General features: G+C 44.0%; 1 protein-coding gene across 1 annotated transcript; it reads right to left on the bottom strand.

Annotated features, from left to right (window-relative positions):
- Window positions 1-19,536: 19,536 nt before the first annotated feature.
- Window positions 19,537-53,485, bottom strand: PTCHD1 (patched domain containing 1). Its single transcript, XM_080357973.1, has 3 exons — window positions 53,120-53,485; window positions 39,156-39,816; window positions 19,537-21,513 (listed from the first exon to the last, which is right to left on the bottom strand). Exons 1-3 carry the CDS (start codon window positions 53,468-53,470, stop codon window positions 19,859-19,861), a joined length of 2,667 nt encoding a protein of 888 aa, XP_080214099.1. The 5' UTR covers window positions 53,471-53,485; the 3' UTR covers window positions 19,537-19,858.
- Window positions 53,486-72,089: the final 18,604 nt, after the last annotated feature.

Below are 72,089 nucleotides of genomic sequence, written 5' to 3'. Positions count from 1 at the left end.
AAATTTAATTATTTAGAGACATTCAAGCCAGATTTCTGAGTGCCACACTCATGTGTATTTGTCAAAAATGATCATTTGCTTCATTTACTCTGCAATGATTTTCATATTTTGAATTGTCACCTCAGCTCTTAAAGCTGTGATGTATGGCTGGCACTGAAGTATCTGAGGAACTCCAGACAAAGAGTAAATGCTTGGGAACGTGGCCGAGACTGCTCTTGCTCCAGTGTGACAACAAGCAGGCTTCATTGCTTAGTGCTCGCCTTCAGAGCTGATACACACCACCATCTGGCAGGTGTACACAAAGAGAAAGCCGTGCATCAAAAAGTCAGATTATAATTGTGCCTAGGTGGGTAACAGTGCGGAAGGGGCCAGCAACAGAAGCCGCACATTTCAGAGAGTGAAACCTCAGCAAGTGAATTCCCCACGAGGTAATGGGAAAATCTTGCTCACCTCATTCGCCTCAGTAATTTTACTGAGGTGAACTTGCCTGAGAAAGTCAGGCAGGGTCCATGCAGGTCTGGTGAAAGATACAGAAGGAACGTGCTTGAAACAGAGATCAAAATGACAATGCTCTGGTAGTGCAGAAATGGAAAGAAATGGCTAGTAGACGAGCAGCAAAATTTTAGAGAGCATACAACTGATTTTACTCTTTTCAGATGCCACATTATGTACAGTACATAATTTTCAGCCCAAGCAGATCTGACACTAGCATATTTTAGAGGTTTTTCATGTGGAGTGCCACACTGCAGCTCCAGGCCCTCCGTTCCTGATGATTAATGCATTCTGCTTTCTGTGTACAAGGAACCTCGGGCTGCGCAGGTACATACCAGGCACATAAAGGGGAACAATTCAAAAAGGGTTTTCCTCACAACCCCAGTGACTGGAAAATCCAGAGAATTTTACTTATTCATTTGACCTGACCTCATAGCTTTGGTGAACTCTAACCCTCTCTAAATAAGAAACCTGCTTGTTCTGCCTTTTGATGGATGATTCTGCTTTACTGCCCAACATTTTACAACTGATGCAGTATTTCTGGAAAAGCTATCATGCAAAACAAAGATATACTTTTGCATCATAACAAAAAATATTATGGAATAGTGTCCTTAAAAATAGTCTTTATTAAATATTTTTATTCTATCAAATTTGTTTTCTTGCCATACCTGCTGTACATCATTGTGACATGTTCTTTTGCTAAAAGACTTCTAGAGGGAAATATTAAGTTTTCTTTCCTTCAGTATTATGTGCTTGGAGACCTTGATTTTTAAAAGGGAGAGAAATCTTCCTCCTGTTTTAGGGCCTAGATATAGATATGTTTGATTGTAGAGGCCACTCAGGAACATATCTGAATTCATTCCCTTGCTTAGCTGTGGTCAGAATTCAAAGCACAGAGTACGCAAAACTGTAAGTCACTCCTTCTGGCTAATAAACACGACTGTCTATTATCTGTCTTCCCATCTCACATGGGACATGTACAGAAGGTGACAAGTCTGATGGCTCCCTATGGATTGTCGTGGCTATGGTATCTAGACTAACATTAAAATGAAGAATCATTAGGCTTTTGCACTGACAAGATGCTCTTGAAGACCTGAGCGCATCACGTTTTTGGGTATGCTTTCACACAATGGTGTTTCTCACTCATGCTGGTGCATATGGTGCAATGAGGTGATCTCCTCATGTGCCAGCAGACAGGCAGGGCAATGGGGCGACCTGCGGGTAGTGGTGTCTGTGGTGTCCCTGCCCGTCCCCTCCTCAGCACAGTGTGCTGGAGCTGGTGTGGTGGAAACCATTTGTCTGGGAGGAAGCGGGGCTCTCCTGTGCCATTGGGGTGGGGGAGTGCAAGGGCAGTCTGACCCCGTCCACCAGAGGGCAGGGGTTTAGGTCCCTGAGGGAGCAGGGCTGGTGCTCTGCTGGGCCCCTATTATAGACCAGAGCCCCATCAAAGAGGTGATATCAGCTGGGAGACTGTGTTCCTGCCTCTGTGAGGTCAATGGGAAGGTGGGAAATGAGCATCCCCAAAAACTCCAGAAACCTGGCCACCCACCAGCCCCTCCAAACTGCCATGGGCCTCATGGACTCCCTGCCCATAGCCCCTGTGACACTGTGTCCCCCTATGCTTACCCACAGCTCTCCACCACCAACACCTGAGTTTCACAAGTGTCTGAAAGGAGACCTACTTGCTCATTGGCTCTTGGGGTAGCAATGTTCAGTTTTTGTCTAAACTGCCAAGAAATTTTTGGACTGGTGCCATCAGTGAAGCTTTACTCTTATTGCTGCCTTGTCTGGCCCCTGTTTGCAAGTTGTCTTATCAGACCCATCAGGTGGATGGATGGAAACATCAGTGGTCCTAGAAATGTGGTCTCAGTGTGATGATTCAAGTGTTTGAATACTCACTTCATGTGGCATGTTGTAAGTCTGAAGAGAATGAAATGAATAAGTTTGGGCTACTCATAAATGTTTCAGTGTACTTTGCAAAGGTGGTGGGGGAGGCTGGGCAGGTGTGGGTAGCAGTCAAAAGAAACAGCAAAAGAAGAACTATTGATGGCTAGTGGAGAGGTGTTCATTTACTCATCTATTTGGTTTTCCTGTACTACTTTCTGGCTAGTTCGCACTAGGTCCAGTGTGGATTCATGAAATTTGAATGAGCTCACAACATTTTTTAGAGAGCAGTCCTTGCACAGGGAAAAGAAAAACAAACAAACAAACAAACAAAAGAAGAATCTTGTATTCAATTATGCAAGAACAGGGAGAAAGTACAGAGCAGCTGACTCAAGGCAAATAGACTAAGTGTTGGAGAACGTTGCAGTGCTACCGATCTATCTTCTAATGATTATTTATTAAGAACAGACAATATGTAAGCTCTCCCTTTCTGGATTCTCTTCAGCTAGGTACCATCAATAGGGACTGGCTAACAACTGTGGTTTTGGGATAGACATACATTAGGAGTATGTTAGAGGCTACAAAGAGAGGGAAGAATGGCGTGGGTATGGAAAGAGTGTTGTGTTTGCATTTTACATAATGGAAACAACATAGATTTGAACGCTGCTGTTCCTATTGATTCTTGTTGACTTCATTGAGATGCGGAGTTTGATTTTATGTGGCCAAACATTTAAGCAAAGCTGTTACTGGCTTTTCAAGGCAAAAATTCAATTACTGGGATTTCACATCACTTTCTATTTTCTCCGAATTGTTTTAAGATCTGGTATCATCACTGCATTTTCCCAATATCCTTTTTATTCTTTACTGATTTTTCCTTTCTACCAAGGGCATCATTAAGGCATATTTTGTCTTCTTTTTCTGCCTTTTTTTTTTTTCCCATTTCACTTATTTCTTTGCCTCTCTTCCCCCCTGTTCTTTTCATCTCTTTTCTCTCCTTGCATGCTTTCTGTTCTTTCATTTGCCCCTTTTTATCTCCACCATGGAAGCTCTCCCACTTTTACTTTAATAGGTCACCAACAAGCAGTCAGCAGTTTTAGATGGCCTGTCTTTTGCAGTAAAGAAAACAAGCCTTTCCATTTGTGAATAAAAATGTTCTTGATAACTTTGAATGAGTTTCTCTAGCAGTTTGAAATGGTGAAAAGGAAGTCTGAGGTGTGCTTTTGAGGAAGACAATTCTGCAAAGGCAAATGCTGTGGTGTATATGACATTCTCCACTGAAAAAGTTAAAGGACACATGCTTAAAGAAGGCATTTGATGGAGGTGGGTGCATTAAATATCTAATACAGCGAGTCTTGCTATCAAGTGCTGCTTGCAACACAAATATTTCATAATGTTCAGTTACTGAACCCCTTTATTGTCTTCACTGAAGTCACAGAGAAATTTATAGAACTGCCTCCACGTAGTGTGATCATCAATAAAGATCTGAGCACATCTGGAAAAACAACTGTAGTCCTGTTTAAGCTTTTCTTCCTCTTCAAAATTTTCTTGCTGAAGGACCTTGCCAGTTCTCTGTCATGTTTTGGCATCCTTGGTATGTTACACACCAGCAACAATGCCTGCTGTGTTAGCTAGTCTGTCTGGCATCTCTGAATTTCATGACAGAGGTCCACACAAGCAGTTCATTGTTTGTTCCAAGAAGCAGATGGAGAATTCCTTCTGTTGGTCCCTGTACCATACCCTATCAACTTCTTTGACCTAAAATGAGGGAGACTTCCAGTAAGGTGGTCATTTCCTTTGGGTAGGACTATTAAAATGAGATTTGAGACTATGGTCACAATCATTCTCCTACCACTTGTGTGCAAACCAAGTGTAAGCATATACATAATGGTGAATGAGAGCAGCTCAGCCAAAAATATGGAAGAAATGGGGGACATAAGTGGTAGAAAAGGGATGTCAGGAGGAGTGCTTCTTCTGTTTCCATGGTAAATCTTGCTTTGCTTTAGTCAACTAATTTGGAAAGTGGAAGCCCAAGAGGGTCCCTAGTTTGGCACTGTCAGCAATTCCCACTCACTATCTTAATTCAGATGCCCCCATCTAATTCAGATGCTCAAGTTAGGAGGTCAGCCCCATCCACTGCATCGGTGGAGAGGGAGATTTTGCAGAGCCTGTTGAAAGCAGGACCTTAATTCAGTGTGAAGGAATCTTTGAGTTGAGGATGAAGGGAATCCAGTGGGTTGCTTGCCTCAGGTAGGTGGCATGAATACACAATTGTGGAACAAAGCAACTGCAGTAAAAACGCACTCACCTAAGTCTGTGCCATCATAATTTTGAATAATGAATATGTGAGAGGAAACCAATTTGCTTTTAGATATCCCACAAACAGAAAAAAAAAATAATCAGATAAATTATTCATTGTGCATTATTTGCATAGGCCAATAGGAACTCGTTGAACGCCCAAAGACTGATTCACAAGAAGGAAATGGAGAAAGTATTTAGTCTGTTATTTCTCATCTCCTAAACTTCCAATAATTGTCTCTTCAGCGAATGAATTTGTCTCTTTCTTCTGCTGTTATTCTGTACTTCCTGGACCATCCTTAATGAATGTTTTATAGTGGAGTCTTTCTGTGAGTGGAAGAGCTTGATTTCACAGCTACATATTACCGTGCATCAGAAAACAGTAGAAGACATCACATTTTCTCCACTTACTTGTGGGTGAATTGCTACAAATTTTTAAATTGCCATACTTAAAAGTATTAGCTACAGATACATAAATCTCCCATTTTTTAAAAACACATCCCAGCCGCTACAGGCCAAGAATCCAGCTTTTACGTTAAGTAATATGACAAGCAATTCTAGGTGCCTCTGTTTCTGAATACCCCATCTAAGTCAATTTAAAGGGACATAGCTTGGGGCAACCTTGGGGCAATGAGTTGGAAAATACTAGATTCTTATAGAAAAGGGCTGAACCAGTATCTAGGTTGTTTCAAGCAGCTTTTTGTGTAACTTGGTCTTTACACCCTGCTAAAGATGGTTCCATGGCCAGCCTAGGCAGCATACTCCCAGTGCATATATATTCCTGGAATTAGGATATGCAAATTGAATTGCATTTGCTGCAAACTAAGCTGATTTTGTCTTATCCCACCTTCAGGGGACACGAGAAACATTTGATACCTGTCCTTCTTACACATCCTTTTCATACAGGAAAGTGTTACTGTGGTTCTCCTCAAGTTCATGTCTCCTAAACTAAATAGGCTTTACCACAGAAGGTGTGTTTTCCTGACTCCTTGTTCTCATTCATTTCTGAATGCCCACAGTGTTCAGCTGAAGACTCACCAGCTTCCAGGAGAGCAGCAAAAAAATTTCTTCCATGTTTTCTGTATGTTATTCTTTTAATAAATTGAGTAAGGATTAGATGCAGTGGCTTTGTAGCATTGCCGCATTTTTTACTCATGGCAAAGCAGTGACCAAGTGCAACCTCAGATATGCTTCTGCAGGACTCCTGTTTAACCAGTTTTTCCACACCTTGTGTTTGCACTGATTTCTCTTTCCCATGTGGATTTGCCTTTTCTGAATTTCTGACTGTTGATTTCACGTCATTCTTTCAGTGGGTCAAGTGCATTTTGACATCTGTTCTCAACCTTTGAAATTCTGCAGTCCTTCCTGACTTAGATGGTATTTTATTAATATGCTCTCCCTTCCATTGTCCATGCTGGTAGTAGTTAAAACAATGAATAGAGCTGGCCCTGGACAGCCTGTGTGGGATTTTCCTTTCACATGTCTGCTAAAGGTAACATTGAATGTCCAAAATATATGGATACATACACATACAGTGCAAATGTGTAGCTATAGAGTACAGAGATGGAGTTGAAATTTGGCATGGTAATTCCTATTGCACCACAATAACTCTGGGATTTGAACACAATTGAATTTCATAGTCACTTTCTTTTCCAAATAGTGCCATTTGACACTGTAATTGCTTTGTATTCAAAGCACAGATTAAAACTGCTACCACAAAAATTTACTATGATTCAGTAACCGTTGAAAAAATTATGCAGCCTCTCCCCATATGATTTAATTCTAGCACTCATCATACCTACACTAGACTCACCAACTTACGTTGTTTTTAAAGATTGGTAGCATGATTACCCCTTGCTCCCTCGGTAGTATTTTGGATACCTGTCACTAGATCATCTTTTTTGTTTCTGTGGTTTAGTGAGAAAAACAGAAAGCTGTTCATTTTGCCAGAATTACAGATTGCTTTCCTTTGCCAATGGAAGTTTCATCAGCTTAGGCCAGAGGTGAATAGGCTGAGATCACCCTTTTGCATTGGAATCTCTTATGTGCCTGCATGTGAGATAAATGAGGATGAGAATAACGGAGGAGAGAGAAGGAGGATGGCAGTGCAGGAGGGCAAGGTGCCAGGAAAAGCTGTCTTTAAAGAAAGACAGAGCTGTCTGGCAACGTGTGTTGTCGCTTCCAGAGTAGAGGGCAACAGTCCTGCTGCAGGTCAGGAAAGCAGTGCCTTCCTGTGACATGGAGATGTGGTGGGACTAACTGTGGACCCTTGGGCAAACTGGCAGAAGGCTGGCTTTCTGGAGAGCTGCACCTCAGCTTCCTGGTTTTATGACATGCCAGAGGTTTACCTGTTCTCCAACCACACACGGAAGACTTTTCCCCCCCTTTCCTTTGCCATGGGGTTTGTGGCTGAGGGGAGAGCCTGAGTGTTAGAAAACCTTTGAGGTTTCATTACTGGTACAATGGGTTGTAAACACGTTGCTGGAAAAATGCAGTCCTTTAAGCAGTGACCTAGTTAAAACTCCTACATCTGCAGAAATTTGGTTTTCCCACCTAGGCAGCTCCTAGCTAACCCTGGGTAAGCCGTCCCTTTTCTCTCCCACCCTCTCTGGAAGGCTGTAGCTCTCTCTTCGCAGGTGTAACTCAATCACACAGGCATTGCCTATTCCTCGCTATTCAACACCTAGTCCCCTGGGCATTGACCGAGTCATTGCCTACCCATTGGCCTAGCCAGGAACTTGTGTAATGCTGCAGAGACACAATGAAGAAAGGGATATTTTTAAATGTGTGCTTTATTTTTTTTTAAACCTGTATAAATAAATACAAAATGACAAAGAGGTTCATGTTTACTAAACATTGCATTTGATTGTATGACGTTACACAGTGTGTGTCACAATAGTTCACCTCGTAATTGTGTCCTTTTAGCCGTTGGTGCATAATTCTATAACTCATAGGATACAATTAGTCCTGAAGCTGCATCCAGCCACCCTTTTAGTGGAACCCCTGAGTGCTTACGATTGCAAGTGTATATTAGGGGAGCGCTTGAGCCAATTGGCCAAAATTGGAGAATTTCATAAGAGAGGACTGGCATAGCAAAAGAAGAAGCTAATGGGAGGGGTAGAGTGGATTCTCAAGAAAATAAAAAGTATTAAAGCTTAGGAGCATATTTATTTCTGATTTTCTTCCCCTTGGCAATAAACAGAGATATATTTGAAGTAATCAAAGTCAGCAGAGATCACAGATTCATTTAGGAATACGATTCTTTTCATGCTCACTGAGAGCAGGCAAATGGACAAACCTTGTATAATCAGTTTTTACCTGAAGAGCTGGTTAATATTTTGATAGGGGTAAAAATATACTCAAGCACTTGATGAAATGCTGATTCTCCAAACCACTTACCATCCTCAGCCAGTGAAGGTCAACTGTCAAGGTTTTATAGACTTACTCTGGTCATGATTTTCTTGCTTACTTCTTTAAATTACACTCCATGTGCTTTGTCCTGTTAGTTCTCTCTAATTCTCTTCAGAAGGCTTGAATAGAGCTATTTTATCTTCACATTTAGAGCTTACAAAAGTATTTGCTGGAAACAATTTTTGCAATGTTTGGCCTTTTTAAAGCAAATTGTTGTTTTCAGGTAGGTTAGAATTTTGTATATATTTTTCCCATTATTCTGAAAAATACATATTTTTCATATGTATTTTAGGAATAGTGGTAGCTGTAAGAGTTGACACTTGGCTACTTGGGATCTATGATTGACCACCTATGTATGGTTTATATTTGCTCATTGTCTGACCTAATGTATATTGATGGGAGCTTTGTCTAAAGAAGCAATTATGGATTTGAATGGTGAACTGGTGACACTATACATAAGCCATAACAAGAATTTAGAAACTATTGAGAGGTTTTGGACTTTGACGATCTTTCCCTGACCTAATTTTTCCTGGATCAGGGGATTTTTGGTAGCGTTTAGCCGATTCTGCATTCAAATCTGTGTTTCCATGTGAGTACCACGTTTGCTACAGTTTTCATTTGCTATTGCCTTTCTGTGAAGGGCTGATTGCTTGTGGTTCCTCTGTCCTATCTTCCCTGGCCAGTGGAGTTAGAGCTCAATACCTTCTTTCCCTTTGGCAGCATTTTAAAATAAGCTTGGTGGGTATCTGCCTTCCTGAGGAACTATTTACCACTTTACTGTTCCATAAAATGATTGTATCCAAACACCGGTACCCCACTGCTTTGATATTGGACATACTGCTGTTACCTGGGTCCGTGACAAGGCTGAGACACTACAGAGGTAACTCAGAAAAGATACGTTTTTTCTCAGCTCACCTTCTGCCTCTCCCCTCCTGCACAGATGTTTTCGTAAATTATTTTATACACTTTGAGTTTTTCAGACTCACTAAGACTTTCCTATCAGAACAAAGGCAGAAAGATGAACCTTTTTGAAAAAAGAAACCCCAGTATTTTCTGCTGAAATTCTCAAATCCAGCAACTCTAGCCTCCTTTCCTCCCCTTTCTGATGTCTTACTTCCACTGGGCAACATGTTTTGAAGCCAGCTGTTATACTCTGCTCAGGCTACACTGAAAACCCATAGTTCTTGGCTTAGGAGTGGAATATTAAACACCTTTTGAAAATTTGGTAGTGTAAAATGAGGTTAACAAAATCACTGGTAATTGAGCTTCATAAAATCAGCTGTCACTTAACAAAAATAATGGGACTTTCACTTGCTTTCCAGTTCTCTTCTTCCCACTGTGGCCACCTCTATTTCCAAATGTATCAACGGAGGATAGAGATGGCAGGTGTGGAAAACTATTTGAGGTGAAAAAAACAGTGCATATTTAAAAAGATTTGTTTGATCTAAACAAAGTGCCTTTCACCAAACAGTTATCTCAATAAAAGCTGTAATATGAATCTCAGATGGGCTGTGTGGCATGAAACCAAAGGCTGAGGGCTATCAAGCAGTGGAAAAGCACAAGCTTAAGTATGCCTGGATGGCATCCATAGCAGTTCTACATCTTCGAGTGTCTACAGAGAACCAGCCAATTATTCTTATAAGCTTTTAAAGAATGGTAAAGATATGCATGCCCTCTTTTGCAAGGCTGTCTGATGAAGGCGTAATAAAGCTTTGCCCTGCAGTGGCCCAGGTACGGGTTGTTACCCATCACACCTGTGCTGGCCCACGCTTGCCTCTGTGTCCCCGGTCCTCGGTCACTCAGGTGGTGTCAGATGGACCATCTGCCTCAGAAAGAGGACTGACAAAACAAAACTCAACCTTTGGCTTCAAAGGGAGGAGTAAAACAGTTGTCTGTGACATGATGGGCCATGCTTTAAACAAGTGTTTTATAACAGCTGTAATGCCCATGAAGTCAGTGGAAAGGTGTTGATGTACACAAAGAATGCATCATTAAAATACTTTTTTCCCATCATTTTTTCCATTTCTCCTTCACCCAGGCTCCACAGTTGAAAGCTCTGTTGGTTGCAGTTGTCAATAATCTAAAACTCTTACCTTATTTTCAGCCTGGTGCTGGAACAGACCACCTGAAGAGCTCTCCAGGGCTGTGAGTACATTTGGGAGTTTTTCCTGTGCAGGTTTTTTATGGAGTTCTCTACAATAAATTTAGGCATTTCTCATCTGAGTCGGCTTTTTTTCCTCCCTTGACTTTCCCATTTCCCATACGTATTTGTCATTTCTGCCTGTGAAATGTTCTCCATAAATTTGTTATTTGCTTCTCACTTCAAACATTTTGTATTCTGAAATCTTGGCTTTTGAAGCACACACTAGGCAAGAAAAAAGAACTCACTGATGCAAGCAATCCTTGCTATAACACTGAAGTCATGTGTCTCAGCTTCACATTTCCCTTTCCTAAGCGCAATCCTTTTAACCTTTTCCTGTAAATTAGATCCTTCAGGTTTGGTGTCACCACTGACTGCATGGCAATAACTCCTCCTTTGTTGGAGAGGTTTGGAGGGTGCCTAATGACTAGCTTAAACGGTATTCTCATCCTCTCTCTTTACTCTCCTAATTTCTGCAACTTTTGTTTTGTAAATCTACTGTATAGCATCCACACAGATGGTGATATTAAATATAATATAATGTTCTGAAACTGAGCTTTGAAGGTTTCTCCTTTCCAGATCTAATATGTCGTGTCACTTGTATGTACCAGAGGTGTGTCAGAGCAGAAAATTGTTGTTGGCTTTCCTGTGACAGCTGCTGTAGCCACTCTTCCAGTAAGATCCAAACCATCGGCAGAAACGGCTCCCAACAGAGGAGATAATAAGCAGGAATAAACCTGAAATTATAATGTGGCCACTGTCTCTGGAGCCAACACCAGGAGAGGCTCAGCAGAATACCACCTCTCTTACAGGCAGGGATATAGTATACTGATTGGTAAAACCGTCAACAGGCAAGTCTGGAACAGCTTGCAATAGCATACTGAGAGGAAAGAAAAGAGAGAAATTCGATTGCAGATGTTCTTGACTCAGGAATCACCTTAAGAGAGCCAGTATTTGCCACTTCATGCTGTACATAATCTGCCTGAGGCCTCACTTTATCCAGAAAGAAAACTGATCACATCTTCAAAAGAAAAGAAAAAAAAATCCCTCCAACAGAGGAGTATTTTATCAGGAAGGTATAGATATTTCAGAAACATCAAAAGTCGGCTGCTCTTCTTTAGGAAAGAGTAATGGTGAAATAGAGTGAGGGTCCATTTGTTATATTTCAGTAAGTTATGAGCCTGAATCTATCTGACTGTTCTCTTTTTCTGTACGATATTGTGTATATATCATGCTAAAGTCTCCAGCTCTGGGCTCCAGATTAGATTATGAATGATATCCACCTTTAATTCCAAAGCAATGAGGTAATGAATCTATATTTGAATTCATATAATTAGGCAGCTGTGAATTTTTATTTTCTGCACATGGGAAGACCCTGCCTTTTATTAGACAGCCTGAATATACGTTACAGCTGCAAATCTTATGTGTGCTCATCCTATTTTGCTCATCCCTTGTTCTGCCTTAGACCTTCCTTCCCTTGCAACTCAGTTTTTATATAATTTCTCTCCCATCTGTCTGACACAATAAAACCTGAGTATTTTCCTTTCTCAACAGCTCTGCATTTCTGCAGCTAGGTTCTTTCTTCCTACATTTCTTACCAACTTCTAACTACATTTCTGGGCTGGACTTTCCTCCTCTTTATATGGAGACAATGTAAGTAGGGTGTATAAAAAATACATAATTGGTATGGGGGTGTATGCACTGTATATATATTAGTGGGATATCTCATTTTTCTGAATATAGCTGACAAATATAAAATAATTTTTACTTGTAGCATCGGTGAACAGATTGCTTATTATGAGATATAATCAGTATGTGAAGGCATATTTTTTTGCAAGTTGTGTTTTCTGGCATTGTTTGTATACATTTAAAATTTTGTTTCCAACAAACTTCACCTGCTCAATTCAGTAATTTCCAGGAAGATAAGAGTCAGTCTTGCTCAAAAGTATGTCTGTTCACAGAACAGAACATATTTAAGGACACTGAATGTGGCTGAAAAGAATCAGAATAGAATATTCTGCATTCATTTATAACATATTCTATTGTATATACTCTGAGTACCCAGCTACTATGGTCTTTATCATGATTCTTATATTTCCTGTATCTATAAATTTTCAAGTGAACTTTTATTTCTGCTAATGGACTGTTAGATGTCTTGTTTTTCAGTCCTTTCCAGCTAGATTCTTGGCACGTATTTCAGTTATTCTCTGACAATAAAGTGAAATCAGCAAAACAGATCCAGTTCTCCTCAATAAGTTCTATATTGCCATTAAGCATTACAAGTTTAACTAATGTTTACAGAATTAATATGTGAGCACACTTCACTCTTTTTAGCCCATAAGCCTGCCTAGTTTCGGTGTGCAAATTAGTTGTACAAAGAAGGAAATGTGGCATTTTGGAATGGCATATGCTGTTTTCTATGCAGCTGTGCGAGAATTGCACATGGAATTCAGACATGCTGTTCATGAACATTTGTTGGACTCAAATGTATTTCTCGGTAACATAAAAATCAGACTTACCATGCCTCTGTTCTGAAGGTATACATATAGATGAATTTTCAGAATAAAACATACTGATTACACATTTGGAAAGCCTGTTTTTTGTAAATTAGATCTATGGAGAATTGTATGAACAGCTCTTGCTAATTCAGACAAATGAGGCGCACCAGCCTCTTATGGGAGTTTTGCTCTTTTTAGTTCCTGTGCGATGCTTAGATGTAGCCTCTCTTACATTAGATTAGCAATTAGAAAATGGATAGAATTTGGTTTTCTGTTTCAGCCAGAATTTTTGTCAATAGTGCTTGTGGATCGTGGATTTAAATCAACGCAAGAAAGAACAACTGGAAGGGACAAGTCCAGGAGCCATAACAGGTGACACGAGTCACCTTTAAATGGAAGACACAAACTTCCCATTAACCTAAAGCGACCGAAAGCATTTGGCAGCCAAAAGCCCACCAGCTCTCAGGCCTGCTGCTCTTTGCAGTGACTCGGGCTTGGGTCTGGCTCACCTGCTTTTTAGAGCAAATTGATTTTTATCTCTTTGCTACAACCAGGAGTGACACAGCAGCTGTAACTATCACCCTTATCACTCAGTGTGGTGGCTTGCTTCTCCATCAAAGTAGTTGGGCCTGCAGGGGTGCTGCTCCCCTTCCTCAAAGCATTGGGAAAACATGTAAACAGGTGGTCTCCCTGGGTGTGGGAAGAAGATGATGGACCATGGTGATCAGAAGACCCTGGGGCGGTGGCTGTGGTTCTGCGGAGGAACAGGAGAGATGGGTCTCTCAGTGATGATGGGGCTAAGGTGTTGGTAAGGAAATTTTTAATAGCAATAATTTTGTTCTATAGTAATACTTCAGGTCTGTCTACCAGGTCTAGTTCTTGTCTGAGCAGGTAACACTAGTTCTTGGTCAATCAGTTTGTGATTTTTACCTTAGCTGTTGCTTTGCCTGCTCTGGCAGGGGTTCTGCTGCTGGATTAGCTAGAAACCCCCCGCAAAATGACAGGGATCCCAATAACATGGAAATTAGTAGATGTGAAGTGCATTTTCCCTGTGCTTGCTGCTGGGCAGCGTGCAGCCTAGGACAAGAGGGGCTACTGGAGAAGCAGCGTGCCCTTCATCTTTGGGATGTCATCAGCTCTGTGCTGCAGCAGGTGGCTCTGAACTGCTCCACCACTCCTTGCTGATGGGAACTGGAGAGGATGCACAGCCTGGTTATTTGGGTTAGGCCAGGTGAATCAGTTTGTTAGACTGGTCATGGCATGGGACTTCCATAGCAGTTTGGGAGCACAGGAAGCAAAGAGAGAGACAGCCATTTTATTTTAGGCTTATGCTATACATTGAGAATCATTATACAATTTTTTTCCCCTAAATTAATACAAAAATAGTAAAAATAGGTTAGAAAAAGCCCAAACAAAAACCCCTGACATCTTGCAAGCCATTTATTTGACACACAGATTAAGACTTCTTGAAGCTTCAACAACCTAGAATTCTTTATGCTTTTGTTTTTTCTTTTCCCAAATTAAAAAAAGGTGATGACTTGCAGAACGCCAACTCCATCAGACTGATTCGTGCCTGAGAATCAGCATGAGGTGATGCTGAGGTGCCCTCTCTTCAGGCAGGAAGCTGTGTCAGGACCACAGCAGTGGGGCAAGTGGTGGCATGCTTGGGCATGCCACTATGTGCCATGGGTGGGAATATGTCTTCAAACCCCTTCCTGGGATTTCTTTGCCATGTCTTTCTCAAAAAAAAAACCAAACTGAAACAAAGAAGTTCTGCCTTGTACTTTCCTGGCAGCAGATGGGTTTCACAAGGGCTCCCTGGGAACCCAGCTCCACCACAATTTGGAGCTAAAGCTCCTCCCTTTTCTGTAGTGAGACTGGGCAGAGGGTGAAGGGGAATAAAGCTTCCCCAGGCCCTGCCCTGGACTGGGTCCTCTGGAGATGCTCTGCAGCAATAGTGTGGAGCCTGGTTGTGCATAGAAGATGCTGCCCAATTTTCTGGAGGGGAAGGTGCTCCCTCCACTTCACACCCACTTCTCATCAGAGCAGTGTGTACCCCAGGAAGGCTTACTTATTTCAAAATACGGATAAGAAAATAAAAGACAAGTCATTTTAGTGATAAGTGTAGGGATAAAGACATGGAAGAAATACTTCACCCCTAGGTAGCTAATTATACAATTTTATTTGTATGGATTGGGATTTCAACACCTGTGAAGGCAGGTGGGGAGAAGGCTCTGAGTAATTCCTTTTTGATCAGGGCCTTCCAAATAGTGGCTCCTCACGGGGCTCATGCCCTGGTTCAGCACAACCCAGCAGCTGTGTCATGATGTGAGAACTGGTTGTGCCTGTCCTCAGGAGCCGCTGGGCTGGGCTGTGGGATGGTGCCACAGGGACTGTCCCTGCCACAGCACCTGGTTTGGTGTCCCCAATACCCCCACAGCAGAGCCGCCCCTGCCCCTCCTGTGCTCCCATCCTGCCACCAGCTCCTGATCATTTAGGAGTACCCACAGTAATTGGGGGTCCCCGGCCAACCCATGGCTAACTCCTGTTGAGTCTGCTTCCTGGTCCCGCATCTCCTTGAACACACCATCTACTTTCAAAGTTGCCAAATAGGAGAAACATCAGTTTGCTGTGTTGTGAAATGACCACTTCTTGTCCCACAAAACCCACTTGCTAAAGAGCTGTTTCTGGCTTTCTCACTATTCTAAAGAGAAGTCATGTTTTTTCTTGCAACTCTCCTGAACTTTGCCTAGTCATGCCACCACTTTCTTTTGTCTTGGTTTAGGTGGGATTTGGTGGCTCATAGGAGGACAGCCGGCTTAGAGAAAAGCATTTAAAAGTACACCTTTCAATTTACAGTATACGTATTACCTGAAATCAGCGCTGGCTCAGAAAGCTTCTGAGAGTAGATGCGAATCCTCACATGGCCAATGTAACCTCAGGCCACCTTGGTGCTGTTTTCTCTCCAGGTTCATGCGGTTGACTGTGATATATGTGTTTGCTTGTCTTTGGAAAAGAAGCTCTTGTTCTTTGCCAGACAGATTTTTCTCAGCCTTCACAGCTCTTATTTTAATCTAAACAGAACATTTTCATTTAAAGCTTTGGACAGAAAATTCTGGTTTCATCAATTAATTTTTTAAAGAGAAGTTATTCCAGCTATACCAACTTTTGTCTCTTTATTTTTTTCCTCCAATTGGAGTACTTGTAAATTGAAAATGAACTTGTGCTAAGCCAACATTAGGAATTATGTTACAAGAAAGCTGGACTGATATTGACAATCATATGCGCTTAGGTTGGTTCTTTTTTCCCAATGCTTTACCCCATAGTAAAAATATACTGTACACCATACCTTACCGTATGGAAATTTTAATGTTTGTAGAAGATATATGTGCTCAATGAGCTACAGTCCTATATGTTCTTGTTAGTCTTAGTCAACATTTTTGCTGTTAAATTTTAGTCAGTGCCTGACAGTGTATAATACTCTGTTACTCACTGGATTTATACAAAAATTGGGTCATCTATATTGCAAACAAAACCACAGTGATACCTGGGCTAAAAAGCCACTTAAGAGTATGACAAAAAACTGCTTAAGCCTAGGTAGTCTTCCAAAACAGAGGTTCACCCATAAGGGTAAAATCTTACGCACAGTTAGCCACTGGGAGTGCTTTGGACTGAGAGCAGAGCACAGCATCCACACCTATTAATCAATTGGTGCAGCCAGGACCAATTGACTTTGGTGAAGATAATTGCTCCAGAGGAAAAAGTCAAAGGGGAGGAAGGCCAAAGTGGGTTAGCATAGTCTGAAACCTTGAGAACATGCTGCTCTGGTTCGTGTTGAGGTATTCGAGCTACCTGCAGAGAAAGAGTATTTGGTGCATCTCTCAGACACATCAAGATTCAGGCAGAAATCTCACAGATCTGGGCTGGACATTTCCATGGCTTTACCTCGCCAAGCCTGGAAGTGGGGAGAGGAGTGGCGGCTTCAGGTGAAACACTGCGAGAGATGTACATAAATTATTTTTGGCTCTGTTTCAGACTTCCAAGGGCATGGGGAGCCTTTAGAGACTGTTTCTTGCCTGGTCCATCCTTCCCTGTGCGGCGAATGGCCCTCCCAGTCCCGGGCAGCCAGCAGGAGACACCAGTTGCTGATGGGGTAACACAGCACTGGTGGGGAACTGCTAGAGGAGGAATCTGCTCTTAAAAATATTTTTAAGGAGGGGCTGGACAAACATGTTTCAGAAATGATTTAATGTTGTTGGCTCTGCCTTGGGGCAAGGGGGTTTGCTGCAGAACTTCTCACCCTGCCTTCTGTGGGCACCCAAGCACGTCCTGTGGCACTTTGCCACAGGAGTGTCTCCACATCCCTTTTCTGACAAGTTTGGAGATACAGGAGCAATTTTATCACCGTTTTTATCACCTTCCTTGAAGATCTCTGAAGGCCTCACATGCTGAGATTTAATGAGAGATCTGTGAAACTACAAGCTTGTCTTTGGACATCTCTTTAAATGTGCTCCTATCTATGCATTTCAATGAGATGTGTAGCGCTTCATGGCAGCCATCCTTGCGCTTGGTGTTTGCAAGTGACAGCACTGGGGATAGCAGAGGTGTAAAATCAGTGTTTGCCATGTATTCCTCTCCAAAGTGTACAAACAACCCCTTTCACACATCTCCCATTTCCAGGTGTCCCGTAAGCCAGTAGACTGCTGCTGCCAGAAGTGGTTTGCAAATCCTCTGTAACTCTCAACTAATGTGCTAATGCCCTCAGAAGTTTAAAAGCTATTGCAGCTGCCTGTCGAACAGCCAGGAGACAGGGCCGTTGTTATTTAAATGACATAACGACCATGACAGAAAATCTACAGTGAAACTATATTTAAGGAATTATTTTTGTCTGGAAAACCCCAAGCCTGAGTCTAAAGAAAACAGGGGAAACAGATCTTTCCCCTCACTTCACATCCATTTGGCTGTCTTCAAGGTATCCGCCTGATGTCTGCCAAGGCTGAAGTTGTTGTTACAGCTTCCCAGTTGCTACCGCAGCAAATGTGTTTTGTTCAAGCAAAGAGCCTGTGCATTCCTGGACACAGCTTCCTGTCCTTCTGGTCAGAGAATGGATAATCCAGAGGAAAGTAAATGTTGCCAGCTGCACTGTCAACTTGTTTTGCTAGTCAGTATGTAACATTTTGCTTCAGGGTAAAATATCTGGTTACATATTTTCTGCTAGAAAGGAAACCCCAGAAGTATCCCTTTGCTGGAAAATCAATATTCACTAGGCAGCATTTGTGGGTTTTGCATAGGGCAGCTGGGGATCACTGGGGTTGGATACTAAAGAGAACTTTCATGCAATGAAGCACACCCTGGATGTGCTAATTGCCATGTGGGTGACACAGGCAACATCTCGAGCCACAGTGCTCGCAGTGGCCCAAGCCCCAGGGCTCCTGCAATATCCCTTTGCCCTCCAGAGACTGTCCTTGAGGCAAACCCCATGCCAGCTGCTGAAAACTTCTCCAGTACTCTTATTTTCTGGACGAGCTGCAAAAAGGAGTCCGGCTGCAATACATTTACCTTGCATGACAAGGCAACAGCCCGTATGTTCATGAGACCACTCGATACACTAGTCAGCTTCCCGCAACTGCAGTTTTGCAGGCAACATATAGGCAGAATACTCTCAGCAAAACCTACAGAATTGGCTTACGTATCCCCATCGGGGTTCAGCTGCATTGATAAAACCTTACAGTAATGAGCCTGTCGCTCGTAAGGGTGGAGGGGGTGGAAGAGGAAAGAGAGGCTGCTTTATCTGCATTACTCCACATCACAGATGCTGACAGAATTATTGATTTAGAACTCACAGCTCCAAAAATACTCGGTAATGTAATTTTTTTAACTTCTTTTTTTTTTTTTTCTCCCTAAGATGTGATGTTTTCAGTAGGCCCCTTAGATATGGGCTCTTTGGAGACTTGCTGCTGCTAAACCACAGTCCCAACCTTCGGTTTGTTCCATATAACTCTTACAGTCTGCTGTTTCTTGGAAGAGCCCATAGCTGCAAGGTCTATTGCTTTACAGGTACTCTAGGAAGATTGAGGGATTAAGTTATACATTACGTAAAACTACCCACTAATCCTCTTAGTGTGCATTACCAGTGAATGGCCTGAAATAGGCTCTCAGTGAAAGAGCCCTAACATTCACTTTCTTGATGACAGTTTAGTATTTGAGGTTTGTGTCATGGATTTTGGTGCTGAAATATTCAGTACACCATCTTCTGTCTGTTGCTAGATCCACTCACACGTGTTAGTAGAGTGCTAACAAAGTTACAGTTGGTAAAGCAGGTTACATGTTTAACTAGTAGCAAGACATGTATAAAATAGAATTACATATTTTCTAGAGTGACAGAGTCACTGGGATTTTTTTTGTTTTGTTTTGTTTTTATATGAAAAAGAAACAGCTATAAAACCATGATTAAAAATGTTACAAGGGATGATTTACATTTTAAAATAATGCTATTTTTAGAAAAAAAATAAGTGATTTGTAACATAAAAGTGTTTGGAAAGCGTTTGTTTGCTTTGTACTGCCTTCTTTCCTAGTACAGTTTGCTAGCTGTTATACAGTCTTGCATAAATGTTTAGATTAGGGGAGAAAAGAAAAATTAAATGTGATGGCTAAGACCTATAAGGGCTGACTCACTGACTTGAGTTATTGCTCTGCAGAAAGTTTGTAAAGCCTTTACATCCAGCGAACATTTACTGCTACTTCAGCCTTGACAGTTGACCTTTCAATCTGATTGGGTTTAGCAACAATAATTGCAGTATCTGCAGTACAGGCGATGCAGATGGCTGCTTAGGAACCCAACTTCTCTCATTAGATCTTACTTCATGCGTCTAAAATTCAACCCCTCTTACCATGTGTGTGCAAATTCTCTTGTAATAGCTGTTTTAGGAGCTGAGCAAGGTACAATTCCCTAGCTCTTTTTAAAAATTTATCTTTAATTTCTCCCATCACTTGGAATATTCCTGGATTTGGATTAGAGGGGGGAGGGAACACCTCTAAACCCCTTCCCTCCCCAGATATTTAGTCAATATGGGTTTATTTTCTTTTTTTTTTTCTTTTCTGAGTAAGACCTAGTGTAAAAAAGCAACAAACAAACAAGTTAGACTGTTGTAATTTGGTCAACCACTCGGGTGCTATCCATATCCACCATTTCAACACACTCTATTTCCTCACGGTTTTCAGGATTCTTCTTCTCTTTCCTCTTCTTCTTGGACGGTGGCAGGAAAGTCAGTATCACAGGTAAAATGGCAAAGCAGTGAAAGAAGGTGACTAATGCTATTAAAAACAAGCACCTGAACAGTGTACGGGTCAGATTTGAAGGCACAGCTGCAAGAGGAATCAGACCAACAATATAGCAGAGATAGCTCTGCAAAATAGCTACCCCATGCACTTCCAGGGCATTTTTCACCCATTTAGTTCTTGTGAACTCTTTGCCCAGGACAAAGGTTGATAACAGTGGAGCACAGTTGTCAATTGTATAATTAATTCCGTAAATTAAGCACAACACAGAAATACAATCTAGTTCCACTTTCCACAAGGTCATAAAGCCTATAACTCCAAACTCAACCGAGGCAACAGTTAGAGTGAGCCAGACATTGATCAGAGAGTCTGCCACCAGGAATGCAGAGAAGAAGAGCAAAAATAAAGCACTAATGCAGGAGTTTTGTAAGGGGGCTCCCACTGAAGAGGCATAACGATCCATGTACACAAATGATGGATTGAAAACGATGAATTTCACCTTGGAGGTGAGAGAGAGCTTCCTCAGGGTCTCCAGGAGGTCATAAAGTTCTTCTCTCTTGGTTTCCATTGTCTTGGCCACCAAGAACATCCTGGAGGCCACGACATCAACTTCATTGTTGTATTTCTTGGAAAATATTATATCCTCTGAAAAATGGGCAAACTGAGGGGCCTTCAGGAAGGAGTTCCTCAACATATCAGTGAAGTTCTTCTTGGGCAATCCAGTAGATATGTTGAGTTTCCTAAGGTAATTTAAGTAGCTTTCAAACCAAGATATCCTCACAAAGCCCTTGGTATACTCCAGCACATCCTCCTGGACACTGGTGTTCCAGTACTCGATCGACTCGTAGATGTAGAAGCCAATCACCGGGCTGTAGTTACTGAAATACTTCTGCTGGGCAGTCGTATACTCAATGGTCCGTGTGGCGGTCGCTACGATGTTGCTCAGGTCCGACCCTTCACTGACCTGCAGGTAGCCCATTAAGGCAAAGGAAATATAAACAAGGTAAAAGAGAACTACAAAAGGCTTGACATAAGTGTTTGTTATCCAGTCACAATAATAGCGTTTCAGGAACCAAACCAAAAGATGACTCTCGTAAGTGTTCGTTTCCTCTGAATCCGCCGTGTCCTCGCTGAATTTGGCTGTCAGAAGAAACCTATACCATGCAGGCTTCTCTTGCAATACCTCTGGCTTTGGTACCTTTCTGCAGAAGATACTATGCTGGTAGTTGTTTTCAATGTAGCCAGTAAACACCAGGCTGGAACCATAAAAGGAGAGTACATAGAGGTAGTTGAAGAAAATTGCAATACAGGAATTGCAGCAGAAAATCCTGGCTGCTTCAATGTTAGTGAAGGGACTGGCACCTATTCCAAAAGTGACCAGGTACATGGCAGTGGTGAGAGAAAACGAGAGCATGGAGTCTGCAAATACAGCTGCAGTCCTCTCTTTAACGTGTTGATCTTCTCTAGTTTTTCTCCAGGAGGACAACATTTCAAAAGTCCCATATAACCCATGACCTACAATAGAGAACAAAGCCAGTGTTTAAAGTACTCGAATCAACATGTGGATAAACGTAAGGCGGACATGCTAAAAGACTCAAAGGAGAAACAGCTGGCCATTACCAATGCTTGAAGTAAACGTCCTGCAGAAGAGAGAAATAATTATGGAGGTCTAAGGCACAGGAGCACATTTGCAACCTGACTAGCAAACCTTATTGCCAGAGCTTGAGGAGAGTTCTGCATTGCTGGTGCAGGGTTGACGGGTTAAAGAAAAAGGATTTCTTTCTGGTTGGTTGTTTCGTTTCATTATTTCAGAGTGCCTGTGATGGAAGATGCTTTGAAATTAGTTTTTCCTGATGATGGGATCTGACCTGTGGTAAAAACAAAGAAATACGACCTTGAAGTGCCTATGCTGGAAGCAGAGCATTGGTTGGCTGCTTTGTAGACCATCTGTAAAAAAAATGAAACCTTCATATCAGTTGAACATTGTCAGATAAATCAGTCACTGATTTCTCCACTTCCTAAAGATTTTCCATCAGGAAAAAGAAATCCTAGAAATGGAACAAACAAAAAAAGCACAAATAAATCTGAGACGCAGAATGCTAGAACTGATATGGAACTGTTTAAGGCATTAGTCTTCTTACTTTAATATGTCTAAGGGCTTGTAAAACCAAGTATGGCTCTATTTTTCTTGGCAGCTCCTACATTTTGTAATGTATTTAATTAACTCTTAAAATGGTTATAGTACTAGTGAAAGGAGATAAAGACCTGCAGACCTAAAATCCTGTGTTTAACCCCCAAGTGCAGGTAAACTGGGAAAAGTGCATGGTTTTATCTTAATCCCTGCCTGGTCATCTTCCTCTTAGTGTTTCTTTTTTTGTGATTGATAACAAAGGCACATTTGGAGGACACAGACCTCTGCTCTCTCATAGTAGACCTGAGCTGCAAACACAGCCGTCAAACAGCTACCAGATGAATGTGTCTGAGATAAAGGTAGGTTGGTGTTTTACACAGAGATGAACATAAAAATATAGTCCTTGTATCACAACTAAAATGTAAGACTTTAATATTTTCTCATAATAACTCGCATCATGTTCATCTTTACTTAAATAGATCCTTTCCATGTAATCCCACCCTCTTTCCTGCCTTTTTATAGCTCCTCCTCCTTATTCTTTTGCTGGTTTTGCTGTCCCTTGTCTGCCTCTCTGGTCTGCTCTTGCATTCTTTCTAGAAATTCCCTAAAGTCAGTCCACAGTGTTTTGCTCTCCACAGTGTTTTGCTCTTACCCATTCCCTGATAACATTAGATAAAATGATCAGTGCTGAATTAGTTGCTGATGACACTGAAGAGCAATCATGGGAATTTTGAAGTTGATGCTCCAGTCAGGCAGGTCAAGGTAATTCAGAGATCTCTGTTAGAATTTCAGGCTGCCTGCAGAGTACCAAAACTGCTGTATCAGCTCTGTCCTCTCCCCCATAGATGATTATCACTTTAGCTGCAAGGGCTATGAATAGTGGTCAAGAAATCACCAAACACACGAGGTATTCTGATGAATGAGAAAACTTACTAGGGGACTTGGAGTGAGATGATCTTTACAGTTCCTTCCAACACAAACCATTCTATGATTCTGTTCATTTTTAAATGCCTCATGTAGGCTAAACATGTAAATAACTTGAAAAAATAACCCTTTTGTGGTCAATACCTTTCCCTGCAGGGGCAGCTGTACTTGATATACTCTTATGTATATCAGATACCTTACCTACGTTGTTATTTGGAGTCACGATGTGGACCACCACTGTCCGATTTGTAGCAACACTATGCTGTTGGTTCTGTTACAGCATTTGGCATTCATCTTCATTTTCCCAGTGTTTTACAGATGCTCTCAGAGGCCAGGTCAAGCCTGTCAATTTGATAACTAGCACTGTGCCCCCTCTTAAAGCTAATGGGGAATACTGGAACTCCCCAGATGTAAAATCAAGCAAAAAGAACAATCAGTGACTGGTACCCTGTTGCTAATTATTCTTCAAATAGTTATGTTCTAGGCTCAGTAGGAAAAGCTATTAAGCTTGCTTTCAGTGTGTTCTTTGTAAAGACAGACTGACCTTTATTTAAATGTAACTGATCGCTTGCCAAAGCAGAGAGTGAGAGGTTTAATCCATTTATGGCTCCCATAAGTCCTGCAGACAGGCTCGTCTCAGAATTTCACATGCCATCATATGCATTAGCTTTGAGTGAGCAAAACAGTATAAAATGAGGTCATTGAATATTACAAATTACTTCCATCATGAGCTTTAGCTATAGCATGTTTTTGTAAAAAACATTTCAGTGTTAATAGGCTCTTGCCTAAAAATACTCAAATAGCTGCATTAATTTGGAAAGCCTTTGACTTCGTGATGAGTAAAAGAATTTAGAGCTAATTAAATACGATGCTGAGCATGACAGTGTTAGGATCACAGTTGAACTCGATGACCTTAGAGGTCTTTCCCAACTGAAATGATTCTGATTCCATCATTCTATGACTTTTTAATAGGTATAAGATTCTGGTTATTGTCTGATAACGTGACTTCTGATACCACATATTTTCTAGTGTAGGAAACATAAACCCACAGTTTGCTCTTATGTAATCTTGAAGACTACCCTAAAATGGAATCTATTTCAGAGAACTGCTCAAGTAAATGCATGAAGAGGTAGCACTGCACGTGTTCCACGAAGCTAACAGAAAAACATTTAGATACTCTTCTATTTTGGGACAGGTTCCTCTTGTTGTTTGCTACACAATTTGTGTGAAAGGAATTGGTATTTTCCTTCAATTGTACAATTTGTGATTCCTCTGTCCATTTGTATAATAACTACAAAATTCTCATTTACCTTTAGGAAGACAAGCCTAAATGGCAAACTTGCATACTTTTTGCATCAGTGGCACTACGACCTGATCCAGTATCCTCTGAGAAAAAGATTAAGCCCAAACTCATGCACAAATTAGGCACGGCAGTCTAAAGATTAGCCCTATTTAGCTAGAATGGGATTTACTCAACCTAATTTACTCCTCTAAATACTGACTGCAGCACAACTTGCGGGGACAATCTCCAGTGTTCTTGCTGATGCTTGTATAAGTCTAACCCACAGACATTAGGGCAGATAGCTCCATGGAAGCATTCTCCGAGAATTTCTTTCACTGTTCTGCCATTTCAGAGTTTCCATTTTTTTTTTCATTCCTAACTGATTTGCAGCAATTACCTCTATTTCTATTGCTGGAGCTATGTCTTCGCTATATAATAATAATGAGAAGAAGGCAATTTTTTCCTCGCAAATAAATTCTGTAATTGCTTGAACTGATTTTCCCTTTTTACTAGAGGTTTAGCCACAAATCTGTAATGATTTAGAGCAATTTGTTCATTATTCACAGTCATTCAGTAAATAATAAATATGAACCCAGACAGCTAATGGGCTACTGGAAATCTTTTCCTGTTGACATTTGCTATTACGATTCACTAGTCATGCCCTCCAGTCAGGCTGTACAACCATGAGCTAAGAAGAAGGAGTACATGGAAAGAGGGGATTTTTTTAAGGAAAAGAGATTCTGATGGGGCAAAGGGAAATCTAAGGGAACAGGAGGAAGGCATAGATGAAAACGGGGACCAAAATATTTTTTTCCTTATTATCTTTTTCTACTACTTTGCATTGTGTAGGAGATAGTCCTACCACATGTCTTGGATGAATGAGGACAGAAATTCTGGCTTTTGTAGCCACAGGAAATGAAGAAGACAGTCACTATGATTTCTGAGGAGTTTAAATTTTTTACAAGCTGAGGTGGGCTATCTTTAATTTTAGAAGCTAATAACAATACCAGCAATAAAAGCAATAAATTATGCCTAGCTTAAATACAGTGCTTTTATGAGTAGCTGAAAATGCTATAAAAAGTTTCATTGGCCTCCTTCAGGATCAAATCTTGGAATTACACATGCTCTGCAAAGTCAATGTAGAGCATGCATGAGAGAAAAAAAGCACTTGTAGGAAGCTGTAAAAACTAAGGCAAAATCTTCTGCTGCTTCCTATTATCAAATTATTTACCTCATTTTAAACGCTACTTATGTCCAGGCACTGCAACTGTTCTTTTTAGTACCATTTTAAAATCCCCAAAGAGAAATGCACCTTTCCCCTCCTAAGTCATTGTACAAGCAAGAAGCCTTTGCAAATGGGTATCAGTAGCCTGGGATTAAAGTTGGCTCTGCTCTGGCCTGGCAAATGGCAGGACAGAAGCAGAGAGCAGTGAAGGGATTTAAAGCAGCCCCAGAGCCTGTAGGAAGGCAGTGAAGTGACTTCCCAGGCACTGGAGCCACAGAGCACCTCCCTATTCACTTGGCCTAATTGCTTCTCTAAAACAAAGGCTGCTGACTGGTTTCTGTGTTTAAAGATTAGGGGATATGTTCAATTTTGCACTAAAATCATGTGAGGTTTTGAGCTTACCATGGTGAGGTTTGGGTATTCAAACAGACTTCTTCAGTAAGAGAAAGTAAAGAAGATGACTGAGAATGAAGTTTTGGTTTCTCTTCTTGCAGTTATACTCATCTATGAAAGTAGAGATAACAGTACACTGTGGCATTCATTTTTTTGTTCTTATTGTTTTGAAGGTTTTATGTGAGTGCGTGTGCACTGGAGTACAATCTCTTTTAATAAAATCTCACAAGGTGTGAAGTTCCAGCCTTCTGCGTGGAAGGTTGTGTTTCAGGGGTAATTAATTTTATTTATCCCATTTTAATACACCAGCACACAAAACACTAACAGTGATTGATTTCCATCTCAGTGAGGCTGAATACTGCACCAGTACGTATGTTGCCCACTAAATGCCAGAATTAAGACTAATAAAGCCCCAAACTGTCTTCCTAAGGGGGCAGACTCCTCTAGCAGCACAGCTGGGTTAAGAGGGGTTTCCCCCTTCTCAGGCAACGTTTCCTCTCCCCTACCAAAGTTTGCTGCTCCCTCATCGCTAACAATTCACCTGTTTCTAGTCTAAATTGGACTAAAGGAATGGTTGGGATTAGAAACACCAGTGACATTTATTTTGAGGGTTACTTTTTAATCTGAAATGTTTTACTGACACTGATGGCACAAAAGACTGGCTGAAATTGGGAATGAGTCATGGTAGGACGCATGGGAGGCTTTTAAACTGGGTAGGCAAAAACCTGAAGTGGAATCACACTCTGTCAGAGTTACTGAGGTTAAGTCTGGATTTTGATTTAAGGTTTTGCTTGTATTGTAATGGCTGCATCCTTGTAACACTATCGGTTCAGCTGGATGAATGCTGCCTCCGGTTGATTTAAGCCTGAAATAATCTCACTGAATAGGAGCACTTGTCTGCAAGAGGAATTTAGTGTGCTGTGAAAAAGTGTGTGAATTTACAGAGGGCTAGTTATGTTGCACCAGCTTTCTTTGTGGAAATCTGTGAAGGTCAGCTTGATTCACATTCAAAGTGGGGGTGAAATGTCATCCACAGAGACAAACACGGAGTGAATTAACATCAAATAGCTAGGATGCTATAAATTCATATCCCAGCTTGCTGCCAATGCAGGCAAGGTCTCAAGAACTGCACTTGTGCAGAATTAGTACGCAGGAGATTAGCATCATACTGCAGGAATTGCCCCTTCCAAAATGATACCTGTAATAACATATGATATAATGAAGGTACAATGAATTTTCCTAGCTGATAGTATTAAAAATAACAGTGTACACTGCTCAACTCTGGGATTGCTTTCCACAGTAATGTCAACAAAGAGGCTGAGATAATTTCCCCCTGCTGACTTATTTTTTCCAGCTAGATCAGTGAGCTCATCAGCTCTCATCTCCTGAAAAGCCAAGTGAAACTGCTAATCCAGACTTGCTTTGTCACAGGAGTTGGAATCAATCAGTTGTTGAAATCAACCAGTTGTTGACTAAAAAAATGAGCTGCCTCATGCGGCCTCTTCCAGCAGGCACGATTTTAACTCGGAACATACAGCGGGTTCAAAATGCTACTGAATATGCAGGCAGAGCGAGAGAATTTGCATCCAGCTGAAGCAAACATCTGGCTTCATACTCCATTCCCACTAAAATAACAAAATACTACAGCTAACCGAGATCCTTCAGCATGCAGACAGAGTTAGCACCAACCCTAACTCATATGACAGTTCTCATTGAGTTTATCACAATTTAGTGGCATGGGTTGAGCCGAACAGTTAAATCATTGTTAACATGCGGTTTCAACACACTGTGGGTTACTCTCGCTGAGGTACACCTTTGTGGTCCATCAATGCTGCAATGCTACAGTTTTGCCGCATGAATGTCAGACCTCAAGGACAGTGCCTGTTGCTGGACATCCCACCACGTGCAGACTTGACAGTCCCAAACACTTCTGCTGAGCAAACAAAACACACTACAAATCCTACTGGCTTTTCCTACTCTTGCCTGAGTATTTCTGGGGGTCACAGTTCAAGATGTAGAGTAAAAACCTACAAAAGATTAACATGCTATAGGTTGTTCATCTTATCAACCATGTTTGCGGGCAGCAGTGTTTGTCTCAGAAGAATTGTGGCAACGGGACTGAGGGTTGTAGACAGTTAAGTAGCCTTAAATGCGTCCTCATTTGTAAAGCGAGCGAAGTCCCACCCACCCAAGCACAGCCTGGCTCCATTTCATATCTCCAAGCACAAGTTCAAAGCGCAACTAAGCATGAGGGTACATGCAGGTGTGACACCTGGATTAAGAAGAACACCTGAAGAGCGACACGGGATGACATGTAAGTGTATGTTGTACTAATTGCAATGCCTCCTTTGCCTCTTGTCACACAGACCCCTATGTGTCTGTATTGTAATTGGATTATGGATATGACAATATACCTCAGAAACACAACAACAATGCTGTTGGGACCGGTAGTTGCAATTACTGCTTTAAAGACTACTAAATTTTACATGAATATCAATAAGGTGTACTATGCCTGTAGATGTTAACATCTGACTTGGGATCTTCCCAAAAGAGGAACATACTGAAATTAGGTACATCAGTGTGTTAGGCATCTAGGCATGATGAATATTAAGCGATTCACCCTCAATTGCCAGGCTGATCTCTCCAATAGCACCAGTCAGAAAGCTCCAGGCATGCCCATTTATTCCTCAATTCACTACTGGAATCAAAACTACAAGCTCTCTGGTGCACTCACACCAGAGAAAAATCTGCCTCAGTCTCCAGAGAGAGAGTTGTGTTTTGTGCTGTATCTACTTGGCAACAAAATAAGAGAAACCCAAATGTTTAATAATATACTCCCAGTATCTGCTGTGTTTCACAGCTGTGGGTGGTTGTGCCCACAGAAGCACAGTGAAGAAGGGAAAGTGTCCCTGCACAACACACCGTATTGGTTGGTGCCTGCAGAGGAGAAATCTTCAACTGGTGCTCAGCACTTCATGCTATGAGACCACAATGTTATTTTTAGTCGTAGATCCTGCAGAAAGACTCTCTGGGCTGTTAAGCCTGAGCTCAAATTGCTCGATGCACAGGCAGGAAAACAGGGTGCACCCTGAAATCCAGCAGGAGGTTTATGCCTCATTTAGTTCTGGTCTAGCGCCACCAAGCACAACGTAAAAGGGGGCTAGGTTGCTCAGAAGACTGATACGGATCTGCCGCACCAGAGTCAGTTTGATCCCAGTCTGCTGGCAACAAATGTCTGCCAGAATATCCTACCTTTCCTACATTTCTTAACTTAACTTTTGGAAATGCAGCACAGGATTGACTCTCTGTTCTCATGTGAAACAGCCTGTTTTGGTCAAGCATAGCCCCTTCTGAGTTATACTAAAAAGTACACATTTGCACACAGAACGCACTGAGAAAAACAAATCATGATCATGCTCTCGGTCTCACCCTAAATGGTTGGGACAGTGTCAGCGATGCTTGGGGTGCATGATGCATCCCAGTTATAAACTCCCCACTGCTATCTTTCATCATGGCAAACGAGCAACAATGAGCCAGTGTTTCAGGAAACAGGGCAAATCACAAGCTAATTTTAAAAGCGTGATTTACATATGGCTATTGAAATGAAAATCATCCTACATTTAAATCCCTAGCTCTGAAGAAATACATACACATGTTGGCATTCCTGTCATTTTTCTACCTAGCTAAGTGGAATAGAAACAAAGAGAAGATGTATTTTAAATAAGCAGAATTAAACAATGCCTCAGTATCCATAGTCCTAGACTTCACCGCAGTCCCTAATCAGCAATGGCAGTAACAGGGTCCACCACTTTGTATTTTTGGACTATGTGTATTTTAAAGCTATTCATTATTAAAAAGCCATCTTGTCACTTAATATTGCATTTTCAATTTTTTTTTAAGCAATACCGAATTAAATTCAAATCGATGGCCTCTTATTATAATGATTATATGGGTAATTATATGGGTAATTCAGCAAGTATGTGGGGTTAATTATGAGTAGTGCCATTGATTTCAATAGAGTAAAAGTTACTGATTTAGGCTTTGAGAAAATGCTATTTTTTGCTTGTTTTTTTATCATTGAACCACTGTAATATTTGAGGTTTTGCTGTTATACAGATAGCAAGAATGTCAGATAAGCACATTTTAAAAGACAAAAATATATTTGAGAGAAAACTTGACTGGCTTTTTATTTTGAGAAAAATGGATATGCAAAGCAAGTTAGGGTTCAAAATCTACTTTTACATATACAGTGAATATTTAATTCCTCTTAAGAATTGGTAAAGGCTTGTTTTGGCATTTAAATAGCAGGCTGTCAACTCTGTTTAGACAAATGACTTGCTTTCCTCTGTTTTTGTGAAAGACCTGGCAAAAGTTAAAAGTCATATTTTGTTCAGTGCAACAGGAGCAGAGCGTTAGCGAAATCTGGTTTTAGCTGCTGGAATATTTATGTCTGCATGGCACAATAATCTCCCGACTACCCAGACTGTGCAGATCCAAACCAAAAGCATTTGAGCCAAACCCGCACCATACGTGCAAGGCTGCTGTTCCGGGGTAAACAGCAGGGAAGCATCTAACTCCTGCTGACTTTCAAAGAGTGTTTCTGCCCTGCTCCTCCCTATAATGCCTCTTTGGAAACATCAGAAAATCCCCAGGAACCACCATGTCCTGCCTAAACTGTTATTTGAAGAGAGAGGGAGAAAAGCTCAGTTTTGCGGCACAGAGGATGACAAGAGGGGGGCAGACTTTTTAGGAGGGCCTGTTGCAATAGGACAAGGGGTAGTCGTTTTAAACTAAAGGAGGGGAGATTCAGGCCAGACATGAGGAAGCAAGTTTTTGCAATGAAGGTGGTGAAACACTGGCCCAGGTTGCCCAGAGAGGTGGTAGATGCCCCATTCCTGGAGACATTCCAGGCCAGGCTGGACGGGGCTCTGAGCAACCTGATGCAGTTGAAGATGTTCCTGCTCATTGCCGGGGGTTGGACTAGATGACTTTTGAATGTTTCTTCCAACTCAAACCATTCTATGATTCTATATCAGCAGATAAAATTGCAAACTGATTTTCCCCATGAAGTGAGTTTCTGACAGATTTTATGCATGTTGTGTAAAAAAATGACTTAAAGGTAAATGAAAGCTACCTGCAAACACCTCTAAAAGGTTTACCATGTTACAGAACAGCCAAGTGACATACACTACATGACAACTCCTGAAGACAGAGTAAGACAAAGTGAGTATATCTGCGGCAAAATAATGTTTAAAATCTGTTTTAAATTCCTGAGACCAACCCCCAAAGGATCAGTTGCTTCTAGGAGTTTTTTCTTCTAGGAGTGTTTTCCTAGAGGAATATGGGCCAGTGGAATATAGATTAGCTTACCACACTTCAAGTTCCACTTTTCTGGTGAGAAAGCTGCAACTAAAACATCTCAAGCATACCCTTAAATTTTGCTGTTTAAATGATGTTTATCATTACTCTTACTTACAAAATATAGATCAACTGTGTGTGAAATATAATGTTCAAAAAGTTGAAAAAAATCAGCTAAAGCATATACATCCTATTATTTTTAGTGACTGGGAAAAAAAAAATCATTGCAAGTTCGGAACTCAGCTTTGGTTTTCTATCAAGCATCCAGATGTAGCTTATTACAATTTAACTTAATCCACTGCCAGTATTCTCTGCCATAACGCAGAGGTCTCATGACCTGAAAATGGCACTTCATATGAAATAAATGTATATTGGAGCACCACCAGTCAAGAGGCAATGCCTGATCTTACTCTGTGATTGTGAAGCACTTCATTTCAATATTAAACTGTCTTCTGGACAGACTTCCTATGGATACAGCTCCTTTTTTCCAAAAAGCATAATATCTACTGAGTCATCAACACTCTTCTGAAGCCAAGAAGCACATACGTGCACAAGGATTTCAGTGGGGTTTGTAGGGGTGAAAGTGGGACACGTACGTATGTTGGCTGTGTCACCATCACACATGGCTGGCTGCAAGTTCTACTTGCTGTTTTTACATGGCATGGGAAAGAGCTGGTACAACAGTGTCTAAATTCTCTGCCACCATTTGTATTTCAAGTCCATCTCCTTCCCATGTATTAGTGGCTTCTTGGTGTTTGGGTTCCTCAAGGGGCTTGGGGCACCAGATCCTTTAGGAGAAAAACTGGAGAGATGGGGACCAGCAGATGCAGGAGATGGTTAATCACCTTGCCTTTGGATGGAAAACACTGGCTTTGGTGAGGGAACTCATTGGGACACTGAGAGAGGAGAGGTTGCCTGTGGACATACTTCTGCTCTTCCCCTTGAGGAATGGAAATGCTGGTGATGCCTGAGAGACTGCAGAAGATGCATGGCTGCTTACAGAACTCAGGAAGAGACCGAGGGACTGAGGTGCGAAAAAGGAGAGGAAAAAGGAAATAAGTAGGAAAATGACGCACCTGGGATTCTGCTCAGGGTAGATAAAACCAGATAATTGTATTTATTTCTTAGAAGGGGAATGAAAGGAACAAAACACAAAATGTTTTAGGAGTGTTAGCTGAGTTCTGCAGGGTTGAACTGGGAAAGCTGAACAGATGGAGTGACAAAAAACCAAGTGTACTTTCAGGGCACTGTTAAAGCCCTTTGGCAGCGTGAAAAAACAAAGGATGGGAAATCTGGAACAGCTGCGATACGACTGCAGGGTATAGTAGGGATATCCCTGTTAGGAAGCCAAGGAAGTTATTCAAGAATACAGGGAAAAGGGTAGGAGCAATGGGCCTAGCTGTGGTTGAGGAGAGGGGAGGATGGGAGAGAACAGAAATTTAAAAAGCCCCCAAAATGGCAGAGGGCACATGCTGGCAGGAGAGGGGGAAACAGGAGGAAAGATACAGGAAGCTCAGGGAGACCAAAAGATGCTGAAAGCTCTGCAGGCATCAGGAAGGAGATGCCCTGGCCTGGAGCAGTGAGGGGGGAGAGACCTGCTGGAGGCTGCTGGAGGTTGCAAGCAAGATGGAAGAGATGGCAGAAAGGGGCAGTGGGGCGGCAAGCTACATGTTTCTTCCTGGCATGAAGAGATGGCAGAGGGGCAGACGGTCAGGGAGAGCGAGAAAGCTCAGCTCAGGGAATAAAAACAAAAGAGACTCAGTAAGATTCACATTTTTATTAACTGACAACGGGAAAATTGGTGGAAAAGTACTATACAAAGTCAAACATTCATGTGTGTATTACCTTTACGAGTGGACTAAAGGACACCAGGGAGACCTGTGCAGGGGCTGGTTCTCTCTCTTTGAAACTCTCTCTCTATAACCACTGTTGACAGTTCACGTTTATTGAATATAGCAAACACTTGGGTACTTGATAGGGAGGATAATGAATGCTTTTACGGTATACAAATTTGGCATATGTTGCAATTCCCTACTAGCATGTTCTTCTAGAAATCTGAAGAAGGAGGCGGGCTGGGTGCCTAATCGGCACCGAGATGGAGCTCCAGTGAGCTACATGTGCTGGCCCAAGCACCCTCGTCTTCTCAGGGCTTTCACACTGGTTGTTACCTGTCCTTCTTGATTCAGCTAGCTGTTGCCTCCATGGTCCCTAACATTCAGCAACCCTTTCATTGCCCTCCTGTGCTTTTCACTCCCATCATCAAAAACAGCGATCTCCTCTCTCCTTTTTTCCTAGCGTTTGCCTTCTGACCTTCTTTCCCAACTGCCTGACACTTCCATAGAATCACAGAATGGTTGGGGTTGGAAGGCAACTCTGGAGATCATCTAGTCCAACCTACCTTCTAAAGCAGGTTCACTAGAGTGGATCACACAGGAATGTGTCCAGGTGGGTGTTGAATGTCTCCAGAGGAGACACAACCTCTCTGGGCAGCATTCTCCAGGGCTCTGGCACCCTCAAAGTAAAGAAGATTCTCCTCATATCCAGGTGGAGCCTCCTGTGCCTCAGTCTGTGCCCACTGCCCCTCATCCATCGTTGGGCACCACTGAAAAGAGTCTAGTCCCATCCTCTTGATGCCCACATGCCCACCCTTGAGATATTTATAAACATTGATGAGATCCCCTCTCAGCCTTCTCTTCCACCTGCTCCTTCCCAGTTGTCCCTCCCTGGACCTACTCTGTTGACCATCTTCCCCTCCTTTCTTCCCAGAAGGGGCATTACTGACACAGCAGGATGTGACGGCAGGGTGGAGGGAAGCAGTAAGAAGATGTATTTTCATTTTTCCCTGTTTTGGAGAGTTTTGCACGAGGCTGGTTATCATTTCCATTTACAGTGTGCTGCAAGCTCAAGCCACTCTTGTAACTGCTAACTGGTTTTCCCCTGCCAGCATCGCAGGCTAAATATAAGCCCGTGGAGCCGGCTCTGCATTCCTCTCTGCCCATATCTGGCAGCGCCTGGCATTCCACTGCAATTTCACAGAGCCGATGCTTTTCACGAACTTGGCAGCTGAAGAAGAGCCGCCTCTCCCTGAATAAGCTGTAGGAGTTTCCAGAGGAACAGGAAACAGATTGCTAGTTTTCTCGTCAGTGCAAAGGGCGATACTGCAATTCTCTCTTGAGTCTCTAAGTTAAATGCTGCGTACCACCACTGGGAGGTAAAAAAAAGTCATGCCAAAAACTTGTTCAGCCAGCTTGTTGTCCAATGGTTTTGTTTGGTAACAGTTTTTGGTTTGTTTTTTTTTTTTTAATGAAATTGATATTTTTAAAGGATTGGCAGTTATTAAACAGCATTTAATGCATAAGGGAAACTTATGATGAATACATTAGCATCTGTGCCAGACCAAACATCCGTAGTTTTCAGTAGAGCTGGCAATAGGAAATCACAATTTTAATCCTGCTTTCTAGCTGACACTATAAATCAGCTATTTTAAATTCAGCCAAATTGAAGAATTTAACTTTTTTGTTCTTAGGGTCAAAAAGGAATAGCCTTCATTCAGCTAAGTATTCCACATGAACTAGGCACGCGAGTAATCTTGTCCTTAAATTACTTGTTTAAACACTGATAAACGCAGACAACAGTTTTTAAAAAACGCGGAGGCATATACTAATTCAAAACCTGACCAGATGAATGGTGGGAGCCCGCCAAGTTTCACAGGTTTTAGGCTTCCCTTTCACGTTAGAAGCACCTGTATAAATCCAGAGGTCAAGAAGAAAAGTCCCTGGTTTGGCTTGACTAGACATCCCTAGAGAAGCCAGTCGTGGCCGCAGCCGGCCTGCCCTCTGCCAGCTCACCCTCCTCATCCTCACAGCTGCGCCTCTGGTGGCCAAAGGGGACCCTGCTATTGTGGTCCCTGCTGGGGAAGGAGGTCTCTGGCAACAACCTCTCCTGGCTTCACGTTTTGCCAGTCAGTTAGCAGCCAGTGAGGGCTACAAAGAAACCTGCCACAACACAAAACCCGTCACAGTAGTGACATACTCAGGCTATGTACAGTCGTCAGTGTCTGAGTTATTCTGGCTTAATGAGTTACCTTTCATGAGCTGAGTTACAGTAACCTGCCTTAATTAAAGAGTAAAGTAAATTAGCATAAACTACCGTGAAGGTGATTAAACCCAAAGCAGCAAGTGTTTAAACCAGTATGTCAGATTTAACAAGTGGGGCAGGCAAAAGATGTTCCTGCCTACAATTACACAGTCTGAGCTTAGGAATGCAATTTGGTAAGCCATGGCAATTTAATAACATAGAATTGTCCTATTGATGCAAAAGCTAAGGATTCAACATCTACAAAGGTTGGTACCCTTCACTATAGCTTTTGCGTTCTTGAAAATGGATAATGCAGAAGGGATGTCACAGAAAACAGGATGAATGAAATCAAGTATTACAGAGCACGTTGACAGGAGGATTTTGCAGACATGTTGCCTAAATTATTAGGATGGGCTTGTGACTGAACAAACTACTTAAAACTATTCAGAAAGTAATTCTTGAAAATATGAAAAAGTCAATAATTGCAAAACACTGCTGACCAACTTCAGTTAATGCATCTTGGAAGGGCAGTGATGGTCTCAAGATGAACTTAATGAAGAGGAGCAATGGTGTGAGACAAATAAGCTATAATTCAGCAAGGACAAAGGCTAACTTCTACATGTTGGTTGGAATAACTGGTTGTGCAAACAGGGTGGAAAGTGACTTGAAGGATCTGTGAACTACCATGTGCCACCAACCAAATGCCAACCATTTCATACCGCTGAGAAAAAAGTTAATGTCATATGGGGATGTATGAAAGAGGAGTGCCATATGCAAGATGTGTGAAATCATCCTCCTACTCCACTTGCTGCTGAAAGCCTCAGTCTGAATCCTGCGCCCAGATTTAGGCACCGCTCTCCACGAAAGATGTGGAACAGCTAAGAGCAAGAAGGTTGCTGGAAGTCTGGTAAGCACAGTCTGAGGAAAACAGGGATGAAAGGGAAGTGGACTGGACAAGTGAGAGTGGTCCCAAATGTGCAAAGAAAAATGAAAGAATTTGTTTTCCAGATGCAGTGGATAAATAAGGAGGACAGCTGAGTTGCAGAGGGGAATTGAGGATAGACATAATGCAAATGTCATAGCGCAGTGAAACACAAGGGGAAGTGGCCCAAGGAGGAGACAAAGCACAGGGTGAGAAGTATCTGTTAGGAAAGATGTAATCTTGTCCAGTGGCAGAAGGCAGATGATGTCTGGAGAGCGTCCTCCCTCCAGCCTGATGATGCTGACCAAAAGTTAAAAATCCTCAGCTGCTATAAACTGCGGAAACTTCATTAACAATTTATACTAGTAAAGGGGCCTTGTCTGAAATGTGTCCAGCATAATAATTTCTTCTATTTAATTTTTGCTTTTAGCCATGAGATTATGAGTAATAGCCACAGGGCTACACTGTTAGGCAGAAATTCTTTAGCTTTCTAAAGGTCAGTTAATCTATGATCTAATCTGATGCTCACTGAAATTAAGTGGAAGCAGTTCAGCGGGCTATAATGGAGCATGGTTTGTATCTCTAGCCTTCAGTTACCTTGAGTTCAAGAATCCTTTATAAGCAAAACAACATAGGAATGAAATAAATTTTGAAATGCACACCGAATCGTTGTTGTGCTGCAGGGGAAAACAAACAAAATCAACAACAACAACAAAAACCCAAACAAAACAAAAAACCCCACAAAAACAACACCTGCCTTTCTAGCTGTCTACTGGTTTAAAACAGTTCTCCTTAAAAACTCCAGAATGTCTTTAGTGCCTTCTGTTCACCTGTTGATATTCCTGTCCCTTGGGAGTTGTTATGTAGCTGGGGAAGCAGGCAAGATTCATGCGAATTTGGCTGCTCTGTCTTGACTTGTTCACAGTGAGATAGGAGCTGCATATTGAAACCTACTCCTCTTAAGAGTGGAATACTTAAACTAAGCAAGGCCAAAAAAAAAACCACCCAAAACCAAACAAAAAACAAACCACCAGAAAAAAAAAGGGAAAGAAAAGTGGAGCTGGCTATACAGCTCAGCAGTATAGAACTGCGAAACTTTTCAGTTATCTTTAAGTCTTTGAGGATTTCAAGTCTCAGCATAGTCACTATCAGTGAACTAAAGATCTGAAAGGTTGTCCCAGAGAGCAGATGCTTTGATCTCCAAACAGAGCTAATATTTCGTATTTTCGAGTTGCTCTCCCCAGGTACTTTCATTTCATATGGCTGGACTTTAGGCTGCTTTTCTACTACTCTTGCAATAAATATGGAAATCCCCTCCTATGTAATATTACATGTAACATACACTACTTAGTTTGAGGAATTTAATTTTACAATACATGCACAGGCATAAAAACCCACAAAAGAAACCAAAGACTCAGGTCAGAAAACCAGATTTCTTTTGCCTCTTTCTCATGCTGCATTTCCTTTAGATTATGACACAGTTTAATTTTCATGGATGTCATCCGAAAATGAGAGCCGATGTAGTCAAATTCTTTTTGTCACTGAATATATTCTGTAAGTTAACTGCTAGAGAGATGCATTGAAGCATAGTCTTTAATTAAAGTGCAACAATACCACAGCTACCGTACGGACATGGCACTGGAACCTGGCGCTGGATATAAAAATAGCTGTGCTGAAACGTATCGTATCACTACACGATGTGACTAAGTCAGTGGAGACACTCTTACACTTGAAACCTGAAGTACTACTGAGCACTGATTTTCAGCTAGGGAAGCTGTGATCAAATCAATGCATGTATTATTCTCCACAAATGAATAACGGCATGAACGAGGACACATTAAACACCTACAGCGCACAAAGCTTTTCACACTGGTTCTGAACCAAACACAAAGAGGCTGTGAGCTCTCCAGAGCTCTCGTTTTGTCTCCCGTGAAGTCCTCCTGCCTGTCTGAATACAACACGCGGCATCCCTGCAAACGCCCTGGTGCCAACAGGAGAGGGCACTGATTTCGGGCCGGTAGCGAGCTGACCGCCCTTCTCTCCTCCTCCTTCCTACCCTCAGGGAAAATAAAATAAAACAAAACAAAACCACCCTGTGCCCTACACTGAAAGAAGGCGGTACAAAAAACAAGGAGATGAAGATGCCTCTGCAGCACCAGAGCTGGGGAGCATCCAGTGCCGCTTCCTACACAGCCCTTCATCGAGGGATGCACTTGGCACTACCCAGATGGGTCCATCCCTGACCTGGGGAGACAAAGCTCTACACCCCAGGGCTGGGTAACCCTCCCTATGCTCTCTCAGCCAATACAGGGGCTTCAGGAGAAACACAACCCAGAACTGACCCCCGCCCTTATCCCACAGTCAGGCCCCTGACAAGCCAGGACAGCACCGCTCTGCTCTCCCAAGGAGCCAGTGCTCTCTCTAAACGCGCAACGTGTGCAGTCCCTTTGATGTGCCAGCACAGCTGACGCTGTCATTGCAGCATGGGGACCTCTGCAAAGCTTTCCCTCCAACACTGGCCACCAAAACCAGAATCAAACATCCACCGGAAAGCAGCAGCTGGGCTCCCGCTCTGCACAAAGCACGGCATTTGTGCATCCTTGTTCCTCACTACCATGCAGGCACTGCGTCCTATGGCAGGGCACTACACCACACCAGAGCACCAGGTGTGGTTTTAACATCCCGGCACAGTACAGTTTATGCAAAGAGGCTGCGTGGATTTGGCACGGGGCAGCATTGCAGGGAGGAGCAGGCACCGGGAGCCATGCAGTGATGCTTCTCCGCTTGCTGGGAAACGTGTCAGGGAGGCACAAACACACAAAAGAGAGAGATAGGAGATAGTTACCTAACATCACGAAGGGGATTCCCAGGAAGGTGGAATTGTATTTCCCACCAGTGAGATTGATGATCCCAGCTGCAGTCAGGGTGGCAAGGGTCACAGTCAGCAATCCCAGGAGGCCAAGCCAGGGTTTGCTGCGGACACAATCCTGCATGGAGCAGCAGAGAATGGCCAAGGTGACCACAAGGACCAAGCTTGTGATCAGGTAGCGTTCTGATACCCTGCTCGTCTTCTGGAAATCCTCCTTCAGCGAAGAAGAAGTGAAAGGATACATTTTGACTTTCCTGTTGGATTTCTGGAAAAGTTCAACAGTGTCACAAAAAATGGATTCCCACTTCTCTGCCACCATGTCATTCAAGGAGTTGATTGCCTGCAAGTAGTAGGTGAGCTGAATGGCTTCTGCAGACTTCACGCGGTCTTTGCTGTGCACAGTAACCCCACCAAGCTGATGCCCGTTATACACTTCCCTGCCATCCTTTAAGTGAGTAATCGGATAAGTGATTGCAAAATTAGTTCGATTAGAAGAACGAGCAGCCTTTAATTCCTCCAGTACATGCACTATGTCGTCCACTATGCATGTCTTGTCATTGTTCAGGATACATATATGGGCAAACGTGTAATTGAAACCAGGTCTTTGAACTTGGATCCTGGTCACAGCAGAGTGCAACTACAAGGGAAAGAGAAATCACACACGTTATTCATCAGTTCATCTCGCACAGCAGCAGCCAGAAAAACAGTGGCTCCTCACCTCTGTCCCTCTCCTATTTGATCTAAGCAATAACAACAAAAGTTGTTGACTGCAGTATTAATAACATACACATTGCAAAAAAAGGAAACATGCATTAAAATAGCAGTATTATTCCCCTGTGTCCTTTGCTGATAACTCGGGTGGGTCATGATTTGCATCTGTGCCATGTGCATCTCTAAGCAAATTCAAAAGGCCCGCACCTCCACTTTCAAGCGACCTGGGCAAACATAAAAGGGAGAGCAACAGCTTGATTGTGTCTGGGGCTGCTGTTGTGCTTGGAATTGCCAAACTCCTCTCTCTCAACAGACAAACTTCAGGTACCTAAGGCAGAAGAGCAATGTGACCGGGGGTGCCACCTGGGCGGGATGCACTGGCAGCAACAGGGGACCGGTACTTGCTCCAAGTACAGGACAGGCCACAGCTGCATGTCCCAAGCGCAGAGACAGCACAGCAGAAGTAACATAGCTGGCATTAATTATTAAGTTATTTTTGAGCATCAGAGGGGTATAAAAATTACCCTCCCTTCTTGAAAAAAATGTAAAAAACTCTTGCAACCTTCTATGTATCCATTCTAGTCTACACGGCAGAAGCAAGAAGTCTAAAAGATGGTAAGGGAACAGCTCCAAGAGACTGAGGTTACAATATTTTTCAAAAGTGGAATATTGAGTTTGTTAATGTTGGGAGCCTCAACAAAGTGCAAATAATTTTTTTTCCCCTCATTTTCCTTGTAAAATACGCAGGCCTCACCCACCACCACCACCATTTATCTCCTGTACTGCTCTAGTGCAAAGAGTACCAGGACCTTCCATAAGGATGCTGCCAAGGCCAAGGCGATATTACCCACCACCAGAAGGCTGAGTGGACTTTCCCCATGGCTGTAATGTCCTGCATCGTGGGCAGCCACCAAATTCAGAAAGGAGGTCCCTCTGCTTTTTTTCCAGCTGGCATTGGGGGTACCTGACATCCCAAATACCGAGAAACCCTGCATGCTACTGCGTACATGCTTTGTGCACAGCTTGGTGAGAGGTGTGATTCCCTGAGGTCTTAGCAGGGACAATGCAGAGGGACACGTGCCCCCTGTGCTGCCCAGTCCCAGTGACCCCATGGAGGACCCAGGCCTGGTGGTACAGGCGGCCACATCTGCTGCTGTGGGGGGAGCAAATCACCAGAACCGCTCTGAGTAACTGCATGGATTTATCCTTCGGGATAAACTGAGGGAAACGATCGTAGGAGCATTGCAAAGGTGTGGCAACACAGCATGAAAGAGAAGGAGAAGCCCTCCTTCCCCTGCAAAGCAGGGAGACCACAGCTCTTCCAGGGAGTTGAAGAGGCAAATTAAGAGTGACTCCAATTTACTTTCCTTAAAGGGTGAATAGTTATTTTCTGCCTTCAGATTTTGAGCAAGGTGCAGAGAACTGGCCACAGGGAGATGATTTTTTTTTTTTTTAAATTTTATTTTTTTATTACTTGCATATGCTGTTTTCCACTGCAATCCAAAGAGGGCAGGAGGTTCTTATGCCCAGTAAAGGGGCTGGGATTAGGTGATATTTAATGGAACTGCTTTCTTCTGAAGACAAACACTGATTAAAAAAATAGAAGATTGGGTACCTAAGAGCAGTAGAGCTTATATACTCATCTGATGGCAATCGACAAAATGTCTAATAATCAGTGCTAAAATCCTGCATCTGTTAAACAGTCAGTGACTTTGGCGTGGTATTTCAGACCTATTTTCAGAAAAAGAACCCACATTGATAAGATACTGTGATTTTTATTATTTTGTGATTACATTGCATAATCTGTGATGGGCATAAATTTAGTTATACCACCTCCATTCCTCAGGATGGTATAACATAATTTAGGCAAAGATTACAAAATTCCTAGATTCTCAACTTGTTTCTCTAGCAGCTTGGGGTGTACTTTTCCACATTTTAGTAGTTTTTAATTTTTAATAGAACAACTGTTCAGTATTGACATTAGAAAGACAGATTTGAGAAATGAACTGAACTAACAAATCTTTTCACAGTACTGTGAGAACACAATACCTGGACATAATGAGAACCAAAATTCTCCATTGTGGTGGGAGAACAAACAACTGTCTGTGCAACAGGTTAGGGGCTTTTGTACGACTTTCTTCTAAAACAAAACAAATTAAAATATTTGCAGGAACGTGTCAAAGAAATGAGCCTGTATGGGGAATTATTCCTGTCTTTCTAGTTTGTTTCTGCAAAGTTCTGCTTTGCAAGAGCTGTTTTGGGGTACAAATTCAAATGTATGCTGTTACAGTTTGGGGAAAGTGCGCTGATTTACCGAATCAAAGACAGATAGCTGATTTTTTTTTTTTTTAATGGCAGCTACTGTATGGTTTCATTTACAGCGGTTGTAAAGTCAGATGTCATATAAAGAAGTGCAGCTGAGGACAACTAGGAGGAATAGAAGGATTTTCCTGCCTATATTAGATTCACAATACAACTCTTTCAGAGAGGATACACTGAGTGACACAATGCAGAAGAAACTAAGCTGTCCTGCAACTTTTATCAAACGATGTGCGTTGCTATTTACCTACCCTGCCTCACTGCTGCATTTCCTTCCTTCCACATCTGAAGCGCTTCCTTTTAATATTTAGGTTATAAAATAACCTCATCTGTCACAGCTGTTACTTCATCTTTAGCGAAAGGCTAGGAGCTAAATGTCATATCTAAAATACTCATTTCTTCTTGGAAACGATCCTCTCAGACTCAGAAGCCCATTCTGCAGTGGTGACCCAGCGCTTCCTCCAAGCCCGTGCTGGGCTGGGTGCCATGCTGGGGGTCCTGCCCATCACATGCCCCAGCCATGGGGCTCCAGGGAGGAGAGGGGGCAGCAGCCAGTGCTGCGTCCTGGTGTGTCCCAGCAGCCCCTGGAGCCTGCTGCAAGCTCATGTGGTTTAGAGCAACTCTAAGATGTACTCTGAGCTTTGCCAGCGGCCACAACATTTGGTCTCAAACTGGAGGCAAACAGCTGAAGAGGACAAAAACCCTGCCATTCCCTCCGTCTCTTTGAAGCATGCCGAGCATTGCCCCAGCGTGCCCAATGATTCAGCTCCGGGAAGCCTGACTCAGACTTTTCATTCTCGGGACAAACACATCGCTTTACCTGCACTTGGCTTTTTCAGACCAGATCCTAGAGAACAAAGCTCTGTTGCAGCATGGCTGCAGGCTGTCTCTGTCCCTTCGCTTGCCCATGACAACCCGTGTGCCGTGGGGCTGCTGCCTCTTCCCCGCCAAGAGCTGCAGTCCCACAGCGCTCTCCACTCTGCGGATTCAGCTGTGGCCACTCAGGTTTTTCCACCCTCACCCAGAGCCTACACCCATGGCCCTGGGTGACTGGCTGCCACAGAAAACACAAGGTGTAAGAGGTTACAAGGGCATGTCCTGTAAGTTCAAGGGACTACACAGGCTGCAATTGGGCTTGCCTATGGTACACCGGGAGGTCCCCCAGGAAACTTCGGTTTGCTAACAGGAGATGGTAAAGGCTGTTGGGTGATGGGGGCAACATGAGCTATATGCTAATGCATATCGCACTCCTCACTGCAGCAGATTTTAATAGAAGTAACCATATTCTGAATAAACCTGGCACCTAGTACTGGGACAAATGACTGACCACCAGATTCTCATTTATCCAGCTCTTTTCTCATCCTTACCAATCCTATTAGGAGAAAGGGAGAATTAGAGGACTAATAAAAGCTGAATGAATGTTTTTTCTTGAAGGGAGACATGCACTGCTTGCTCATCGCTCACAGCTTTTTCAGCTAGCTAACAGTGCAAGGAACCAAAAAGCAGTTTACTGCTGAGATGCCAGAGCACTGCAGCATGAGAACAGCACAGCGTTGCCTAAGCTGCCTCGCCATGGTGGCACATCATCCCTGAAAGCTCTCAGGCACGAAATAGTAACTTCCACCTCCCCCTTTCACTGTTTAAACCATGACCATCAATTGCAATTCCCCTCTCCTTTCCAAAAACAGTGTTTATGTGTGTCCCATACCACACCAGAGATTTCTAGAACAGTTTTTTTCTTCCTCCAGCCATCTGCATTCAGTAACATCTTGGTCCTGGTCTTTGTTTACTCTAAGTCCCATGATCACTCAAGGTATTTAGTTTACTAAAGGTGGCTTGAACCGGGAGACAAATCCCTTTCTGCAAATACCTTGAGGTGAGAGGTGTTTGGGTCCCACATCTCCACACCAAGCCACGTTTCAGCCTGTGGCACAGCTGACAGATGAGACACAGCGAAACCACACTGCCTGGGAGGGGATGCCAGGACTCAAAAGAGAAAATCCCTTAATTTATCCTAGGCTAAACCATTTCCTCCAGGGCCTCAGAGTGCCATGGCTGAAAAGATTTCTTCAAGCTCTTTTTGGCTGCTGGTCCTTCTGCCTCTACCACTGGCACAGGAAGGCAGGCACTGGGAACCAGAGCCCCCCAGGAGGCTCAGTTCCGCTGTCCTGGGATGGCCAAGCACTGCACCAGGCTCTGTGAGAAGGCTCTTCCCTGTACAGAGCTTGGCACAACTTTCAGTAGTGGTAGCAAAGCTGAACCTGAAGGCAAAGGAGTTGTACTTAGAGATGTATACTCAGGATAGAAAGGAGAGCTCGATTTTATTCTTAAGTCCATGCAAAAAATGCAAGGAAGTCCAAGAAGGGGTGAGGAAAACCTCTAGCCCCTTTGCTTTGTTGAAAATTCATTTATTTAATTAAAAAGTGAGCAGGTATTACCAGAATTTTGTGAATTTAATCAGGTAACAAAAAAGTCTGCAGCCTCCCTGCGAAGCAAACAGATCCTATCCCAGCAGGGAGGGGTTAGAAACTGCTGATTCATTTGCAAAATGGTCCAGCCCCAGCAATCTTTTAAGCCTATGTTACATAAACTGCCACCCTCATCAAAGCCATGGGCAAAGGAGACGAGGCACAAGGACCATGCAATGGCCACTGGTGTCCCACACAGGTCTCACCTCGCTGGCAGCACAGCTTTGCTCCCAGGGAAACTGTGGTGGGAGCGACAGCAACATGCAACAGGACAATTCGGTCTCACCAAGCACCTATTCCTGCTCCAGGAAAGACATCCTGACTTGGGCGGGAGCTGCATTAGAGTCGCAGACACCATTTTTAATATTAAGCATGTGTGCAACCACCTTCTGCTTATCATATATACCACAAAAGTGTGTTTGGTTTTGTTGCTGAACAGTGATGTGCGGTGTTTTATAGGGGACGTTACTCATCATAAGGACTTGACTATGCTTTACTATTTTACATATAGCCGATGGATGGCCTACCAAACTGGCTAGATACATGGATGTCCTCCTGTACTGCGAATGACACGGCACATACATAAAGAGACATATTTTACTCACAGGAGTAAGGTCTTTGCAATGCCATATTACTTTTGTTTTGTTTTGTTTTTGCTATTATTTGACTCCGTTTAATCTTTTAGTCTATATCTGACAGTTTAAACTGAAAATGAGCTTCACTCTAATCCATGCTGCCAAGTCCTACAATTTTTTTACTGTCATTTTCACCAAGACTGTTTTTTCCTCTGAGCCCTGGAGCCTGAACTATTGTGATATTTAAAAAAAAAAATCTCATCTTTCATTAAAAAAAAAGAAATGTCTGATCTCATGGCTATGGAGGAAAGTCTGAAAAGGCTCAGCAATAAAGTGAAGAATGAATTCATTGTCTATTATTGTTTAAAATCTGTTTTGGGTTCAAGACTGGAAAACTAGAAAGCAGGATGAAGACAATGATTTGAAATACAGACTTCATTTTAATGTGAAGCTGATTTACTTTTTTGGTAACTTTTACAGGTAACTTGTGCCAAGAAAAACTAAGAGGAGAAAAAGCCCTTAATAGATTGCTAAAGATTTCTCCACTTTTTCTATGATCTCAGTAATCTCTGGCATTTCCTATCTTTGCAGAGTGCTTTTTTATTCACTTCAAGAGATGGCCTCAGTCAAAATGTAAAAAGGTTATGAGAGGGAAAAGACTAGCACAGCTCCCAGCTTAATTCACGAAAGAAAACACAGTGGGCTTCACAGACACGGGCAGAATTAAACCATGAAGAGTGTACTTGCATCAGAAGAAGGAGTGGAGAGAGAAGGCAAGGGAGCCCCAAACAGGGCTGGGGGTCCAGGGCAGAGGATCACAGGGGGCTGGTGGGCACCAGCCTCTTGACCAAGCCACTCTGGCCGATGGAGAACCCGTGCACAGCCGATGGAGGAAGGCAACAGATCCTACCCGCTCAGGAAAAAACCTTAGAAGCTGCAGCTGGAGAGTGTGCAGCAAGGAACGTGACGGGTAGCTGGGGTCTTTTTCTAGCAGTCCTACAATCAGGTTTCCTGAAGAGACACTAAGATACTGATTATGCAAGCTATGTATTTTTGAAACTCATTTTTTCAGCTGTCCAAAATATGGTGAATTATATTTTCTTCAAACAATTTTCATGTAAATAAAATCTAAAAATTGTTCAAACTACGAGTCATCAACTGAGGGACTACTATTAGTACTCAAAGTGGCAGATGTGCATGCATTTCTATTTCCATCTGCCTTCTTAGTAGCTACAGAAAATTGCTAGATACGATTTTTCTTTTCTAATCTGAAGTGGAGAAGCTTTTCTAATCAATACGGTCTTAATTCTGAGCACTGCTCTGGCAATTCTGCCTGAATTCGTCCCATCGAGAGAAGCTCGCTCTGTTTCTTGGCCTGACTGCAGCTGGAGGACAGGACTTCTCTGCGCAGTCTGGCACATGGCTCTGAGAATGATTTTTCACAACGGGAAAAAAAGACAAAAACTTTGCTTCTGCAGCTGATCTTGCATCAGGTCTATAGTGGCCTTCTCCATGGGTCCCAGACCTCTCCATGAACACCTCTCCATCCTTGCAGCACTTCTCAGCGAGCTGGTAACACAGTGCAGGCTTTTAGGAAAGGCTCCTCCAGCAGAAGTGTGACCAACTGTCCCTTCCTCGCTGCACAAAAAAACCCCTCAATAGCTGCAACTTCACAGCCCATCATGTTAAGTAATAAGTCGGCGCCTCCCGTCTCCCAACAGGAGAGAGGGGGTTGTCCTCCTCTAAACCCCAACTTAAAGACAAGGTCCAGACATAGCTTTCAGGAGGCCTAAATGTGGTCACTAGGGAGTCCTGGCAGCTCTCCCCAAGCCATGTGGCACTGCCTGGGGAACCGGTGGCCCTGGCCTCCTATGCCTGCCCTGCTAGCTTGCTGCACCCTCCCAGAAGCTCACCCAGAGAGGTGATGTCCCCCATTATAACACGTCCAGTCACGTGTTGAGCAAATCCATCCCCTGTGTGCTCTTGTTAGACAGGAGGTGAGGCCCGACCTTCTCACGCAGGAAAGGCAATGGCACATGAGGTGCTGGGTGTCCCCAGCACAGGCTGCCTGGCTGGCAGCAGCTCAGGGCGCAGGTTTCTGTGGGAGCCTTGCACCACAGTGTGAGGTGGGAGGCAGTGTGGGGGGACCCCATGCCAGCCAGGGTGGCTGGTGCTGCTGGAACAGGGCAGGGGTGTGGTGGGGACCAGTGGGACCAGTGCCTGTGCTGGTGAGGCTGCACCTCATATCCTGTGTTCAATTTTGGGCCCCTCACTACAGGAAACACATTGAGGTGCTGGAGAGAGTTCAGAGAAGGGCAGCGAAGCTGGTGAGGGGCCTGGAGCACAAGTCTTATGAGGAGCGGCTGAGGGAACTGGGGCTGTTCAGCCTGGAAAAAAGGAGGCTGAGGGGAGACCTGATCGCTCTCTGCAACTACCTGAAAGGAGGTTGTAGCATGGAGGGGGTTGGACTCTTCTCCCAGGTAACAAGTGACACGACAAGAGGAAACAGCCTTAAGGGAAGGTTTAGATTGGATATGAGGAAACATTTCTTCATGGAAAGGATTGTCAAACGTTGGAACAGGCTGCCCATGGAAGAGGTTGAGTCACCATCCCTGGAGGTGTTTAAAAGACATGTAGATGAGGTTTTTAGGGACTTGCTTTAGTGCCAGAGTTAGGTTGTGGTTGGACTCAATGATCTTGAGGGTCTCTTCCGAAAAAAAATGATCCTATGATTCTATAATTCTGTGACACAGTTGTCCTCCCAGGCACGGGGAACTTCGGGACTTCTGCTCCAGCCGCTGGCTGGCACTGCGGGAGAGATCAAACCCTCTCACCCACAGGAATCGTGCCGAGGAGCTGCTGCTGCTGATACCAGGAGCTCAGGGGGGTTTCTGCGTGTGCTTCCATGCTGTCCTTGCAGCATGCTATTTATCTTCCCCCTTCCCTGGCTGTGCCCAGATCTTACCTGCGTATCTTAATTCTCATCTGTTTTCGCATAAGATACGTTTTAGCCCTGCAGCATTGTGCTGCTATGACAACAGGCTTGCACTTCTGCTGCTTTCACACCCTTGTTTTTCTTGTATTAGGACTCTTCCCCTCATCTTACAGCCTTGCTCTAAAGACATGAATTCAACCTTGATTTTTTATTAACAGAATCCATTATATGTTCTGTTAACTGTTGCTCTAAGTGTTTTTGGTGCTGGAGCTACCTACAGAAGGTGGAGACCTACTATATCCATTGCTAGATCTACAGTTAACTGCCTGTGTCCAGGCATTCAGAAGTAGCCGAAGTTTTAAAACAAAGGGTACCTTGTAATAGCCAGGATCGTGATCGACCCAGCTTTCAGCTCTGCTGAATGACCAGAACCCACTTCCACCGAGCTTGAAAATAATGGCTTAAGTGTGCCGTGTTTGTTTATCAAAGCAATTGGAAATACCACAGACACGGGAACATAAATATGGTTATTTCCTCCACGAGCTTCCTCACACGTAGAAAATAAGTGAGGAAATCCAGGAAGACCATAGATAGAGCCTACAGGCACACACATGAACAGGGACCTAATAATTAAGGAGCAAAGAGAAGAAATAAACCCCCCAAAAGTATGAGGTCTACAAAATTTTGAAGTTTAACTGTTTTGTTCTGCAGTAATCAGAAGTTACACAGTTCTTAAAAAATTGTGTCCTTAAGCAGAAATACTTGATTTTACTATTTGCCTGCAAGTTCAAATAGATATATAATCAGTTATCTAGATCTATTGCTGGTCAGTTCATATGAGAGAGGCAATGTATAAGCACTGTCTGAAAATATGTAGTTCGGGGAGTTTTCTTTAAAAAAAATAAACCCTTGCCTACAGATTTGCATAGAAGCAAACTGCAAACACAATCCCCTTCAGTAAGGCATGTTAGATTTCATTCTCTTTTCATCTTTGCGTCTTGCTACATTAGGTATTTTGCCAAAAAATCTTAGTACTGTGTTACTGTTGTAAACACAATAACATAAGTGGAAGAGAGGATATCCTTCTGCAAAAAAGGGAAAACTTTCACCAAAAAAAAAAAAAAAGGCGTTTGTAGTATAACGCAGTTAACTCACTGTAAGTAGAAAGGAACGAACAGGCTCCAAAGGATGGGTGTCTCAAACTTCGGCTAAATCAGAATACATTTTCTGGGGTTGAAAAAAATCTGGCTAGGTCTGTACGCCTTCAACCTATCAAGTTTCTAGCTGCAAGTGGAAATACCACCATAAAATGGTAGGGGGCTGCTCTTACACTATTTTTAGGCGGAATTCTAGGCTTAGACAATTTGTACAGACTTTACATAATCATCTGAACTTCTACACTCCAAGCACTTTTTAGAAATACAGGGGTAAAAGCACACTTTCTTCAGTTTGGTGTTTTTACTTCCTACCTCTTTCTGTCACAAGAGTGAAATCCTGAGGAAGAAAGGTCCTGCACACCAACAGCATGGGATGCCACTGCCCTGTGCTCAGCTATAAAGTAGGTACAGCAGCGAGGAAAATGTCATGATTGCCCTCTCACAGTGCCTCAGTCTTCATCTCTTGCATACCCAAGACTCTACTGAGGCTTTTTGTTAGATCAGCTATTCAAGGCCAGAGATTCAGGATATGTTTAGGTTTCTCCCTTTCTTCTGCAAGTGACTATGACAGCTGTAAACGCAACATGGGGATGGCAGGCCCAGAATGGTTTAAGCATTAATAGGGAGTTATGAGAACTAAAGATGGAGATTTATACAAAAATAAATTGTTTTTAAAAAAGGTACTCAGCATCATCTCCAAGTCAAAACTGTTCTATTAGGCAGTCACACACCTTCCTGCTAATGAGCAAGAGGGACCTTGTGTGGAGCAGCTTGTACATTCAGCAAGACCTGTCACCGCCATGTGAGCAGCCAGCGTTGTGCTGGCAGATGCTCACTGTCAGCAGGGAGTTCTACCGCAGCTCCTGTTCTGGGAGCGACGCTTGAGATCTGGGCCCAAGACAGCTGTGAGGCTCAGCCCTTCCCTAAATCTCTTCCCAGCCCAACAAGGTTTCCTGCAGTAGTGGTAATGGTGAGTTCCTCAAGCTGACAATGTGCCCACGAGGAACTGCACTAAGCCAACCACAGTATTTTAGGGATGACACCAAATAAGTTATTTAATTAACTAATTAATTGATTAGGATGTTAGAGCTATTAACTTTTGACAACAGCAGTTATGTTTCAATTTCAACTGCTCAGACCCCAAAACTTTGTATCCCTTTACTAAGGTGACAATAATGGAAGCTGACTTCTTCCTTTGCTGAGGCAATCTCTCTCTCTTGCCCTGTGACTGGGGTAGCTGTAGCAGTTCAAGGCTCATTCCCTTCCCTCCTTGGCTGGTGAGGTGGGATACAGCAGGTAAGGAAACTGAGAAGAGATGATGCAAGAGCAGGCGGCACCTGCCTGGGCCAACCATCCTTCTGGGCCTGCCATCCTCCTGCAAGTGTGTGGAGATGCAGCAACAAAAATGCAGGAGGAGCCAGTGTCCAATCTCATGCCTCTTCTAAAGCAACACCTCTCCCTCGGGGAGGTCATCCTTCTCCAGAAAAGGAAAGATAAGCAAATGCTGCCATATAGGTTCTCTGCCCGGACCATGCCTAAATGGCAAGGTTTTCAGGAATGCAGGTGAGATTACTCCACGGTTTCACCCAGGACACTTATTTACAAGCACGGCAGTTTGAGTTGGTTGGCTCTGGACTGGGGCTTGGGGTATGAACTTCAGATGCCTTTGCTCTCTTCTTCCCTCCATGCAAGTGGACACATACAGGAAAACCTGGATGGCTACCTTTCCCTTTCCTCGTCCCTTAGTGAGTCTGGTTGATGCAAAATGATGTAGCCCTGCATCACCATGGACATAACAATATCGGGGGCTGGGAGCTCTCCCTCCTGTTTTGCTGTGCTTTGACCTGCAGGGCCATCCATAGGGTTGGACAGGCAGCTGCCCGAGCCTGGCTCTACCCACAAACAGAAGAATAATTAGGACGAAGAATGTAATATATTCTACACAAGACATACTGGAATTAATTAGATAAATAAAGAATTGGAAATAATGCATCAAATATGCACAACAATGTCAGATTAGCAGTAAGAGTAAATAGTCAAATGGCAATGGTGCTCATTATCTCAGTAAATGGAAAAAAAATCATTTTGTCGGCAAATTCTGTCTATTAAAAATGAGGCAGTGTTAAGAGAGAACTTTCTAAGTTATAGCTCTTCTGCTGATGTGATAAATCTTACGCAGAAGTTTGCTTGTGGAAAGATTCTGAGTACCATTTATTTGTGTGTCACCATGCTATTGATAAAACTACAGATCTCCAGAGAAAGCAGTACAGAGAAAAAATTCATTATCATTATTATCCTATGACTGAGTAAATGTGCACATACTGGATGCGAATGCAATTCATGGTACAAGAAAATGAAGAAATGAAAATCATCTCTCCGGAGTTTTCTCGTTCACCAGTAACATTCCTGTTACTGTACTTAGTGAGTCGATGCTCATTAAATCTGTTTGCTGATTACTGTTGGGTAATATGTCAACAGCAAAAAAAAAAAAAGCAAAACATAAAATACTGAGTGGCTCTGCACTGTAGTTCTGTATGTGGCTACAGTGGAAATAAAATACAAATAAATCCACTGTAACAGTTATTTCCATGTTTAGTAAAGAGTGAGGTCTTCCCGAAGTCTCTTCCAATAGGTATTTGCATCTATTTTCTCATTTTAGAAGAGACACTCCCTGATGTTACTAAAAAAATTAACATTTGCTTCTGTATGGGCCGACAGTTTGACATTCGGGGAGGGGGGAAAGCAATGCTGAGTCTCTGGGGTTTCCACAAGGCAACAGCAAAAATGTGCACGGTTGAGCTAGCCACACCTCTGGTTATTTGTAAATGTTCCTTTCCTTTTTCTTCAGTGAACAAGACTCTCTTAACATACAGTTTTTGCACCTGTCCTCCGTTTTTCCAAGATTGATCAAAATTACCGGGGTGCAAACTAGAGTACCAGCTTCAACAAATGCAGATTTCTGACATGTTACGACATACAGTACAGTGAGATGTCCTGTTAGATTGTGACTCGCACACTGTGCCGCTCAAGTGACAGGGAAAGATGCTGCCCGCTCTAACTTGAACCGGCAGCACAGGCTGCATGCACCATGCCTGCAGCTGAGCTGGATTTTTCTTCATCTATGAAACCAGCATTTTCTGTGATGGTGGGCTGGGAGTGGAGAGGAAAAAAAAATACTACCCGCTAAAAATAATCAGCTGAGTTATGTCATTTGCCTTCATGAGCTGTGAGAAGAAGGTTTTGTGCTACCCCTCTCCAAGCAGAAAGTGCATTCCAGACAAGGCAGCAGCCCCCAAAAGCGTTGTCAGCAGCTTGGCAGATTGGTACCTAACTGCTTTTGAAGTTTGAGTTTATCAACCCGAGTCGCCTTAACTCGGGAGGACGACTGCGAGTACAGAGGCACTGAAAAATTATTTAAGCAAGTACCCTGCCCTTCTCGCTCACCCAAAGCAAATAAGCCCAAAAGATGGGGGGAAAAAAAACAGATGAAAAACCCAAAACAGGGTCGGGGGGGATAGCGGAGCCGCCGGCGACGGCAGGGAGCGCGGTGCCGGCTCCCGCGGCGGGCACCATCCCAACTGTTGCGGGGAGGTGACTGGGTGGCTGCGGTGGCAGCGCCGGTGGCGGGCGGGCAGAGGTCGGCGTGCACGGGTGGGTCCGTGCGGGCGAGCAGGTGCGGGGACCGGGCTCGGGGGTGGCAGGCAGTGGGGCGGGATGCGGGGAGCCGGACCAGGCAGGGTGGTGGTGCCCGGGGCCGGGGACTCGCCGCGGTTACCTTAAGGATGAGATCGGTGTGGTGCTGGTCCAGCATGTTGGCCTTGCGGAAGGAGGTGATGATCACCCTGCCGTACCTCCCCGGCGTCTGCAGGTCGGAGTAGAGCCGGTGCTTGGAGCGGTTCACCGGGAAGAGGCTGTCCACCAGGTTCCTCTCGATCTTGGCCAGGCTGTGCGTGGGGGCCAGGAGGTGCTCCACGCTCTCCTCCACCTGGTAGCGGCTGAAGCTGGCGCCCAGCAGGATGGAGATGAGCACGGGCGCCGAGGCGAAGAACACCGGGTGGCTGGCGACGAAGTGGCCGAGCCGGGAGAAGGACGTCCCCAGCCCCCTGTGCAAGACCTGCCGCAACATCCTAGTGCGGAGGGCGCGCAGGAAGGCGAGCGCCGCGCCGGGGCCCCCGCAGCTCCCCCACGGCCCCCGCAAGACCATGGGGCAGCCCCCGCCGGGCGCCGCCTCCCCGCCGGCCGCGGCTGCGGGGGGCCGGGGGCCGCCGCCGCGCGTGTGTGTGTGCGTGTGCGTGCGGTGTGTGTGTGCGCGCCTGCCCGCCGGTCTGCCTGCGCGGGGCGGCTCGGGCGCTCGTCCTCCCGCAACGGCGCCGTACCCGAGCGGAGTTTCCCTGCGCCTCGTTGCCTGACTTGCCAACCCTCCGCTCCTCGCCGCGGCCGCGGAGCGGCGGCGCGGACCGCCGCGGGGGGCAGCCCCGCCGCCGCGGCCCCGCCGCCCCTCGCCGCGGGTTGGGGAAGGGGCAGCCGCGGCTCAGCGCTCCCCGCCCCCGCCGCGGAGTTTGCGCGGGAGCGGGGCTGCCCGGAGACTGCTGACTAATCCCCCGGCCGCGGCAGGCGGGGCGGGCGCGGAAAGCCCTCCGCGGCGCCCCCGCCGCCCTCCGCCCAGGGGCGCGGGGCCACGCCGGGCGCCGCCTAGCACGGGGCGGCGGGGCGCAGCGCGGCGCCTCCCGCCGGGGCCGCCCCGCGGGCCGCGCTCGGGACGCCGCGGCGCGCCCCGCCCCGCCCGGCTCCCGGTCGGCTCCGCCCGCCGCCGCCGGCACCGCCGCGCCGCCACATCCCCGCCCGCCCGGGCCACCGCCCCCAGGGCGGCCGGGTAGCGCAGGCTGCTCGCGTCCCCGACGGGCGGGCAGCGGGGGCGCGGAGCGGCCGCCTGTCCGCGGAGGGGGAGTTGGGTGTGTTTCGTGGGGAGCTTTGGCTCGGGGAATCGCCACCAGAAACGTCTGTGCGCTGTACCGCGCGGCGGGCACGGGCCGCGTCACGGGGTGTCCGACGGCGTACACCGAGGTCCCGGCGCGCAGCCCACCGCGGCGGCACAGCCCGCCGGCTCCGCGCCGCCCGAGTGGGCATGTGCGAGAGGCGCCGCACATGCCCATTAGGGAGGGCGGGCGCCGGCAGGGAAGCTGCCTGTGCCAGCCTCGTTGTCCCCGGCCGCCCGGCACCGTCCCCGGAGACGCCCTGGACTGCCCCCGTACCTCCCCGCGCCGGGAGTCCCGGCCGCCCGCCGTGCCATGCCCGGGAGCGCGCTGCCGCTCACCGAACCGCAAGCCGGCAATCCCGGCAGCGTGTGTCTCAGCGCTTTGCCCACCTATGCTTAGGTCACCCTGTCCCCCCGTGGGGGCGCGATCGAGAGGGGCGGCCTCGTCTTTAGTCACAAATTGCAATTCAATAACAGAACGGAGCACAAGTGCTCGTGATGGTCGCATCAGCTTTGGCTGTTGGCATGTTCGGGCACACTGGCACCTACCGTTGTCAACTGGCCCTGGCTGTTATTTGGCAAACCAAAGGTGTTGGTATTATGAGTCCAGTTACTTCTCAGGCCGGTGGTTTTACAAATGGGCAAAAAGGAAGTTTCTGTTTGACAGCTCTTACACCTGTTGCTGCGTGAAACAGCAGCAGCTCCCTGTTTTGGTTACTGATAGACTGACAGTCATCCTTCCTTTTACATTTCGGTAGTGTCTGACCTAAGCTAATGTTTTGTCACAGATGCTTCGTGCACAAAACCTCCTTGACATCATTCCTGTCTCTTCACTCACGGCTAGCTCACACAGCTTGAATGCTAAACTCTTTCCATGTTTCACTGCTTCTAACACAGTGAGCAAGTGAACAGCTTGATTAAGCAGTGGCCTATTACAGCTGGTAAGGTCCTCACATCCCCTGGTTCTTCTGGTGTTTGTGCCCAAGCCCAGGAAATGCTCCTGGTAGAACCCTGCCTGCAGGGCCAGCGTGGCTGCACACTGGGGTTCATAATACCATCATGCCTCTGTTTGGGTCTGCTCCCAGAGGATCATAAAATCATAGAATAGTTTGAGTTGGAAGGGACCTTCAAAGGTCATCTAGTCCAACCCCCTGCAATAAGCAGGGACATCCTCAACTAGATCAGGTTGCTCAGAGCCCTGTCCAGCCTGGCCTGGAATGTCTCCAAGGATGGGGCATCTACCACCTCTCTGGGCAAACTGGGCCAGTGTTTCGCCATCCTCATTGCAAAACATTCCTTCCTTACGTCTAGCCTGAATCTCCCCTTTATTAGTTTAAAACCATTACCCATTGTCCTTTTTTAACAGCCCTGCTAAAAAGTCTGTCCCCATGGAGGTGGGTCCCCACTGCTTGTATCAGTCCTACATCAGTGTAAGAAAAAAAATAATTTGAATATAATTTGAAGAAAACATCAAAGATGGAAATAGAAGCAGAAGCACAGATATAGGAGAGTATTGGGCCCAAGTTTGGGTAAAGTTTGGTATCAGATCAGGCCTCAGAGCCCAGGTCTCTTGTCTCCCAGTGCAGCACTCTCCCCTCTCTGCCTGTTTCCAGCTGTACATTGAGCACAGCATAGGCTTAGTCACATTATTGTATATTGGGGGAAACATCAGGGTGTGCCTAGTGCCTCATGTTATTAGCAACAAGTAAACAAGTAAAGAGCTTTTGTCATTGCTGCTGACAGTATCATCTGTGCTGATTTTTTTTTTTTTTTTGGTCTCCATTAAAAATATTTTATCGTTATTAAAAATAAAGGGGATTATTAATCATTTCAATAACCATCCAGTGACTGATTCGCAATTCTCTGGAGTCTCTCAGGCAGTATAAAGTAGTTTAAGGGCATGACATCCAGCCCAGTTCCCAGCACAGTAACATTTGGTAAGCTATAGGTGAGCTTGGGAAGAATAGATCCACTTTGCAGGGGCAGATAGGGAAACTGATGTATCAGCAGTTCTGCTGGATGTTGCTCTGTCTTCCCAGACCAGTGTCTTTTTTATTGCCTACTGTAACCAGCATCAGACTGCACTGTTAGCTGTGATGGAAATTACATCTTTCCAAAGGTAGTCATGGTTTCCCCCTTCCCCCAAAATTCTGGCTCCCCTTGGCCCGGGGAATTGCCTTGCCTTTGCCTGTGGGGTTGCCCAGTAGGGGAGGGACATATAGGGGTGGGATGTGAGGCAGTTTGACATGTGCTGCTGGAAACACAGCTCAACTGTCTGTGCTGTAACCACACCGAGTGTGATGTTACAACACTGCGAGCATCCCATGGATGCTACGAAACCAGAGGGGAAGACCTCTGTGTACTCCTGATTCTGCAGATGGTGAAATCAGCTTGTTACTGTCCGTCACTGCTCTGGAACTCCAAAAATTGCCATCAAAATGGGTTCTGTGTTGATATGGTTGTCAGGAGCGGAGCAGCTGGAGGCCTCCCACAGTACTCTGTGAGGAGCAAAGCGTGGCTGAGCTCTCGCCTCTGCTGTAGGGGAAAGCTCCAGTAACTGGAGCTCTTGCTGCTAACTCGTGCTGGGCTGTCCGCATTAACCTGCCAAGCCTTAACCTGCTGGAAGGGCAGGATTTGTGTCATGTATATGTGCTACTCTGCTACAGCTCTCAATGGCTCTTTAGAAAATAGATAATGATGTCTCATTGCTCTAGAGAGTTTCCAAACTAAATTAAGAAGAGAACGATGGGAAGAGATGACCATACAATGAGGTGCAGATGCAGGGAAGAGGGCTAATGAGGGGGAGGCCAATATGATTATGTCCTTTCAAAGCAAATGCCTCAGGGCAGCTACTTTTGGGGACAGAGTCTAAAAGGGAGATGGGGAAGACGTGACTCATAAAGACAGCATCTGCACAGGGTTTGAGACTGCTCTGAAGAGCAGACCTGTCCACTGTGAAACATTTGTTGATTCTAAAACCTGTGCAAAGAGACTGCCTCAACCCATGCTCAAGAGCTCTGAAGGCCAAACAGGTCCAGTGGCTTAGCATGAGTCCATGCTGTCCTTCCTGGGGTCTTCAAGGCCTGGGTGAGTCGAGAACCCCCCAGCCCAGGCAACATGCTTTAGCCTTTAATGAGCATGAGCAGGATGCTTTGAACATCCATAAATGAGCATCTCTCTATGCATTTGCTCGAATCTTGTTATGACAGCAAGTTTTAAAACTAATGTGAGAGGAGGAAGTGGACAAGCTTTTATTTAAAATAACCTCATCCTCCTACTTCCAAAAGCTGAGAGAAGTGTTGGAGGAGGGGATTTCTGATAAGTAACTTCAGATGAGTGAAGAGGGCCTAAGGGGAAAGGAAAGGTGGCAGGAGCAGCTGGGATGGCTGTGGGAGGTATGCAGAGAATCAGGAATTTGCATTGTTTAGTTAGGCATGAAGAACCAGAGAAGATATTTTAGGAGTGCATGCAGGGGATTTAGTGCTGCAAATGAGGAATGATTTTTGCAACAAAGCACTGAGCAATGTGTGATGCAGGTTCCAGCTGGAGCTTAGAGAGAATGAGGTTACCTATGGTGAGGAGATGGGCAACAAATACCTTTTTTTAAAAAAAAAGGGAACAAAAAAGAAAATTCAAGGAGAGTTTAATAATTATGGCTGGATTCTTAAGGGATGCAAAACCTTTTTCACTAAAGTTCTCTGCATTACACCCATTTATGCCTGCTGAAAGTCTGGCTGGTGACGTGCAAAAACATTATGCTTTGTTCCAAGGGATGAGAACGACATGTAGCCAGCCCACCCAACCGAGCCCTGCTCTATATTTCTTGGCCTTAGGTCTGGGACCTAGGCCAATGCCAATTAAATTGGTGAGGGCACAGACAAGGTTAACGGCAAAGTTAATCTCCCATTGCTGATTGGTGAGAGAACCTCATGACTTGTAGCTTTTGTCCATTTGCAGTTAACAGAAAAGTGAAGCAGAAGGAAGCCATCTCTTTGTTTCCAGCGTGAGTCCCATCACAGTAGGAAGATTACCCCAAAGTATCCATTTCTTCACTGATACGTGCAGCACTTCTCCCACAAGGATGGCAATTCACTTATACTGAGAAGGACTTTCTAGAAGCAGCCATGGGAAATTGTAGGCTGGTCTCAGTGAAGTTAACGGTTTGTATTTAATAAACGAAACTGTTAATTTTTCTCTTATCTCCTCGGTCCTACCTTCTCTTGGCTGACACCAATGAGTGCAGCATCATGGGCATGAACAGCATGATCGCAGTTTGAGAACCCCAAAACTAAGGTGATTTTTTAAACTCTGCAATCAGAGAAAGCAGAATTTTTAGCATGTGTGATCTCTTTCAGAACAAGTCCTTTGGGGCATGAAGAATGGGGCTACATGAACAATGCCTGCCTTCTTAACCCAATGTACAAACCGTGAAGCAATACTCTACCGAGGTATGACCACACATTTTGCAATCCATATCCACAGATTTCATTGCCAGGATTCAAGATGGCCGATTCCTTACCTCCTGAAACAGGCTACTGACAAAATAAATTGTGTTGAAATTTTCCCTTCAGCATGTGTAAGCCCCTTGTGTTCACCAAATGGAATGGAAGAGAGAGGTAAAGATGAAGAAAAGCTATGGCTGTGCACGCACTTTGGCTTTTCGCTCCCCAGTGCCCTGACATTCTGCCACCCGTGACAGGACATACACGCCCTAATTGGACTTGCTAATGCAGATCTTGGGAGAAGTCCTAGGAACTGGAATATTGTTTTGCATCAGCTAAAAGGAAAGAAATCCTCCCTCCTGCTCCTGCGTGACATCTCCTTTTTGCTGCCTGTCCTGTAAAATGCACATACGTAAATGCTCCTTTCTGGCCTGTTCCTCTTACTGGATAGAGAGATATATAAAAAGAATGTAAATTACCAAGGAATACTTAGACAGCTGGCACCTGATTCTTTCCTGAGTGCCCTGATGGTCACTCTTCAGCAGCTCTTTGCTGATTCATGAGGACTGCTAAGAGCAAGCGTGTGTGACTTATCTTTCATAGAGTGTAATAAAAAGAGGGAAGTGCCCTGTGTGGCTGGAACTGCAGTTCTGTGGTCTGTCTCTGAGATGCTCCATTAGCCTGCTGCTGGCAGCGATGACACAAAAACTGGAAATCCCCGATTGTACCATTAACATGAACAGATTGAAAAAGCAAACTGGAATGTAACAGGGAGCCTGCGCTTTTTTTTTCCTCTGCTTGTATGAAAACTCAGTAGAGGGGAAGGATGGTTCTGTTCCCTTGCATATTGGCATAGCCTACGCAAAAACACAGCTCTGCTTTTATTAGTGTTCTCCCATGTTATGTCAGATCTAGATTTACTTCTTAAGCTGAAGCCTTTGAACCATCACTCTCTGGCTATATTTTTGGCTAGGCCATCTGATATTTGTGATTGAACAGATTAGTAATCATGGCTTCTCACCTGTTTATTTTAAAACAGGGACTGCTGACACTTCTACTAGCCTTAGGGAAGGGTCTTTTCCTTCGCCATAAACAATAATGGTCTGAAAAAAGTCCTTCCTTGCAGAAAGATGGATTAAGTTCTTATTTTGAAATGCCGCCTAAATAGTCTTGATGTACTGAAATGTTACAGCTAATATAAGCAGACGAGCCAATTTACAGCTTTCATACTACATTTTAAGAAACAAAACAAGCAGACAAGACAGCACAATAAATCTGCCTGGTGTCCTAGTCTGGTTGTTAACTGAATGCAGTTGTATCAGATAACTGGATGATACAGCTTCCTAAAAAAACAGGAAATGCACAAATTTTGTCAAGATCATGAATTTTTCCAAATAAGTAGAGGACATACTTAAACAATATATTCCTTGGAAAAAAATCTGTGAGCCAAAGAAGAAACATAGCTGTGGAGGTGCTACCCTGTGTACATAATATAAAGTTCATATTAGGATAACCCCAGTGATACTAGAAAAACAATTATATCATTCAGGATTCAAGGGAGCAAAAGAAAAAGGAAGTATAATTTGTGAATCAACTGTTTTAGAAAGTAGGAATTTGTAATTTAATTATCACACTTAAATCTATAAAATGTATGGGTTCTTTGCTAAAGCACTGGTTTAAGAAATAAACAAGTTCAAGTACAAAACAAAACATTACTGGGAGTTTAGTAAATATGCCTGGAGTTGCTGGGATTTTGGCAGATTGTAATTCCCAGAATAGTGTAAATGTTTTTAATGTGTTGTTGTGTTTTTTTTGTGTGTGTGTGTAGTTTGTTGTTGTTGTTGCTGTTGTTTGTTTGTTTGTTTGTTTCCCTCTTTATGTGTCTTAATAGAAAACTGGGCAAAACAAGATAGTTGCAAGTGAAAGCAGAAGAAAACACATGGAGCTATTGAAATGGGTTAGCATCTGATTTCAAATTCAGGAGTAAATACATACATACGCACACATATATACACATATACATGTGTATGCACACACACTATATTTATGTATATGGCACATATGGAAATACTTTTATTTATCTATATTTACATAGTCAGGCTTAAATGAAATAAAGGGGCATTTAAGTCAGATACTAGCAAGACCTTCCAACAGTAACATCTTTCTAATAGCAATGTGGAGCACTAGGGTCACCTGGGAAGGGTGTAGGCTTTCCACTGTTGAGGGATTTTAAAAGCAAGTTGGATGAATGTGTCAGGTGTGATGTAAGTATTGCTAAGCCTACCTTGGAGTAGAAAAATGGACTAGGTGTCCTTGAGGTCTCTGTCAGCCAGCGCTATTTCCTGTGGCTCTAGGATGTGGCCAAAGAATAGGCTAGGTGCTACACATCCACATCTGATGAAGTATAAGAAAAACAGCCTGTGATGTGGAGATGCAGAGACACACTAATTACTAAGCAAGAGGACAGCTCCTCCACAGCTCACCTACAAGAACAGAAAATGTGGGCTTGGTGGTGGTCCCTGTCACATCAGCCAAACTGTATAGACAAGGCTGATCAGCCTAATTCTCCCCTGCCCTACTGCTTCACATTCTGACTTATGTCCCCTTTATAGCCTTTGGCTAGGCTTTGTGTCTCTAAAGCTGTTAGTAAAGACAATTATCTAAATATAAATTACAGATGTACAGCTTTGGGACAGCACACTCTGACTCAGAATCGTCTTCATACTGCTCTGTCACGTTCTCCCACCTGCATCTAGATTGGATATTGAGTCATATTGACAGTGTAGTTGGCTATAAAGCAAGAGACCTTCAGTAAAGGACATAAAAAAAAATCATCTTAATTTTTCTCCAGTCTTTCAGAATGATTATATGAACTTGTATTAGATTGACTAGGTTTTGGACAAAATCACAGAGGTTTTGTGTCATTTACAGGATGCTGCACAGATGATGGAACAAGAACTGAAAGCTGTAGGATGAGGTCCTACAACTGCTGTATGGTCATGGTCAATTCACTGTTAATCCCCCTTTGCCTCAGTTTCTCCATCTTTAAAACTGGGATAAGAAATGTTGTCTGCCTCTCAGAGGGAGTGGAATGAGCATATTCAACAATTTAACACCACTTAGGAGATAAAATACGATATACCAACATGGACAGTAGAGTATTCAGACCAGAGAACCCTTATTTGTAAGATCATTCTTAATGTTATGTTTTGTTATGCTCTATCAATTGTTATTAAATGTAAAAATGAGCCAAGCAATACAATGAAAAATAAAGGGGAAGTGAGTCTTAGTTGCTCTTTAACCAGCCCATTTTCAGCTTCCCATAAAAATATGCATCCCATGTGGCCATTGTCACAGCGCTGCCCCAGTGCTTTCTCAGCATATATAAGGCAAGTGCACCAGGTATGTGCTTGGTATGAGTTTGGATGTACCTCCACACTGTTTCTCTGCTGTGCCTTGAGCTGCTGCTGTCCTTTCTGCCTGTCACAAACATGCCTTTCCCCTGCATTGCTGTAAGTAACCATGAATGAAGTCAGGGACTGCCTACAATCAGGAGAAAATAGTGGAAGAGGACCAATTAGGACCTTTAAGTAGCAAAATGAACAAACAAAACAAAACAGCTGCATTATTTCAATGCAGGGGATTTGGCATTCATACATCCCTTATGTTACATGTGATCACTGAAAACCTAGCCCAGCCATATTTGAATAGCCCTTAAAAATGTCCAGTTACTTGCTTTCCCCATGTTGCCACGTAAAGAACATGCAGGACAGTAGCTGAAGAGTTCTTTGAGGACTATGTTTAGGGTGAGATAACAGTCTGACTGGCTTTATTTTTAAGCACTAAAAATCTCTCATGACAAAGCACGGAATGTACAGTGCTGGAAGAAACCCACTGCAGTAAGTCACAGGTGTACATTTTACGAGCAGGTGGAATGCATGCAGCATTTGATAGAGAGCACTTATTCTTAAGTTGTACATTTTCAGTTCAGAAGCATTAGATATTTAAGCAGGTGTGTATTCAAAGCAAGAAAACATCACATTTCTTTTTCTCTTGCATGGTTTTCATAGGAGTGGCTTGGTTTTCCAATTGTTTCTGGTGTTCCTGAGATAAAAACAGGAGGAGGGAATTATCCTACTGTACAATGTACATTTGATCTTCAGAGGGTTTTTGGGTTTGCTTTCTGTGAAAGCTGCACTCCAAATGGTGCTTTCTGCTCACGAATACAGAATTATATTACTACTGTAAATGTAACATGTTATTTTACATTTTAATCGAGGAGCTGGAGTTCTACCCGGGTAAGTGCCCATCAGCATTAGATGACACACAATTAAAGCAGAGTGTCAAAACCTAATTTTCTAAGGCAAATGTTTAAAATCGCATATGTGCCTATTTTTGGATCAAAAGCCCTTATCAAGCTGTACACTGGCTTTCCTAGCAAATACGAACGTGCACACCATAGCAGTATGAATCATCAGCTTGCCTCTGATCAGAATTCAGGGTATATTCTGATTTGTGTATAATACTAAATGAGTTTGGCTTTGCACCTAAAAAGCACACACTTTATTTTGACTGCATGGGAATATCATACGAGGAAAGATTGTTTTATATTTCAGTGAAATATACTGTACATTTGAGGAAATCATTAAGAGTATTTTTTTCCTCAAGGCTGCTGCAAGTTTATATTTTGGTTCATGGGAGATGAATGTTATTCCTAAGACTAAACCCAGTATTTCATTATTCAGTAATATTTCTGTCACAGTAGTACTTAGATCCCCCTCTTGCTGTTCCTGTAAAATTCTCCCCAAATTCACTAAATCATAATAATCTCAAAAGTCACTATTTGCACATGCTTCTCAGATAGTTCCTAAGAGATGTCTTCTTAAACCACACTGTATTTAGCATGCTCAGTTTGGGGCTTTGCAATTGCTTTTTTTGGAAGCCAGGGGCTGCTCTGGTCCCTGGCAATTCTGCTAAGTTCAGAGAGATTGTTTTCCTTTTTCTTTTTTTAGTTTCTTTTTAAATGTATTCTCTTCTGATATCATGGAAGGTGAATTAGTCTGGCTGGAATGGAGAGGAACACAACTGCATGGAGATACAGAAATCTCAGGAAGCTGATGGGGAATAATGGTGCAGAGGGGAACTGGGACCAGCAGGTGGGATGTAACAGTAAGACAGTGAATTGCAGGCTTGGGGAACACATTACTTACAGGAGTGGAAAATAATGAGGGAGATGTGTCTGTAACCATCACCATGCATCCCCTCTCTTTGTATTCCTGGGTCTCTTCTGTTGCCAGAGTAGCAACAATCACAATAAAGGGAGTGTTTTATCTTCCCTTGGAAAGTTTCCCTCTCGGCTTGTGAGGCTAAAATCTGTGTATTGAGAGTTCATATCTGTCAATGGGTTCTCTGAGATGATACTGCACACAGGAATTAATGTGGGGGAGGGGAAGCCATTTGCTTTGAAACCACCTCCCCCACCCCTTCCAGAATTTATATACATATATATATATATACATACAAAAAACATTCAGGTTGCAGAGTCAAGGACAGAAACTTTCAGCAACACCTGACTTGACATGCCAATATAACCTTAATTTGGCCTCAGTGTGCACACACATTTTACTTACATGGTAACAGATTAGCTTTTTTTTAGGATGAAGCCCTTCCTTCTGAGGTGTCCAGGATCAATTAGGGACGGAGCTAGAGTTGCACAAGGAATGAGTCTGTTCCCTGGAGGCCAGACCCTGCGTCATTTGCTGTAGGTGCTGGAAGGAAACTGTGACTGGAAAAGAAGAGCAAAGAGAAAAACAGGAGGAAAGATTCATGAGTTATGTAGATGTACACCCTCTTGCAAATGAGATTTTGCCCTTGCTTCTCATTTCTATGTCTGATTGTATGGGGATTCTGATACTTAAAGAGCTGGGAACCATGATTTTATCTGGGTGATAGTATGAGGGGAGAGGGCTTGAGTGGGGAAGAGCTGCAGTGAGGTGGATGAACTCAGCCTTGGCTGCTGAAATGTATCTGTCCTCTTGTCAGGTCTGGGAGATCCCCTGAGTGAAAGAGAAAATCAAGATAAGTGACACTAATCCCTGGGTCACTGACCTGTAGCTAGGTGGCTTGGAATGGCCTGGATAGAGGTGAAACTGGCTGCAGCTTGAGAGAGGAGGAAAGGGAGCGGGGTATGAAGAGTGGTCAGGCTCTGGCACAAGCAAGCTCACAGATATGAGAAAAAAAAGAAAAAAAAAAAAAAGAAATGAGAAAGGAAAACCTTCAGGAAGGTGGAATTTGGGTTGAGAATGATTGCTAAGTTCCATGATCTCTTGGTAAATCTTCACTGTTTCTTCCCATTTGCCACTGGTATGGCTCTGCTGCTTTTAGCGGTCATTGGGGATGCCACCAGCCCATTGATGCATCGGTCTCCACAGGCTGTAAACACAGAGGATCACCTGGGTGGAAAAAAGTCTATTAGTTTTAGTAGAGAAAACAGTGCTTCCATTTACGCTGACTGCGACGTCGTCGCTTCCCCTCACCTCCCGTTCTTGGAAAGAGCCTCTGAAGGAGCTCGCTGGCTCCCACCGCTCGGGGCCGCCGCGGGCCGTGCCCGCCTTCCCCGCAGGCAGCAGGGAGCCCCGCGCCTTTCCCTTCTGGGGGTACCCAAAAAGGGGGTGGCGGGGAGGGAAGGCGCCAGCGGAGGACGGCCGGGCGGCGGCGGCCACGGGGCGGCGGTGTTGGCGCAGCGCTCCCGCGGGCTTCGCGGGGCCGGGCGGGGGTCGGGGCTGCGGTCCAGGCCGGTGCCATGAGCGCCTTTCTCCGGGCTCTGGCTCTCGGCCCCCGCTTTGCACTCCCGGGCGTGGAAGTTCCTTCCACTGCAGCCAGCGCAGGGGAGCGCGGACTGCCGGGCGCTGCGGGGCTGCCTGCCGCTGGGCAGCGGAGCAGGAGCGGCCCCGGAGGCGGGCGGTGCCACGTCTTGTGCCGCTTTGGGAAGACAAGTCAAAATCAGCGCCGTGGCTGAGAAAGCAGTTGGTGGGGCTGGTGTGAGGCTGCATTAAGCGTGTGGGTGGTACCCAGCCAGCATATCGAATACGCAGCAATACAATATTTCTACTGGAACGAAATGTTCAGGCTCTATTTTTTTGTGTGTGTGTTGGGTTTTTGTTTGTTTTGCTTTGCTTTCCCCATCTTCCAGACACAGGTAGATACCCCTGCAGAGAAGAAGGGCAAATCCAATACCATGGAGAAGCAAAACCGAAGGTGTTGGCAGCCAGGGACAGCCCTGGTGTGGCACTGGAGTGTGGGAAGTCAAAGCATTTCTGAGCAGCGGCAGCGGCAGCTGCAGCAGCCGAGTGTCTCTGAGCAAGTGTCAGAGTGTCTTGGCAACAGTACTAAGATGTCTGCAACTTTCCTCCACTTATTCAAAAAAACCACGTCATGTAGGCAGTGCAGTGGTGCGTGAACACAGTGGTGTAGGCTTGGTTCTGAAATATTTGCATCGAGAGCAAAGGCTTGTTTGGTTGGTGTAGGGGGACTGAAAATTTTGTGACAGAGGTGATGGCATTTCTCTCTCTGGCCATTAATTGGTTGTTACAAATCTGCAGTGCAGTCATGGTCTGCCGTCTTCCCCCCTCCCATCCCCCCTTCCTCTCCTTCAAATTATTTATTCTAATAGTAATATTAGTTCTAAGTGGTGTAGAACATGAACTAGTTTCTTTGGTAACCAAGTCGGTTACACACCCACACAAAGTTAGAATCTGCTAGGTGCAGACATTTCCTCTTTTAGAAAAGATGTGGGTTTTGAAAACCACAGCAGTAGGGCAGCAATAGATGTTCTCAGGGAGTCATGCCAGAAAAAGTTCCATATACCATATGCAGATTTATATCTAAGTCTTGATCTTTTGTTTATAAGCACATACGGAACTTGAATATTTTACCTATATATTGATTTTTCCAGTGACTTCAGGATTATATACTTCTTTCTCATCCCAGTATTTCACCCTTCCCACTTTCTCCCTCACTCCTCCCCCCTTGTATAAAATAGGTGGTTGTGAAAGAGCACGCAGTAGGAATACGGCACAGGTGGATAAGTGTGCAAATATATGCTGCGTTAATTCTTACTTTATTTGGTGTAAGTAAAAATTTGCACTGTTCCTTAATCTGCCTCCTGAAATTACAGAGGTGAACTGCAGTGGCTTTTGTAGATAGCTTCTTTTTAGGGATTTAAATATAAAAGTGGCCTTTGTGTTCTTGGTAGCTTTTTGAAAGCAAATAAGTACATGTAGGATGAAAATTAATTTGTGAATATGAATTCTAAAGATTAATATGGCTAATAATCCCTGTCATACTGTCTTGATCACTATCAATAGTTTAGTCTATAGCAGAAGCAGAAGCTTGGAGACTTTTATGACACTTTCTCTAATGACATGTCAAATCCCCATGAAATTAAAACATATACATTTTTAAACATATTTTCCTTGTTCCTGTATATGAGGCAGGATGGCACTAGTACCTAAGAACTGAAAGGCAGCCATAAACAGAGGCTCAGCCTGACAAGGCCATTTCATTGTTTTTGTCTGAAGTCTTAAAATCAAACCAAACAGTAAATAGGGAAGAGTGAATTAGATGATTTTACATTACTGTCTTGAATAATCACTCATAAAACTGAATGGTAGGTATTTTTTAGTTAGATATGTTTTTCATGCTAATGTGATGCCTTTTAACTTCTTCCAGAGTGGGAAAAGTCCGTCAGAAATACAGAGATTATCTGAAAGTACTCTTACGCAGTACTTGTTATTTCATAATATCCCTTCCCACGCCACAACAAAGTGCATAACATGCTGTGCAGTTCTGCACTACAGACATGGAAATGTTGCATTTCCAGTTTACAGGAGCCTGATAACGATTGAGCTGGGTGACGTGTGGTAATCACTTTTTGTAGTACCTCATATTTAGCATTGAATCCATTATAAAGAAAAGATAATGAAAACATCGGCTGGAAGAAAAGCCCAACTTGAAGAAAACAGACATGTGTTGCTGTCCTCCTTTGGGTCACATGTCACCCTATTGCCACATCACTTTCTGAAGCCTGCAGAGAACATTCCTCTCCAGGCTTCTGCACATTCTGCTGTCTCCTCCTGGTGCCAGACACAGTCTTTTCTGCAGCATCGTTCTCAGGCGCTTCCCATCTCTCATTGCCATAGAGACAGCATGTGCCTATTAGAGACACGGCTGAGATGTGTTCACTCCAACCCAGGGGTAGCTGGAGAAGGCAGCCCACAAGCCAACCTGTAGGCTTCAGGTGCCCTGGAGAGGATTTTGTGGCTAGGTCCTGGTTGGTGTAGCTGTTTCAGTGTAGAAAGGCAACAGGCTCCAGAAATCCTCAGCAGGTGAAGCAAGCTCATGTGGCACAGCCAAAAGCTTAAGCAACTCATTCCCAATGCCCTGGGTTATCTGAACCAAGGCCTAAACCAATTTCTGTTAAAGATGATGCACAGCATCATTTCCTGTATTCAATAATAACCAAAATGTTGCGTAGAGCAGGAAGGCTGGCCTTGTATTACAAGAGCCAAGCAAGGACTCAACTCAGTCTTGATTCCCCCTTCTGGTCCAGCATTTCTGTGTAGCCCTGACCAAATTATCTCCCTCAGTTTCTTCTCTTCAGAATATGGGTATTATTTTCTTTTTCCACTGCATACGGCAAGTGGGAGCGTAGGGCCATCATCCAGCCTCATCTCCATGCACATACACCCTGTCCAGTCACTTTCACATTTGCTCCAGAGCTGTTTATTGCAGCCCCTGAGCAACTCAGCACTCTTGAGTACCTTTGGTGCCTTCACATGGACCTGTCATCTCCTACAGGTGGCGTAGACAGGCAAGCTCCAGGCCAGGTGCCTCAAAGCACAGTCTGTCATCAGGTGTCCTAAGTCTCACTTGTGTTAAGTAACATTGGCACTCTGGGTCTAAACTGCAGTTGGAGTAACAGGAATGGAAGTGCAAAATACATGGTGACGATGTTTACTGGGTGTAAGCCTAGGCTTAGTCTCAGACTTGAACTAGCACTGCTATTGTGATAGGAGCGTATATAGTTATGGTTCTGATGAGCAGCAGCTCTAGAGCAGAACACTGTTTCTGCTGAGCTGTGCATGCTCTCTCCCATGCTTGCTGGCAAGCATAGTAGGAAAGAAATGGGGAGTAGAGTGAATCGTGCCCCCTCCATTTCCCCCAGCTGGCCACTGCACTGGGGGAACTGGGGCAGCACACAGCATCAGGGACAGACCCAGAACATGCAGCATGTTGATGTGCAGGTGCCTGGTGCAAAGACCCATGGTCCTGTACTGGCCTAGCTGTGTCCCCAGGTGGTGAGGCAAGGTTAACAAACGTGCACTCGGGCTAATAAAGCTTGACTCTCAATGGGGCTAATTAGCTTCTCTACAGCAACGTGGCAAAATGAGTGGCAGCTCTGCAGCTAAATCAGTGGGCACAGTCCCATGCAGAGCTGCTCTGCTTTCCTTGTCTGCTTGGCAGAATCTTCTACTCATGCAGCAGTGGTAAAGCCACAAGGATGAGGGATACAGCTGCCAGTAAGGAGCTGAGGTACAAAGGTGGCATCCATCATTGCTCTTGTTTTTATAACACTAGCTAAAAATAGCAAAGGCCATCATTTACACATACTGTTTTGTATTAGTATTCTAACACCTTCAGCCTTGGTTAGCCCCATTTTCTTGCTCTTTCTTCTTTGTCTCTTCACAAACCACATCTTAGTCCACAGCAGCCCTTAAAAATGTATAAGCATATGTTGGCATGTGGGCTGCAGTAAGTACTGCTGTTATTGACTGTGAAGAGAAACCAGCTTGTAAGAAAACTTGGTGTTAGCTGTACAAAGAAGCTGAAGTGTACATGTGCCTACAAGGTGAGTGAGTATGCAAACTGCTGAGGGATGTCTGGGGAGGGAATAAGTTGTCTAAAAAAGGAGGTGATGGGGGCCACTTCCCCAGTTTTTATGCTCCCAGCCTTCCATTGTGAATTAGCAACTGAAACTCATCATGGGGCCCTCATTTAGAAAAGCTCCAGTATGAGCATTTATTACTTTTGGGTTTGCATGTATGTGCTTACGTTTACTTATTTACTCAAGCCACAGCTGCTGTCCCTGCCTTGCATGGAAATAATGGAGGATGTGGCTCAGCTCTCTGCAACATAACATGTGGAAATCCTTTTGTGCATCTGGTCCCTGAGTTAGGCCTGTGTTTCCTTTTATTTGGAGTCTCTCAGTGTTCAGGTTGTTAAACAACACCTGCTCCAAAGTAAAAGTGCCCGATGTCACCAAGGCCTTATAAGTGCTTTACATTGCTTTCATGGAAACTTGGATTATGCTCATAATAATGGCCTTCATGTGCTGCAAATACGTTAACATTCTTCTCTGAGACAGAACCTGCTTCCATTATGCAAGTTCCTCTGGCATGCAGGAATTTTTGCCTACCAGAGAAGTGTTAAGTGAAATGTCGCCAGGGGATTATCACTTCCCTTTCCTGCATGGTTTTGCTAAGCTGAGCAGGAGAGGAGGAGCTCCCACTGCCCTGCTAGGAAGCCTTGAGGAGGGGCTTTGTTTTTAAGGTCTTTCATAATTTTTTTTTTTTTTTTTTTTTGGTGTGAAGACCTGGCCTTCTACAGTTCATTCCCAATACTTTTAGCTGCCTTTGTAGGAAACATGGAATGACCCTGGAAGATGCACCTAACGTGAGGCTCTCCCTCTCCCTGTTTCCCCACATGTTCCAAACACGTTTGGTGGGCTTTTAGTGTCCATACATGGTTTGCAAGGACCAACTATAAGTTTAGTTGCTTGTAACTTTTGAGTTCATTGTGTTCCTCATCTGCCAGCCTTTGCTGCCATTGCAAGCCAAGATTTTTTGACCTTAGTGTCTTTTTCTCACCCTGGTCACTCTCATCTTTGCTAAGATTAACGTGCTGCACTGTGAACTCTGGTTATTATACACTGTGATTATTGCCTAACTGTGATTTGTCCAAACCAGTGTCACCCCAGACAAGGTATATTTACTCCCTAGCTTGTGTACACATGCAGTTGATGGCAAGATGAAAATTGCTTGACATGTTGATATTTTATGATGTTAGATAGGTTCATCCTGGAACGTATTTCAGTTGCGTAATGCTGTAGCAGCAGGCAATTATAAGACATTTTCTACAGCAAATATAATGCCTGGGACAAAGATACATGGATTTAGGCAGTGATAGATTAAAAACTAATTGTGGTGCAATGCTGATGCCAGTTTAAAAGGTTAAACATTGAAAAGAGCATTTGAGGTTTTCAAGCTTCTGTCATAGCAGTCCTGTCTTGGCCAAGCTGAAGGGCTCGCCTCCTCTTTATTTTGTGTTTTTCCAGGTGCTCCCAAACACAGAAGGTGCCTGAGAGCTGGGTCTGTTCATCCAGAAGAAGAGAAGGGTGAGAGGGGATCTTATCAATGTTTATAAGTATCTCAAGGGTGGGTGTCAGGAGGATGTGACCAGACTTTTTCAGTGGTGTCCAACCATAGGATGAGGCACAAAGGGCACAGAATGAAACACAGGAGGTGCCATCTAAACATGAGGAGAAACTTTACTTTGAGGGTGCCAGAGCACTGGAACAGGCTGCCCAGAGAGGTTGTGGCATCTCATTCTCTGGAGACATTCAAAACCCACCTGGACACATTCCTGTGCAATCTACTCTAGATGAACCTGCTTTAGCAGGTGGGTTGGACTAGATGATCTCCAGAGGTCCCTTCCAGCCCCAACCATTCTGTGATTCTGTGATGCTGTGTACACTTGCCCTGAGAAAGTATTATCTGACCTTTGTCATAGAAGTTAAAATCATAAGCAGGCAAATAGAAGCGAGGGGGGAGAGGAAGGGAGGTGGGGAAATCAAGGATGACACCATTTCTCACTGTAGCATGAATGTATCTCAGGGTCCATTTAATTGCAACCTTTCCTCCTCCTGGTCTTTACCCTCCCACTCCCACTCCAGACGACTTGTGTGGGAACTAGAGTGAGGCGAGGGAAGTGCTTTGGGAGTGAACTGAATATAAAGAATCATGTGGAGCAGAACACAGGAGCTTGGGAAGAGTCACCAGGTACAGGGACACAGGCAGATGTCCTGGGGTAGGTCAGCAGCTGAAGGTGACTTTCAAGTAGAGCACATACAATCCTCAATCAAGACCTTTCCAGGATTGTGGCCAGGCACGATTAATTGAGGAAATAAATAAAGATATTTAGGTTGCAGGTGTTGACAAAGCAGTGGTGGGGGGGGCTGCAGAAAATGTCTGTGTCACAGAGGTGACAAG

This window comes from Nesoenas mayeri (genome assembly GCF_963082525.1).
Source record: "Nesoenas mayeri genome assembly, chromosome: 1".
In the NCBI taxonomy this organism is placed as follows: domain Eukaryota; kingdom Metazoa; phylum Chordata; class Aves; order Columbiformes; family Columbidae; genus Nesoenas; species Nesoenas mayeri.
This window is presented reverse-complemented; position numbering and strand designations above follow the sequence as displayed.

Coding starts and splice junctions, on each gene's coding strand:
- PTCHD1 (XM_080357973.1), bottom strand. CDS start 53,470: ATGTTGCGGCAGGTCTTGCACAGGGGGCTGGGGACGTCCTTCTCCCGG. Junction 39,817..53,119: donor ACACCGATCTCATCCTTAAG/GTAACCGCGGCG, acceptor TTTCCCTTGTAG/TTGCACTCTGCTGTGACCAG. Junction 21,514..39,155: donor AATCCCCTTCGTGATGTTAG/GTAACTATCTCC, acceptor TCTCTATTGTAG/GTCATGGGTTATATGGGACT.